At 47.4% G+C, this 71,526-nt stretch overlaps 3 protein-coding genes and 1 long non-coding RNA gene across 4 annotated transcripts; all 4 read right to left on the bottom strand.

Annotated features, from left to right (window-relative positions):
- Window positions 1-212: 212 nt before the first annotated feature.
- LOC135397085 (uncharacterized) lies at window positions 213-8,784 on the bottom strand. The gene is made up of 3 exons (XM_064628420.1): window positions 8,609-8,784; window positions 6,616-6,742; window positions 213-466 (listed from the first exon to the last, which is right to left on the bottom strand). Exons 1-3 carry the CDS (start codon window positions 8,739-8,741, stop codon window positions 241-243), a joined length of 486 nt encoding a protein of 161 aa, XP_064484490.1. The 5' UTR covers window positions 8,742-8,784; the 3' UTR covers window positions 213-240.
- A 5,657-nt stretch (window positions 8,785-14,441) lies between these two features.
- LOC135398697 (uncharacterized) lies at window positions 14,442-41,775 on the bottom strand. The gene is made up of 10 exons (XM_064630082.1): window positions 41,766-41,775; window positions 41,274-41,283; window positions 41,006-41,088; window positions 36,268-36,444; window positions 34,270-34,433; window positions 25,214-25,420; window positions 20,948-21,051; window positions 20,114-20,228; window positions 15,509-15,799; window positions 14,442-14,650 (listed from the first exon to the last, which is right to left on the bottom strand). Exons 1-10 carry the CDS (start codon window positions 41,773-41,775, stop codon window positions 14,501-14,503), a joined length of 1,311 nt encoding a protein of 436 aa, XP_064486152.1. The 3' UTR covers window positions 14,442-14,500.
- Window positions 41,776-41,825: 50 nt separating this feature from the next.
- Window positions 41,826-43,511, bottom strand: LOC135398223 (uncharacterized). Its single transcript, XR_010424044.1, has 5 exons — window positions 43,320-43,511; window positions 43,090-43,197; window positions 42,501-42,551; window positions 42,394-42,432; window positions 41,826-41,870 (listed from the first exon to the last, which is right to left on the bottom strand). It is a non-coding gene; the product is annotated as an uncharacterized LOC135398223 (long non-coding RNA).
- A 7,170-nt stretch (window positions 43,512-50,681) lies between these two features.
- On the bottom strand, window positions 50,682-69,658 carry LOC135397083 (uncharacterized). Its single transcript, XM_064628419.1, has 12 exons — window positions 69,550-69,658; window positions 69,127-69,171; window positions 69,016-69,063; window positions 67,221-67,262; window positions 65,881-65,969; window positions 62,569-62,844; window positions 58,825-58,988; window positions 58,510-58,725; window positions 57,980-58,083; window positions 56,188-56,299; window positions 54,235-54,516; window positions 50,682-50,849 (listed from the first exon to the last, which is right to left on the bottom strand). Exons 5-12 carry the CDS (start codon window positions 65,897-65,899, stop codon window positions 50,697-50,699), a joined length of 1,326 nt encoding a protein of 441 aa, XP_064484489.1. The 5' UTR covers window positions 65,900-65,969; window positions 67,221-67,262; window positions 69,016-69,063; window positions 69,127-69,171; window positions 69,550-69,658; the 3' UTR covers window positions 50,682-50,696.
- Between the last annotated feature and the right edge of the window lie 1,868 nt (window positions 69,659-71,526).

Raw genomic sequence — 71,526 nt, 5'->3', positions numbered from 1 at the left:
TGTGTGGAAGGCTCATGTTGCGTGCCCAGTCCTTCAGCGAAGTTGATTTATAATACGAAACGAAATAGATCTAATTTTCTCGTCCGTATATATAGTGACACATAATCGCTAAACATTTAACGGACTATAGTTACCGAAGATTCGCTAATTCACTTTATACTTGACCGAGCTACACGAGGTAGGTTGAAGCGTAACTGAGAGACACAAACAGATAAGGGACAAACTGTCTTTAATGGACCTCTACGAGTTCGCCTGCTTGCATACCACCTGTCCCGTCTTGTCTTTGACGCAGACGCGTGCAGGCTTTTTTTGGACGTGCAGCGTTCTAGCTTCTGTGCAATAGGGCACGTCACATTTCGCTTCAGTTTCGCAACAACGAGTTGTGACGGGGTGATCAACGGTGTAGGAGAGGACACATCTGTGATTAGGATCTGGGTCCACAGGATTGGGATCGCATGTTGCATGTCTGTAATTAGATTAGATTAAATCAACAAACAAAAACAATGCTGGTAGGACAGTGTTAAGGAGCACATCAGCTACGTAGACGACGTTAGCGTCGTACAGTGACGTCACGTCTAGGTCACGTGCCTGAGTCCACACCCCTAGACTCTTAAAAATGAACTTCACCGCGCAGCACGCTCCCAGCCAACCATAATCTCGGATGATATCGTTACCTGCCCGGATTTGTTGAAAACGGGAGGGGTACGCCTTTTCTGTGACACTTATGCTGTTCATAATTGTCACAAAAAAAGGCGTACGCCTCCGGATTTCAACAAATCACGGCAGATAACGATATCATTCGTGATTATGGTTGGCTAGGAGCGTGCTGCGCGGTGAAGTTCATTTCTAAGAGTGTATACACGATGTTTCGCTTAAAAGGGACCCCCAATTAAAAAAAAACAAAAATGTATTTGAGACAAAAATTGGAAACCTTCTGCGTCAGACTTGTGAAGTTTTTTTTTTTTCGCCCAAGCAGGTGGTTTCCATCAGTGATCTCATCAATTTGTCTAATTAGCTCAATTGAACTAAAAAAAAACTCCCTAGGAAAGGTAACGTTTTTTTTTCGCCAATTAGAAACCACATGGCCACAACACCCCTTTCAGTCACAATTACAGGATCTTTCACGATCTTTTCACAAAAATTTGACGCGCGAAAACACGCAAAAACTGCCCGAAAAACTGTCGCTCGTCAAGGCGCTCGTTCCGCCAAATTGCCCCGCAAAGTATGGGGAGGAGGAACGGACAGGAAGCAGCGAGAATCCAGGTCCACCCCTTTTATGCTGCCTTGTTTTTTGGTTGGTTCCTTTTATCCGTCGAGACGAACTGTGAGATAGAGAAGAGATTAAAAAACACACACACGGGAGGACGACCGACTTCGGTGATTATCAGTAACTCATGGCTGCGAACAGATAAACTTGTGAAAGCAAAATACGCCCGAGCAGCGCAATGTACTGAAAGTCGAGTGTAGATCGAGTGTAGGTCTGTCCACCCCATAGGGGTGGACGGGTACGTGGAAGAGCTTGAACAGACTCTTGAAACTCAGGAACATTGATAAGACACATACCCTCCACCCCTATTGCACTCGACTTTCAGTACACTGTGCTGCTTGAGCGTCATTGCATCTGGTTCCCCCCCCCCCCCTTTTTCTTCAGTTTTCTCATGCTGTTTCCACGCGCAGTGGGGGTATCTTCGGGCCAAGACGATAGTCCCGGCGCCGCGAAACCCGAAAGCGCGCTGGCAGAGATCGCAAGTTTTCGTGCGTGGAATTTTTGTGGAAAGATAGTGAAATATCCTGTAATTGGACTGAAATGCACTCTTAAAAATGAGTTTCACCACATAGCACGCTCATAGCCAACCATCATTCCGAATGACAACATTCTCGTCCCTGATTTGTTGAAAACGTGGGGCGAAGCCTATTTTGTGACACTTATGCTGTTCATATTTGTCACAAAAAAGGCGTACGCCTCCCGTTTTCAGCAAATCGGGGAAGATAACGATGTCATTCGGGATGATGGTTGGTTAGGAGCGTGCTATGTGGTGAAGTTCATTTTTATTCGTGTGGGGTGTTGTGGCCACGAGCATTTTAATTAGCGCAAAAAAAAAAAAGAAAAAGAAGAAGAAGAAGAAAAGTTACCTTTCCTTGGGACTTTTTTTAGTTCAGTTAAGCTACGTAATTAGACAAATTAATGAGGTACACTGATGGAAAACAACTGTTTGGGCGGCAAAAACCTTCACAGGTATGACGCAGAAGGTTTCTGATTTTTACCACAAGCACATTTTTAAAAAATAATTAGTGGTAACTCTTAAGTGAAACACACAGTATATAGGACAGGACATAAAAGAGAATGCAAATGCAAATTTCATCCAGTCGTTAAAAGACGCTTGTGCTTTGTACGCGTGCGCGCCAGTGGTACAGCGACAGAGTCACTCAATAGCTTGAGAGTACGGCAACTGATGTACAGCTGGGAATTCTACGTCAGAGGGCGCCGTGTGGGGAATGTCCGTGTCCTATAAATACGTCTGCTATGTTAGTGACGGATCCTGTCTGTAGACATTCGCTCTTTCCCCTTTATTCGACCACTCTTTTGCGTCTTCCTTGACGACTATAGGGATCAGGGTCCTCTAACTCCTTCGAGCACAGTATTTTTTGCGCAATATCAAGCGCTGACTGCAGGGAGGGTAAATTTGGTCAAAACTTTATTTCGGACAGCTTAAACGGGCAGAAACTTTGCGCAGCTTCAGCAGCGCATTCAAGACATACATTCACCGGCTGGGCACTGCCTTGGTGGTACGTTCTCTGTACCGCCATGCACGAGGGTCCTATATTAGAAACGAAACAGTTTACTGTTCCCATAACTTCAAAACCCGAGACTAAGGAACAAAAAACGACAACACAGACAAGGCATGTCATCCTCACATCAACATCGCCTTGTCTGTGTTGTCGTTCTTTTTTTTTTTGTCCCCTAGTCTCGGGTTTTTAAGTTACGGATCTATACCACCAGCTCGCTTGCTACCTCTCTATCCTCTCGTTACAGTTTCTATTCTTTGCAAGGAACAACGGCACCTGACAAACTGTGCACATCCAGTCTGTTGCTTAATTTTATTGCTGCACAAAACATAGCGCCTTCTACCATCGTTCTACTGCCTCGTATCGTCTGCAAAATGACCGCTGCTGCTCTTTGTTTCATCGGCGCCTTCACACTGTGAATCGGAAGTGGGGCACCGAAAATCTGATTCAACACAGAAATTTTCAGAATCGTCATCTGACTGCAGCGGCTCACCGTCCGACGAATTTTTTGTGCTGCTGATGCAGTACATAATTGGTCCACAAAAAGCGTACGCCTCCTGTTTTCAACAAATCAAGCGCGAGAAAGACTAGAAAGTCACTAGGGATGATAGTTTGCTAGCAGCGTGCTATGCGGTGTTCATAGGAGCGTGCAGTTCCACTAGCGTGTCAACAAAACGTTGCCGAGCTTCAGATTTTCGGAGTTTGCACTTTCCGAGCAGATTTGCCGCCGAGTTGCAGATCTAAAGGGAGAGCGGTACTCTCAGTGTTGCCAGACGGCTGTCAGCATATAGTGCCGGGGAAGATATGCACTAGTCCGAGCGCAGCTATTCAGTGACTGTAGGTACGGTGACAGAGTCGCTTGTGCGCGCCGACGTTGAATGCAGCGCGCGGCAGTTTTGCAACGGCGCCTCTGGCGCCATCCAGTGACCCCCATTGTGTCCAGTAGTTTGTCTTTTACTCTCTTACTTTTTCTTCCGACGCCCCATCCTTATACCGTTTCACATCTTCAAATACTCTGACATTCCGAGTTTGGGTCGAAGCTTGTGTCACCTTCTCTTTTTCGGCATGGCGTTACGTTACTATTCTTGTGTAAACAGCGAAATCAACCATCCATATGGTAACGTCCTAATGTCTGTTGAACTCACACACAGGATGTACCGCGCATGATATGCAAGGAGCGCGTTATCATCTCCTGTTGGAAGGCTTTTAACCTTCAGAATTCAAATTATTCGATAGCGATCCTCGCTGGGAAGCGTAGAGGAGGGTAGAGGTCGGGGGAAGGAGAATAGCAACTGGAGGACGGTACACTATGGTGGGCGCGCCTTCGAGATTGGAGGACGGTACGCCACGGGGGTATGCCACGACATCCTAGCGCGAGCTCGCGTGGAGACTGGGAGATACCCGGGTTCGGCTCCTGGTGCCGGCTGTACTGTCTAGGATTTTTCCTGGGGTCTTCTCAGACGCTGTCAGATATACAGGGTGTCCCACCAAAAAAAGGCCAAGGGCGAAAAAAAAAAAAAAAGAAGAAGAGAAGAAGAAGAAAACGGAGTGCTCTACACAAATGAAACACACTGTACGTGCTTGGCAGTTGTGTGGTCTATCCAAAAAATATGTTTTTCATCGCCCATTATCAATTAATTAGGGGTAATTAATTTTCCGACTTTGTAATTATCGGTTTTAGCTCTCAGATGTCAATAAGGAAGTTGTAGTACGTGTCGAAAAAGACGGAACTGAAGTGGTTCTAGGTTGCTATGGCTTGTGGTTCCCTTTTGTCCCGGGTTTAAAAATTGGTTTCGGAAGCCGCGCGCACCACAAAGCGCTCCCCATAATTCGGCGCCCGCGCGCGACGATTGCAGTGCACTCTGGTAGGTGTGCCGTGAAACGGGCGAAATATCTTCGTCTTGTGTGACGTGGCCCAAGGGTGGTCTCCAAGCGCTAATCTCAAGGTCAATGTACGATGGAGGGCGCTGTAATCGTCGCGCACGGGTGCCGGACTGTGGACAACTTCGTAGCTTTTATAATAAAAAAAAATTTAATTAACGACCTTTAGGTGATTAGTCATTTGGCGGTTGAGCAACATATGGCCAAGATCGTCCGCCGGTCCAGAGATGACAGGGGTGAAAACACCGTGTATCTAGCCCCTATAGTAAAAAATCTGTCTCGCAAAAAAAGAAAAAAAAAAAGAACGTGTGCGATGTCTGAAAACGACTGTGTTTCAAAGTAGGATGCCACTGAGCAGCTTACCGGATTCGCGTGTGCTCGATGTTCATCGAAGTCGTTTTTTAGCGAATGAATATGTTTAGTTCAAACAACGGTTAGTGTCAGCAGTGCGACGGCGCTGGAGCAACATAACATGGAGCGACCCAGTCTGTGGTCAGGTGAGATCGATATACAGTGCTGCCTAGCGAGACCAAGGTTAGGTTCGTGGAGGACAGTTCTCCCGCGTGTTGTGGGCGGAGCCAGCATCATATTTAGGATTTTGAACGTCTGGGATTTTCACCATGTGGACTTGTGGTGACTGCCGACGACGAAGCCGGTCAGCTGGCGCCGCCCACGCATCGCGCCTCCCAGCGCGAGGCCGTGCAGAATAAATCATTCTTTTTGGGTTGTTGGGCTCGCTGGCCGGACGCGTCTCTTTTATCTCTAGCTGGGATAGTTTCCCACACTGGTGACCCGAACAACGAACACACTGTTCGGCGTAATTCGGCCATTCACCATCGTAAATTTTTCGGCGGCAAACCAGCAGCGAAACACCCTCTAGCAGGCAGGGCGCACCGGAACCACTGTTCCACCGGGGACTCGCAGGGAGACCACAGTAAGCTGACTCTCCGGCCACCACCTGCTTCGTGATGGTCCTCCCCGGCACTCCTCTGGCGACAACCGGCATTCACGCTGTCGTACCGGTCGCGGTACTGTCGCCCACTCAGCAACGGACTCACCCAGCAACAATGAGCACTCAACAACTCAATCACTCACCAACAATCAACGCTCGGCAGCAATCTCTCAGCAAGCACTCAGCACAGTCAACAAGAGCTCAACGCACTCAGCAGACAATCAGCAACCACTCAAGCACCCAGGAGGAGGAGGAGGAGGAGGAGTGTCGTTGGGAGGAACCCGAGAGGTCTGCCTGCCTGATTAGGCGGCATGTTTCTCGGGAAGGGAAAGGTGGTGGAGAGCTGCTGCTGCTGCATCGACAGCCACAAGCACAAGCCGTACGCCCATCCGTCCACCATCTACGAGCCGTCATCATTCTCCTCTTCGTGGTATCGACGCGAACCTCAACCGCATGCACCGCTCCGCGTCTGAGGGGGGGAGTGATGTGGCGGCCCGTGGACGACGACGACGACGTGCCTCTGTTGCCACACGCTACGGCGGTAGCGCGGCAGTTCTACCGGCTCCGTCCTAGCGTGAGGCCACGCACATCAGCCTGTTGGGACATTCCATCATTGCTGGTCAGGACTCATGTAGAGGAACACCACCTCCTCTACAGACTCTTAACTGCAAGTGGGATATCGGGATAGCCCCTCCCCCTCTTCTGGGCCCTCTTACTCGGAGGCTCCGCATTACGTTCCACCATTAATGGCACAGCCTGTGTTTCTCGTGGTTCACCCCCTCATCCATTCATTCAGGAAGCACGTTTGCTACCAGGTCCATGTCTCGTCCGCTATGATGGCATCACGCGAGAGTCCTGGTTCTCAGTGCCCGTCGGCTGTTACGTTTGCACCACGTCTTGCGAGCGTCCTACGTACGTATGTCTGACCTACCTCAGCTCTAAATGGCTGCCTCTATATTTGGCAGCGGTACCTCAACTGCAGAAAATATACTCACCTCAAGAACTCTACGGCTGACATCGACCCGTTGCACCTCACTGTGTTACAAGTACCATTGGGATAGGTCTTATAATGTATTGGGTACTCAGGGATGACATAATTGAACACCACGGTGGTACACGTCCCTGCACATCAAGAAAAGAACGGGATTAGGTGCTGCCGGGAACATTTGTATACCAAGGTTTTACCGTCATGAAGTGGGGGAAGGGGGGCTGTTCCTAGTGAACAGCGCACACTTTTATGAATCGGCGTAGTTAAAAAGAAAGCCACACGATTGATTCTATAATGATTGTTAAAAGGGGTGTGGGAATGGCCATCGAGCTAATGACATATGGAACTCGTAAAGTACCACGATCGTTTTCCCTTTACGGCCATGCAGGTCAACCACGTATGACCACTAGAGCAATTGTCGGTGCTGCATGCTGTACTTCGAAGCACAAAACTGTACAGGAACCCCGGTTGATAAAGGTGAAAGCCCTTGAGTACGTGTTCAGCTGCGAGCTAAGACTAACACGCATGAACAAATAAGCGGAATACTATATCCCTTGTTGCATGACTATATACGAAAAAGTTTTCACCGTGACGCGACCGGCCGTGATGTGTGCGTGAGAGCGAGCATGGATCGGGTGTGCACCAACACAGTCTTGTTTGCGGAACGAACCCACGACCACGGGAAATACGTAAACGGCTCGTAACTATGCGTCGATTTAGGTCTGGGTGAGAAATGGACCTTAAAGGGACTATATAATTTCCCGAACCCCCATACTTTTTTTCGATGGAAACTGTTCTTACCGCAGAGAAACTAATATGCCACAAATTTTTCCGGACGAAATCGCTCCACTCTGCGAGGAGCGCGCGCTGGAAATGTCTCTTCCGCGTTCCTCCTCTCCCGCGCATATTTCCCTGCCGATGGTGTAACTGTACGGACCGCTCTTCGGTTCCCCGTTACGTCACCCGTGTTGCACAATGGCAAGTAATGCCGCGAGCTCGCGCTGTGGCTGCCGCCACTGCCGAAATCTGCCGATCGCGCGAAAGCTGCTGTCATGGAGATTTCCACTCCCGATGAACGCATACGCGGGATCCTACGGCGCATGCTCCTGGCGGGATTCCTTTACCCGTTGTGTCTCCTCTCGGCAGCTCGTCACGGCGTGGCGCCAGCTGTCCTCCCTTCGCCGCTCCGTTTAAATTCGCTCCCGAGAAATCCGCTCGCGCGACGTAAGTAAAATTTCGGTTCTAGACTCAGAAAAATGTCTTCTTTCGAATGAAACGAAGAAAAAAATCGTTTCATAGTCCCTTTAATTAGCCTTGCTGGTTTCTATGTGGTCATTAGGATGCTGCCCGCTGAGTGTTACAACACGTGTGATATCTGTATGCGTTACGAGTTACCATGTGTCATGAAACTAGTTGTTGTCAAGTTTTTTCTCCTTTCTCGACAGGTATTGTTGCCTTGGGTGATAGGTATGGTTCGTGCAGGGAAAGGAAATGTTTCTTTCGGCTCGCGAGCCAACAGCCTTCGAATGTTTTCCACCTGTTCGTTATCGGAAAACAACGAAAGGCAAACAACGCGCGTGCGAACAGGTGCACGAGGGCTATAATTACGCACTGTTTATTATTCATACTGATTATGACATCTGACTTTTTTTTTTTCAAGAAATAGTAATAGTCCGCACAATGACATGGCGTCTTTCTGAAGAATGGGCCAATGGGAGTTCCGCTACCGGTTTACAGATACCTTGTTAACTCTATCTGGTCGCGCGCCGCGGCTCGCATCCACGGGCAGTTTCACTTACTATCTTTCCTACTCCGTGGTCCAGACTGCGCGGCGGCAGACATAAAACGATTACGACATCTTTCGAGTTTCAGACGAGCGGCGGCTAGAAATGCAGCTCAAGCTGGAAGTATGAGACGAATAATGCCAGGCACTTCTGCTAAGGTACACATTGGTACCATGACGAACTCAACCTGAATAAAGAGAGAAACCTCCGTCTTACCTGTCTGAGGGTCATACACGGCCTCCAGCGCATATACCACGACATCTCCCTCTTCGTCCTGCTCGTGGCTTTCTTCCAGCATCATGCACAGCAGTGCGATGCTGTAGACGTAAAGCAGTGCCCCGCGCCACATGGTCGTATACGATGTCCACGGCTAACACGCACCACGAATTATTTCGTATATATAGCGATAGTTGCGACGCTCTCCTTCTTCCAACATAAATCAAGTGATCGCGCATCTTATTAGAAATTCTACCTTCAACATCATTCTTTGTGGAGGCCCTATAGGCGTCCTTATGTCTTGACAGCTGGTGTGTTTAAATTTATAGACTCATACGTGCTCATTCCCTTGATAAATATAAATGCGCGCTCCATAATGTGGTTCTCAACATCGTTCTCGACACGTCGTCATATTGAATTGTACAGCGTTACATCGTGTACGGTGTATCGGTGTTGTTTCGTAAAAAAGAAAACGTATTGACAGGTCCTGGCGAAGGAACCGCAGCGAGACGCGGTAAATCAAAGAATGAGGAACGATGTGCATCCCGTGTATGGACGGGTATGCTATCACGAATCGACTGTATGTATGTAGTTGAGATGGTGTCGGTTTGGATTGAGTTACACTTCAACAGTTTACCTTGACAGGTTTCTATTTGAAGGCTCGAACGCTCGTGTTGTTTATTAAAGCTCTCTCCCCCCAGACATGTCATCAGTGGTTCTCACGCAGACATCTCATGTGTGGCGTTCTCAAGAAACTGTGACGGCACATGTAATCGAAAAAGGAGATTCATGACGTCTTTTCGATGATGTCTGTCTTGGGTGTCTTTGTGCCGACGCATTCGATCAGGACCAGGAAAAGATGAGGAGGAGGAAATACAGAGTGCCTATCACATTCTGGTACCCTATCATCAAGAACTTTTACCGTTGCAAATTACTCGGCTAGATCTGTAGTAAAGTAACGGTAAAAAAAAGTAACGGGTTCCTTCGACCGTTACTTTCGATAACAATAAGTCATACGGTTAATAAATGTTCCTGAAATTACAGGCACACTGACCTGCGTTCTGAGTTGGCGCCTTTGAACAGGTTGGGAAAAACAACAGTTCCATATCAGCTTTTCTCTATGCAAACACATTATGTATTTAAACAGCCCATTTGTTCTCGTCATCACTATGAACATTTCCGAAAAGCTAAAGCCATACGGCGCTAAATCAGGACAGCTGGTTCACATGGTAGTCTAGAAGAGGAAGGACAATCGCAACTACGAACTCAGTGTTCTGAACGACCAAGGCGTTGACGTTTAAGGTCTTCACAAGAGAAGCGCTCAGTGGCGCTGCATTCTACCTCGGAAATTCCATGTGACTATTCTGTCTGAAGCTCGACCTACGTGCATACAACAGGTGGCGGTCACTAGGGTGTCACTCCCCAGACACTCAAAATGCACGTGCGGGATCCTACTGCAACGCCCTCCACTCATGGTGTTGGAAATCAAAAGTAGATAAGGATGTGATGGAGCCTGTGGGTTAGTTTCGTATATGAATAAACTAATCATTTACTTGTAACCGATTACTCAAAATTGTAATCATGCTATACTTGAAAAATTGACTGATTGCTAGTAACGCAATTACTTGTAACGCGTTACGTATACAAGTCTGCGTTCCAGTTCGTTTATACCATAATTACTTCATACTATAGTATTACTATTCATACTGATACAGGAAAAAGATGTATATACTCTGCTCTCGACAATATGACCTATCACTGGGTTTCGGATGACACGTGTCCAAGCGCGGGTCCAGGGACTCGGGATGACTCATGATACTCTCTGTGACAATGGCTAACATACCTGACGGGGCTGCCCTCTGTTTGGGTCTATGGGGACCTGGTGCAGCCGTGCGAGGTAGGTATGAGGATGGGACGCAGAGTATAGAAAAAGCAGCGGTAGAAAAAAAAAAAGAAAAGGAAATGTTAGGCAGCCATGGTTCAAAGCCCAAGCACGGATAGAGTAGATAGAGCTAACAGTAAGAACTAGTAAGCGAACATACGTGTCACACATAGAATAAAAATTGCTCAAATGAATTTTAAGCCACCGTCATGAAAATATCTATGGAGTGCGTTGCAAGAGCACCGGGCACGCTGCTTTTTTTCCCCCATTCAACCTTCTTACTCAACTTTCTAGAGAGCTGTGCTAATCAGTGCCACAGTCCATTATCAGAACCGTCTTTTAGGCGCTATAAGTACAAGATCATGTTAGCGATAGAAATATGACCCGAAAATTCGCGCTCACTGACTATATAGAGTTACGAGGGAGAAAACACAACTCTGTGCTGGGGACGTTTTCTCGGGGGGCATTTTCTCCGGGGACTTTCTCGCCGGTTCCAGATGGTGACATTTCATGGAGATGACCCGGTTCCGAATCCGGGGGCCAGCTGTGCTATCTGGGATGGTTTCCCTGGGTTTCGCCGCTTTGAAACATGTGTTGGCAGTGTACCCCGTAAAGTCAGCCCGGACTACGCCAAGCAGGGTCGTCACATTCAGGTATCACAACGTGCGAACAAGCACTCTCCGCAGAGGAACGGAGGAACGGACGCAGTTCATATGGAAGCGTGTTGAGGCGCAGCGATGAGCGCGTGCGAGGGAAACTTCCCTTTGCATGTGATCAGTAAAAAAATACGAAAGTCAGAAACATGACAAGTGGAGAAGCAGCGTACGCAGAACGGTGCCTGTTTGATTGGTCATAGCTTAAAAAGTAAATGTAGTTCTGCTTACTGGTAGTACTGGTATGCTGCTGTGACCTTGGACAGAGCAAGGCTGGCAGACTTATTTTCGACATGCTTCAGTACGGTTTCAGATCAATTCACACTGCGAATGCAGTATGCTGTACCAGTACCGTCGTCTATGTAAAATGCTGTCTATCTTATTTGTGTGAAAACGGTGATTTTGGGAACAGACAGTAGCAGGACTACACCGTTTCATCAGCGTGGACGCTATTTGCAAGTATTCATTCATTTCTCATTTCTCTTGCTAAAGGGTTATGATCCTAGTTGTCGCTGCGCCACAAAACTCCCAATCATCATCATCATCATCATCATCTTGCTAAAGGGAGTGCCTGACTGCTAAAACCGCCAATGCAGTCAACAGCAGTAAGCTATTAGCCACGCATTTCCTGATAAAAGCAGTTTTTGGGAGGTATAAAATGAACACTTGAACCGGCTCGGAACCAAACGGTGAACCGGCTCGATTCTTGGCGCGGCCGAAGCGGTACTGAACCGGAACGGAATCCAAGCGACGCGAACCCTAATCGAACCCGTATTTTTTGGAGTTCGACACCCTGGATAATTTATTTACATTTAAGATACACTCTTAGAAATGAACTTCACCACATAGCACGCTCCTAGCCAACCAACGTTCCGAATGACAAAGTTCTCGTCCCTGATTTGTTGAAAACGTGGGGCGGAGCCTATTTTGTGACACTTATGCTGTTCATAATTGTCACAAAAAAGGCGTACGCCTCCCGTTTTCAGCAAATCAGGGAAGATAACGAAATCATTCGAGATTATGGTTGGCTAGGAGCGTGCTATGCGGTGAAGTTAATTTCTAAGAGTGTAGTTGGAATGCTAAAGGAGTTATCTACATTACGGCGGAAGCTCCGCCATCGTCAGGACAAAAAAAAAAAAAAAAACTCTTTATCCTGATGAAGGCGAAGCTTCCATCGTATAGACAACCCCTTTAGCATTCCAACTATCTTAAACGTGAATAAATTATCCCCATTTGTTCTTTCATTTAATTTCATTTTTCATTTCAGCTACATACATTCACGGTCGTCCCAACCCCTTTCACCTACAATCAAATAAAAATATTTTTGCAAGATGGCAACTTCAGTTGCCACACAAATGCCGTTTACCCCGTATTTTTCCGTCGCCCCGTTTTTTTTATAAAGTCCGAATGACACGTTTTTTGAAACACCCTGTATACATACCCATGGAACGATGCGACAGCACCAGAGGACACGTGTTTCGCCGTGTTTGCGGCTCGTCAGCGCTGGGTAGCTGCGCGTCGTTCGGGATTGGCAAACCAGGGGTCACTCGGCGAGCGATATACACCTGGGAGGGTGACTGAGCACTCCTCAATGCCACAGTGCAAGCCAGTAAATTATGAGGGGAACAAAGCCATTAAAGAAACAAGTAAATGACACTAAACGTGTTTGAAATTCAAAATTACGGATTAAGATGCCTTCTATGGCTGCACGCGGACAGACAGATACTCATTGAACGATGTGACAGCACCAGAGGACACGTGTTTCGCAGTGTTTGCGGCTCGTCAGCTCTGGGTAGCTGCGCATCGTTCGGGATTTGCAACCCAGGGGTCACTCGGCGAGCGATATACACCTGGGAGGGTGACTGAGCACTCCTCAATGCCACAGTGCAAGCCAGTAAATTATGAGGGGAACAAAGCCATTAAAGAAACAAGTAAATGACACTAAACGTGTTTGAAATTCAAAATTACGGATTAAGATGCCTTCTATGGCTGCACGCGGACAGACAGATACTCATTGAACGATGTGACAGCACCAGAGGACACGTGTTTCGCAGTGTTTGCGGCTCGTCAGCTCTGGGTAGCTGCGCATCGTTCGGGATTTGCAAGCCAGGGGTCACCCGGCGAGCGATATACACCTGACAGGGTGACTGAGCACTCCTCAATGCCACAGTGCAAGCGAGTGAATTATAATGAGGGAAACAAAGCCATTAAAGAAACAAGTAAATGACACTAGACGTGTTTGAAATTCAAAATTAGATTAAGATGGCTTCTATGGCTGTACGCGGAGAAACATACTCATGGAACGATGGTTCCATGGTCACCATCGTTTCATGAGTATGTTTCTCCGCGTGCAGCCATAGAAGCCATCTTAATCTGTAATATTGAATTGTGCTACCAGGCTTTCCTGATGGCTCCTGGCGGACCGATAGACGCAGATATCTGACCATTATGCTGTCCTGGTGAAGAGCGCCAGTTGTCATCAGGGCCGTTCAAAAGTTATGTTAGTCCGCTAGGAGCTCTGTCGGGCCGTCAATCCCAGATGAGCCCTTAAAAACACGATGAAATTCATAATGCAGTCCTGTTGGACTGCCGCCGCCGCCTTAAGTGCCTCGTCAAAACGTGATCACTGTTCTGGCACTCCTGGCAAAAGCAGAGCCCAGCCCAATACCAGGTGGATACTTGAGATTCCACGTGCGTGTGGAAGGCAGAGACACGCTTCCTGCTCGTGTATCCGGAGAGGGCGCATCCAACCATCTATAACGCATTGCGTGGTAACAACTTCGGGAAATCTGGGGATGAGACCAGGGCCCCAATCTCTGACAGCAAGGGCTGTCGATATATACAACGTTCGCGCGCTTCAAAACAGTTTCGTCTTTTCTTTTTTTTTCTTTTGTAGGGCACATTTCACGTGCGTTATGGGGAGAACGACAAGTTGAAGATCGGGCACGCTGGGTCCTGATGCTCATCATTTCGTTACGCCATAGTGCGTGATAAATCCATCGCTTTCCTGCCCTTCGTCATAAGCTACCACACGAGATGGCCAATCGTGGCGTTCTACCAAAACGCTTTCCACGTGACGTCGTGTGAGTGCGGGACCGGGCACCGATGGTCAGATTTTGCTCGAGACTGCAGCATCAACCGTCCACGCGGTCGCGGGGTTGTTGCGCAAAGAGCAGCATCCAAGAGACGGGCGGTGCGCTATGGCGCGGTCTCCCCGTGCATCTAAGCTCGTAACTGTGTTCCAGTGCGTCTTCATGCGACATGTACCAGGAGTGTACGCATACCCGTTCACCAAAGCTAAACAAAAGGTATTTTTTTTATTGGACATCACATGTTCGAAAGACACTTTTTTCCCCGTTATTGCTTGCGCACAATGTCTCCTATGTACTTCACTCTGTCCAGGGACGCATAACCAGGGCACAGGGTCGGGTCGTCGATGTAGTCGAATTGTATGTCGAGCAACAACAGCCCGACGCTGTACTTCACTGATGTCTTCAACTTATCAAACTGAAATATGGTACAGTATGTGAACATAGCTCCAGTGTTTTAACAGAGTTCGTTGTAGTTGTGCGTATTAACAAGTAGCTATCTATTCACTATCGATAATTGCGACAGTTCCATATATTTGATAGGAGGACGATAGAAGAGCAGAAGCGACGAAAAATGAAATGTGGACGATACACTTTGGATAATTCGATACGCTGAATAACCTTTGCTGGGACCAGGGTTGCTGAGTTGGAATGATTCCGGAATGATTCCAGGAGCCCGGAATGGAATTTGAATGAAATGGCGAAAACTGTCCTAGGAATGGGAATGGAATGGTCTGGGTGCCCCGGTGGCAGGTTTGATTTCAACGTGCTGGTTTCTGCCCTCCCACCCTTTGCACCGCACCTGCACACGGTCAAGAGTGAAATAACCTTGTATTTGCGCTTTTTCCGTGCTTGGTAATGTCAATCTCCTCTAGCACTGCTAGACTTGCCAGTATGGTTGCCGGTCTTTTTTTTTTATTATTGAGAGAATTAATGGAATGGAATGGAATTAATGACCATACCTTTTCGTTCCGAGAAATTGAAAGGAATAGAATTATCGCAAATCCCCATTCCTCGGAATGGAACTGGAACGGAATGGGACATCCCATTCCGCAATCCTGGCTGGGACACACTGTTGCGAGGTTCTATAGTGGGTTAGCAAGACCATGACCGCTACCCCAGGATGGTGACCAGCAGTTTCTTCCTGCTGATCACTCTGGCGGTCACGGGCTCCGAGAAGAGGTTATCGCCATATCGTAATGATCGAACTAGGCACACAAAATTTAGAATTTGCCCAATAGCGAATCTCGGTTGTTCTTGGGCGTTCTGTACTTACTTTTGCCTTCATGCTCTCCTTCGTGTCCAAGGACGCCATGTTTCGGCGAACTGCGCCATACTTTCTAACAGCCATTTCGTCCTTCGTGCCATCCGAGCCACCAGTGGCAGGTTTGCACCAGTTCTGATAGCCCTCCTCTGCTCTGAACGCGCATGTTGAAGGAAATGCTTTGATGCTATCGTCCACTGACGCTCCGCTTTCGCTGGCGTAGCTGTTGACAGCCATGCTGAAGGAGACGCCGACTGGTATTGGCGGAGCCGTCACCTTCTGCAAGGCGTACGAAACCCTCTCCTGGCCACCAACGTAACGAAAGGTAGATAATTAGGATCGAAAGCGAGCAACGGGAATATTAAGTACTTCGTTCCTGACAATGGACTGATTTCTAACCTCCTGAGCTACATCTAGACTATGAGTAACTTCACGTTAAACCCGATATGAATGCATAAAAGCACAGTCCGCCTACTTTTTGTGACAGAGCCCGAGTCCGTCTCCGGACCTCAAGCTCTAGAGGGTGTTTCACGAAAATCCTTCGGCTGAATAACTCGTGAACAGGTGGCGCTGTCGAAGAAATTCCTTTTGGTAAAGATTCTTGAGACATCGACCATGAACTGAGTAGTGAGCGGCTCATTCGCATACGCCCACTAATTAGCTAAATATCTCTCTAACTCTCTTTTTCTTTCTTGAACTCTCTAACTTTCTAACTCTCACTTTTACTTCGCACGCTTACGAAACCTCGGTTTTACGCATCGGGACCTTCAGCGAAGAAAAAAACCGCATCGACACTTAGTGATTTTTTCCGAGTAATTAATCGCTTTCGGTTTACAGTCAACCCTCGATTTATGAACACCCTCGGTTCCCCGAAAAAATCGTTCATAAATCGAGGGATTCATAAATCGAAAATGCCGTTGTGAGTACTATCGCGCAAATGGAACAGTATTTCAGAGTTGGGGTTGTGTGTATAATGCAATATATTGTGTAATTTTGCTTTCGACCATGCCTTCTACTGTGTCAATCTCACAAAGAACAGATGATAGCGCATTCACACTCTGTTTATTATGCAATACTAAATTGTTTAATTTTGCTTTGGACCATGCCTTCCGCTGTGTCAATCTGCCAGCACATTCGCACTCAACTGGTCTGATTTCCTCTGGGATTTCTAACCTACGTTTATTAATCTTCGGGTGAGAGCGGACACCTTATTCATCAATTGAGGTCAGGAACACTTCTGAACACGTTTGTTGTTCGGATTTCGAGGGGTTAAGAACCGAGGGTGCAATACCTGGAAAACGAACCGTCATTCAAAAGACCACGAATAATCCCTATGAAGGTTTTTGTTGGCCTCCGAACGATCCGTTCATAAATTGAGGGCAAAAACGCTGGGCTAGTTGGTTGGCAGAAATTCCATTCATTATTGGAATATCGTGGTTCATAAAACGAGGGAAAAATGTATGTAAAAGTTTAATTCCTCGTGCTAGTATTCATAAAACGTGGGAATTCATAAATCGAAGGTTCATAAATCGAGGGTTGACTGTACATAATTCTTGCGCGGAGCAGAGCACCAATGCGCTCTTTGGACCAGCTATCCGGCTATCAATTTCGTGTTCACCCGTCTGGTGGACACACGGGATTGACGGAAGATAAGGGACAGCCGCAAGACCGAAGCAGACGCCTTCACCACCTTCAAAATAACCTTCACCACATAGCACTATCCTACACTCTTAAAAATGAACTTCACCGCATAGCAGTCTCCTAGCCAACCATGATCTCGAATGATATCGTTATCTGCCCTGATTCGTTGAAAACGGGAGGCGTACGCCTTTTTTTGTAAAACTTATGCTCTTCATAATTGTCACAAAAAAGGCGTACGCCTCCCGTTTTCAACAAATCAGAGCAGATAACGATATCAATTGAGATCTTGGTTGGTTAGGAGCGTGCTATGCGGTGAAGTAAGTTAATTTTAAAGAGTGTAGCCAACCATCATCACGGATGATAACGTTCTCTCCCTGGGTTTGATAAGTATGGGAGGCGTACGCCTTTTTATTTTTTTGTACCAGTGATGCCGTACATAAGGACAAAAAGAAAGGCTCCGACTCCAGTCTCCAATTAATCGGGTTGATGGTTGGCTAGGAGCGTGCTATGCACTCTTAAAAATGAACTTCACCGCATAGCACGCTCCTAGCCAACCATTATCTCGAATGATATCGTTATCTGTCCTGATTTGTTGAAAACAGGAGGCGTACGCCTTTTCTGTGACAATTATGAACAGCATAAGTGTCACAGAAAATGCGTACGCCTCCCGTTTTCAACAAATCAGGGCAGATAACGATATCATTCGAGATGGTGGTTGGCTAGGAGCGTGCTATGCGGTGGAGTTCATTTTTAAGAGTGTATGGTGTAGTTAGTTTGTAAGAGTGTACCCACTAGTTCACAGCGCTCGCGGCGCATTCATCATCCAGGATAAGAGCACGCTATCTCACCTACGGAAAGACAGAACCGGCAGCGCTCTTTACCAGTCGCTTCGAGAAGGAATATCAAACCGTCTCTTGCGGCTGTTCGTAATCTTCCGTCACCCCTTCACTCTAAAAACAAGAGCGTCACCGCATAGCACTGAGTGCGCCAACCATTGCCACGAATGATAGGGTTATCGCTTCTGATTCAAGGAGAGAGAGAGAGAGAGGGGGGGCGTACGCCTTTTTGTGGCAATTTGGCTATATGGTAATTGCAACAAAAAGGCGTATGCCTTCCGCTCTCCTCGAATCAAAAGCGATAACCGTATCATTCGCGGCAATGGTTGGAGCACAGTGTGATAGTTTTTAGAGTGTTGAGGGAACCAGGCGGATGAACACGAAAATTGATAGCCGGTCCGAAAAGCGCGTCTGTGCATCGCTCCGCGCAAGAAATATGTAAACCGAAGCAGACAAATTACTCTACAGACAAAAATCACAAAGTGTCGATGCGTTTTTGTTTTTCTTACCAATATTTTCGCTGAAGGTCCCGATGCGTAAAACAGAGGTACCGTAAGCGTGCGAAGTAAAAGTTGCTAAGATGCTAATCTAATTAGTGAGCGTATGCAAATGAACCGCTGACTACTCGGTTCATGGTCGGTGTCCCAAGGATCTTTACTAAAAAGAAATTTCGTCGATAGCGCCACCTGTTCACAAATTATTCAGCCGGAGGATTTTCGTGAAACCCCCTGTGTAGATAGAGATACCCATAACTTCCCCAAGTCTCTCGTTTGCTCCTCTTTGTTTCAATACGCATGACACAGATATAGAGAACCATATACAGAATCACAAGAGCAGAATCGTAGAGAGCAGCGTAGAATTAAAGCCTCTCTTTCCCGTTGTATTCTTTAGACGGCTCGATGCTCGACAAGATCTTCGATATAACACCCCGCCTCGATTCCTCCTCTTCAATCTTCAGGGAGAGACGAAAATTCTCGAAAATATTCAGGACAACACGATGTTCCGAGGATATCCTCACAATCCCGCCACGTCCGATGTCACGAGGTGTCCCGTTGAAACTTGGACATCCTTGGACGCCCTATGGATATCTCGACGGGACCATCTGGAATGTACTCCGCCGTCTTAGTTGGCATATGTTACGCCAGCGGTTCCCAAACTTCACCGCCCGGCGGCCTGTACAGGCTACCTGGTAGCGACCTGCACCCCTCCCAGCTCCCCTCGTCGCGATGCCGGGCGTCTTCCGATCTCAGCGTATGAACGTTAGGCAAAGCGACACGCTGACATGTTATTGGCGCTACATTCAGAGCGAGTCCTATGGGCCAAAACCATGGGCCAAAACCATGGGCCAAGTGCATGCTTCGTTCCCCGACAACGCACGCGGAACAGTTTTCTTAGTTAACTCGAGAAGACGCTAATGCGCGGTGCACCGTGAGGGTAGGGCGTCCGTGCATGCCGCGATAGACGCAGACGCTATGGCCTTTAGTGGGAGTGAATGTTGTTCTCACGACGTAGATTTTGGCCTTCGTGCACAAGTGAAGACATGCGTGAAAGCGAGGCATCGAGAGCGTCGCGTACCCGCGTACCCATGCAAAGCGCATTTCAAGTGTTTCCCGACTCAGAATAGCGGGCACGGTATGTCGGAGCCCACAGTCTGGGAACCACTGTGTTACGCCATGTTGCATGAACCATTTATTGCAAGAGGGAGAAACGCATATGGCGTCACACTGCTTAAGCTTCATTGTTTCTTTTTTTTTTTTGCTTCGGACATGATATTGCTATCGTGTACAGCCCGGTGTATACGGAAAGGGATCTATTATATGGTGGACGGAGGCGACGAAAAGAGCTCCCGCATCGGGAGTCGCGTGCCCTAGTGGCATCCGTAGGACATTCCTCTGATGTCAATGTGTCTGGTGTGCGCGATGGCCGGTACTCGTGGAAGGCGGGAAGGATTTCCACCGCTCGAGGAGCGTTTCGAATCCTGGATGATTTTTGAAGCGCAAGACTAGTTTCTATAGTGAAGTCGAGTGGCGGGTCAGGCATACGTAATGCAACATTCACGCCACCAGCGTCCGTGCGTTGGCAGCACGCGTACAATAGTGGAGATAATGGCGCCTAAGAAAAGCGTGCTCGTCACACTTACAAAGGACTGGCCGTATAGATGAGTCCAAGATGAGCTTGGTACGATTTTACAATCCTTCTGGTTGAGGGCGATCGGCCAGCCACTGTTATGCGTCTGGATAATGGCGAGCTGTACCCTGCGCACGTAAATCGTACGGTCAATACAGCCTCAGATAATGGGTTGGTGACGCAGTGTTGGCGTCACGCTGGTGTCCTGCTCCGTAAGGAAACTTAGTAGAACGTTTTGCGGCGACAGTATTATGGGAATTCCCGCGCAACCTACAGATGTGCAACAAAAAATCATTTTTATGTACATAGTTCTCCACACCACAATAATATCTTGGTGTGTTTTTTTTGTCAGCCTCTATTGCTGGCTTAGACAAATCTGTGCCCTTCAGACTACAATAAAGGAGTGCAAACATTGTTTCATGCGCCGTAGGCCTTTTTTTCTGTCATTTTTAAAAATATTCTCGCTTTTTAGTTTCATCACCATGCATACAACATTTGCACAAGTACCCTTTCCTACTACGATGGCGTCCCTTGAGACCATACAAATTCTCAGGTTGTCCCCACAGTTACCCCTGAAGTCGGCCCAGGACGCATACTAACCCCCCTGTCCCCCACTCTTTCATGCTGTCCTCTCACCATCTGTCCACGTCTGTACGCCGCTCATAGCCACAGTTGCTTCGCGGCACTAACACCGAATTTAAAAAAAGTTCTCACGTGATAGAAGGTTGGGGTTCCAGAATCCCTTTGTCACGTAAAAGCTCACGTTGTCTCATAGAAACAACCAATCAGGTCAACGATTTGACCGTCGTGAACTATAAAGGAGGCGCCACACGTGACGTCTACTTACGGGAGACCAGTGAGGAATTCGTTGAGATTATCAAACTTATCCACATTTGGGAGTTTGAAGCCACAGAAGTAGGTGCCCGTACTCTTAGTTATGTCATCCAAGCTCTGCGATAGAAGTGAACGGTTTGAGCCACACACACAGAAATTCGGAACCGCACAGTTTTCAGCCCTGCAATACTGCTATGTTGTACAACAGCATTCTTCCCCTTTTTTCGAGGAAATATGTAGCCCTTGCATGTCCTTACATATGTATGACAGTCGGCTAATCGGGTCCCATTATAGAGTTCAGAACAGACTTATAGGTAACGCGTTATAAGTAATTGCCTTTCAATTAGTTTGTAATTAGTTTGTAATTTGTGTATTTTTTTATTTTTATTTTCTTTTTAATTTTTTTTTTCGAGTCATTGATTACAATTTTGTGTAATCAATTACTTTTGAAGTAGGATCTGGCTAAAAATAACAATGCTCAGTGACAAATTCCCTGCGTCTTCGTTGGGCTATTCCACTGCAGTAAGCAGAAGCCCATGGTAATAGCATTCTGGAATTCTATGCTGGCCCCTAATCTTCCTACTCCTTTCCCTAGTGTGCCCTGTCCGGTTATAGTAGGTCACGCTACGGAATTCTATTTAGTGAATCATGTGGATATTTCCCAAAGCCATTCTTATACGGGGAGGGGGGGGGGGAGGGATAGCCGAAGCTCCTTGGCTGCACGCAGAATGTGTCTACAAGGTCAAAACGTCGCAACACCAGCACTGGACAGCTGTTTCAGCCTTGTTGGACCTCTTCAGCAAAGCGAAGGTGGGCGACGTTTGAGTGGGTAGCGTCAGAAGGTCACGTAAAACGTGGTGTCCTTCCGTCAGGGAGAGAGACTCACCACTGAGAGAGCAGTGCAAAGCCAGTGAAATACAAATGCCGGTAGTATGTACACAGTGTACGACAGCACAGTACACAGTACCACACCAGGAAAGGGCACAGGACGCACTCGCTGCTCATCAAAGTCAGTGGCAGAAAGCAACCAATGACGGCGCTATTGTGGCGCCACCTGTTAACCATTGAACCAACTGTGCGGTGAAAATGGTCAGCCAGGATGTCGGGAAGCACTGAGGTATCGCTGTAGATCAGTTAGATCCGTGCTGCACCACTCCTTCCTGTGGTATCAGCGGTCCCTAAGAAAAATGAGGTCGCGTCGTTGTTGGCCTCTTCCGTTTCGGGCATCACTCAGTCGGAGAACGCCTGTAGCCTCCGATGCAGTCGCAAACGTTCCGGCCTGCGCGGTGTTGCTCACCTCGATCATGTAATCCCAGGTCCAATCAGGAGCGTCCCTAGCCACATACGTTACGTTTCTATCGTGAAGGCGAATGAGGGTGTTTCGCACACGGGAGATTCCGGGCGCTTTTGTAGGCCTCCCAATTTTGTAGTATTTTTGAGAAAACAGTTTTCGGGTGCCTAACATTCCATACGGTGGTTTCGGCGCAATATCATCGGGCGCGGCCATGACGCACCCACAGTGCTGTAATGGCGACCGGGTGACGTCAGGCAAAATAGCTCCTCTCGAGGGAACTGCGGTATTGGTTGCGGCGCATATCAGTGGGCGCGGCTACGACGCCCCCACACTGCCATAATGGTTGCAGCGCATATCAGTGGGCGCGGTCATGACGCCCCCACAGTGCTGTAATGGCAACCAGGTGACGCCAAGCAAGATGGCTGCTCTCCAGGAAACTGCCGTATACCGACCAAGGCATCAAGGCTGCTCCTTTAATGCCAATGTTCTGGGAAACAAAAACAAAAGAATGAACTGAAGCAAACACATTTTAATTTTTACCATGTTTTTGTACTTTCGTGGAGCTCCGATCAAGTCGTTAGAGCCTCAAATCCTAACGGCCCCATCAAACCGCTAAACCGTTAGTTCAGTTCCATTGGAGACGTAATTATGATATGCCTATAGGGCTAATGGTTCCATTAGGATTGGCTCTGATGGATTTTTCGATCGGGAGTCGGCTGCTTAGTTAGGCTGGTCCCTGTTAGTTGTGGCTCTTCTGCTTGCATGCGACGCTCTCATCGCACTGACGAAACGACTCGAAGAGGACAACTCGACTCGAGGACTCGAGAAGAGGACAACGAACGCTCAAAGCAAATTGACACGGAGGACTACTTCAGCTTCAACATGCCTGTGGCCGAAGTTATTGTGAACGGTGTTTTGTCGCGGTATCCAGAAGCAGGATACCTAGCAACGCTTCCTTATCAGTACCCGATCATGCGGTAAGTGTTTTTCGGACCTACAACACAACATTTCTATGAAGTGCTGCTGTAGAGTGGGTCTTCTACAAAAAATTTAGAGCAGTGACAACGTTATGCGCCTCATTTGTTAAGACATGCAACATATTACCAGCAGCTCACGCGCAAGTCTTTCGCGCTATTTCAGGTGTCTCAATCACTTCGCAGTTTTTTCTTTCTTTTTTTTCCGAGCACACAGCTAGGGACGGAAATTTTTGCATGAATTGAAGGTAATGTCCCGAACTCGTTACTGAATTACATTTGAGTGGAGTAATTTGTAACGGTAATCAATTACTTTTGCTATAGGAGTAACGGTAACCAAATACGTTTCTTGGAGCAATGGAGTCTGGTTCAGAAAGAAAGCCGAATTCGTGTGTATGGCAGAGCCTGACTCTGCAAACTTCTAATGCGCTTCCACAGTCCTCAGATTTCCAGGTCTCTCTCTTCCTCGCTCTACCTCTACGGCGCTACTGAGCGTGATTGTCTGCAAGGAAACGTGATATCTCACGCAGTGATCTATAGTAGTACTCACCAGAAACACAGGGACTTAGGTACATGGGATCCCGAAGGAAGCACGATTCTAACGGAGGCGCACGTCCAGTTTTCATGCGCGCACAAAATCCCCACATCACCGCAAGCGAGCGCAGTGCCGTTTCGTTTACCACTTGTCTACAGCTCTTTACGCAGGTTATCTTTGATACGAAATGCGGAACAAACCACATAAGAAACGTTGCGTTACATGCAGATAGAACGTATAGCCTATGAAATTCCTCAAGTGCTGCGCGAGGCTGGTGAAGAGTAAATCCCTGCAGAGTACAGCCACCGAAAATGCACGGGCCCATGCCTTCCATTGAGAAACTGTTGGAGGTTAAGGGAGGGGGGGGGGGGAGGGGAGAGAAATGGAGGTATTTGAAACATTCATAAGTTGAGCTTTCATAACGTTCACACTAAAGGAGTTTGTTTATCGAAAAGAGAGAGAGAGAAAGGTTCAGCCTCGTTAAGTACCTGTGCTCTCACTTGCAGGTAATTTCTGTGAAAAGGGAGCTCGCCGCGTGAACGTAATGCTCTCTTGATGGTAGAAGAGCCCCCTTTAGGTTTTAGGTTTACTTGGTTTAGGTTACTTCGCAATACGGAACGAAAAGCACCCGCCCATCTGCACTTGTGTGCGAGGACGTACGCCATGTGATTACACATAGATTAACTTACCTACGACGTCCCCGTGTTCCGAGCAGTGCCAAAGATTCAGCCAAGCCAAGACAAGCAAAGGAGTAAGAAAGGAGAAAAAGGAGAAAAAGTAATTGATTACAGTTACCGTTACTTGTACGGAAAAAGTAATTGATTACCGTTACCAATTACAGGACTTCAAATGTAATTGAGTAACGAGTAGAAAAGTAACGCGTTACTCAGGTCGTTACTCTGCATTCACGCAAATTATACCCGTCTTTGTGTGCCTCAGCAAAAAAAAAAAAAAAAAAAAAGGAAGAAAAAAGGAAAGTTCAACAGTGGAACAGCTGAAATAATCCAAAAATATGTACGTCTACTGTAGTTATCGCCCGGGAAGACGTTGACCCGATTGTGGAAGATCATGCTTGGAACTTCCCCATGACTCACTAAACCTCCAAAGCTACCACAAAGGTACCACCACACAGGTGTAGGAACAGATTAGGGGGAGAGACCCTGAAATTCCAGAACAAAGGCTGACGGCACGAAGATCTTGACTTGGGACAGAACATCTAAAAGATGAGTTAGTCTCTGCCGGGAAAGTAATCAATTACTGAGTAATCGATTACTCAGAAAAGTAATTGATTACTCGAAAAATTACTTTGACTTTAAAGTAACTGATTACTCGAAAAATTACTCAAAAAAGTAATTGATTACAAGTAACGCAATTACTAGTAAAGCGTTACGCACAAGTCTGGGTGCTTGGTCTTCACTTTGGCGGGAGGGGGGAGCAGAGAGCAAATTCACGATTGCACTTTTTCCTCTTACTTACACCGAAAAAATCCGCTAAGCCCTTCTTGAGCGTCGCGCTATCGGCCGGAATGTCCAGGTTCAGGATGCCAAAGGCCGCGATGCCCGAATCTTTCATGAGGGACTGCAGGTCAGACTGGACCGCCTGGTCTTTCAGCATCGCAGCAATGTCCGTGAAGTACATTGCCATGAACCCAATTCCAAGGATCGTGTTCTTAAAGCCGGAGATCTGCAAGGGGCAGAAACACTCTTAGTACAAACGTCAGTGATTGCGACTTTGTTGCGTCATCATTTATGTCTTCATTGTATAATCATGAGAAGGTTCACAGTTGTGAGGCCAACAACGGCAAACTGTCTCCAACGTCACGACTACCAGTGTTACTCTTAGCATATCCTGCAGCGCCCACAACACCATCGTGCCACGCCCGTTAATTTTTAAGGCTTATTCACAAAACGACGCGTACAGCAGCCACAGGGACGGGACGCTTGCCTTTTATTTCAGAGGCAGATTCACTGACGTGCTGTTTGCAGAACAAGCAGACCTTGCGAGTAGGCGGCATACAAATTCGGATATACTCTACCAATGCAGGGGCTTTTTCTTTCTAGCCTTTACAGTTTTCTTTTTTTTTTGCAGTTGAGTTCTACAGCCAGGCGGACATCCTCTGGAAGGGAGTATGGAACTACAAGATGGGTAATTTCGATAAATTCACTAAGCATTAGCTTCTTAGGGAATTTGGAGTAAGAGATATAAGAGATATCCACTCTATTTCAAAAATCAAGCAAAGAGCGCGTGTAGTAGAATACCCATAGCTGAATTTTGGTATGCAAATGAGTCGAAAGTAAAAAAAAAAGCGTGCATCTCCATCATCGTCAGCAGCGTATCACCTTCGCCGACGGAGGCTTACATCGGCCTGAAAAGCGCTTTACCAGGCCCCGTAGATCGGCACCTACTCCAATCAAAATAAAATAAAATTAAACACCCTGCATATGCATGATGTATGTGTTTTGTGTAGCATAGTTACGCAATGAGACAATATAGACAAGGCGTTATTGGACATACATTGACATGCATACACTCTACATATATTGTGCAAATATACATAAAACTTCACCATTGTTTTGTTTAAGGTGCCCTTTCCTATGTAGAAGGGGACAAAATCCAGCAACCGGTAGTCTGAAGGGAAGTGCCTAAGGACGAGAGCCGCGGATATTTCGAAGAGACTGTCCTTCTGCAACGAAGAACGGTCTCTGTTCGAAATATCGGCGGCTCTCGCCCCGATACACTTCCCTTCATCTTTCCTACTCTTAAAAATGAATTTCACCACGGAGCACCCTCTTGATAACCATTATCCCGAGTGAGGCCTGCTTATTGCCTCCTCTCCCTCTTCACGACGTGGACATATATAGTGTCAGAGTTCGTCTGCGACTGCGATTCGCTGTAATGCGAATTCAACTGTCCCATTTTTGTACGCGTACGTTCAATCACTACTCGCAGACGACAGTGGTTACTTTCCGTGGCTACGACTGCGGCAAGCACGTCCGCGATTGGCTACCGCCGAACACGATCCTTATTTGCTGACTTCGTTGTTACGTCACGTCGACGAGTAAGCAGGCTTTCTCTAGCTTTGTGTTGGTACAGGGGTGATATAAATCCGCCATTTTTTTGTGTAACAGCCCTGAAGCCTGCGCTTTTCGCAAAAAACGCAGTCTTCACATGACTAGGTTTACATGTCGTTCTAGCGCTTGTCGACATATTCCCGTCGGCACAAAGCCAAGAGATGAACGTATTAACTTTCGTCACATGCTATCCCATTTCTTAGTTACGTATGGCATCGGCTCAGTGCGTCTTAACGCTGGATCGTCATCACATCTTTGGTGGTCAGCAGTAAGAGGCTTCATATACAAAACTGCGTGGTTTGCTGCGAGATTATCGGATAGAAATAATTAAGTTTGTCGAAAGACCTCAAAGACGCCGCACAGCACACAAACAGTAAACGCGTTGTTTACATGGGTGCCGTCATCTCTAAGGCCACGTGTGCGTTGACGTTTGCTGTGAAGTGAGACCAACACAGTGCGTTCTGCCAGCGTGCTTTAGGCTACACTCTTAAACCCGTACCTTTTATTGTAACTTTTAGAAACATGTAACTTCTGTATAGACGTAGATTTCGAGATTTCCTATAGGTTACACCACTGTAACGTATATTTAGAGGTTAAAAGCGACCAAGGTCATGTCTTTACAACACGAATAGAAGTTACATCTCGGAAAAAACAAAAACAGCTTGTTGTAACTTATAAATGTACCCTCTACTCCGACACTGTAACTTCTAAGCGAAATCTCCAACGATAATCTCTTTGTTAGTTTCTTATCGTTTGTTTTCCTTTTTGTTTTTCAGCATAATGCCGCGTTTCAGCCTCCCATTCGAGACGACAGTTGCGAATCTACGCTGTTATTTTTTATCTGTTTCAGCGTCACCTATACGTCAACTACATGTGATCAATGCTGTAAGAACACAGATTATAAGTTCGCAGTCTGAAATACAGATAGTATGTTTCTTTTTAAAGGGTGGAAAACAATTGTCAATGCCGCAACCACCAAGATTTCCGATTTCGCTGCGTAGCCGAGCCTGGTCTAGGTCTATCCACACTGAGAGCGGTTTCCTTGAAACGCTTAACGCTCGTCGTCCGTCCGTTAACAAGTGTAATCTGTTTTAATCAGTGGTTTTCCTCGCGTTTATCATAGTATCGTCAGGACCACCGGAAAAGCTAGATGTCGCTAGCAAACAAGTATATTTTCGGTGTTCTGAGGGGAAAGTGTAGTGAGTGTGAAGATTGCAAAGAATATATAACCGAAAACGAACGTCAGCACCGCAGCCCTAATTCACACACTTCATACACTGGGTAAGTGTACATTTTGTGCTAGGTACGTGCGTTATTTTGATAGCAAGAGCTCTTAGCGCATGTTTGTTGTGATTATGGCAAGCGTTTTGCGGCCCTGCATATGAACGCCACTTACGCTTGCTACTTTTCTGCTCTTACTTGGTCGCCAAGTCAATACACCGGCGTGTATTTTGCGAGCTGCGGATATATGCATCGAGATATATAATTCGCAGCTTCCTACTTGTTGTATTCTTAGGATATTTTAAGACTCAATCGCGGAGTGAACGCCTTCCCGCATTTATGCTGATTTGTACCTTGTGCTTTGTACGGATTTGAATGGTTCCGTAAATGTTACTCTCATTGCCCAAACTTTTGGTCCCAGGATCCCACATGCAGGTTCACATACCGTCACCAGCGCAATGCAGTACCTCACAAACTCGTCCCAGAGCGCCTCCAACGCTGATAACGCAGTAATGTAGTGTCTCCTGCGTTACTGTACACTCATATTCCTCAAGGTTGTGTGCGTTTTATGTAATACTGTATTGCCATTTGCGCTCGCCTCTGCAACACGAATGTGGAATAAATTTTTTTCTGCTGCAATTCTCCATTTCGTTGGGTGTGTTCAGCTTAGCAAACATAGGTCAGTTGTTTTGACTCGCTAGCTTCCTCGCACTTTTATGCATTGCTTCTCACTTAGAAGATAGTTCTTTTTTCCACATACATGGTAAAGCGAACATGGTTTCTCCTCACATCAGAATCGCACTTGTGCACAATGTGTCACCTCCCGACAGACTTCTGTTTTTGTAATATACATATGTTCAAGATCTCCATTTCTGCTGGTTCATTTTGGTACCTTGGTGTGTTCTGTAAATGTCTGTCGATATCCCACGCACAGGGTGTTTGTTTTTATTCGCATCACACCAGCGCTCATTTGACAGATGGGTTATGTTAATTTTCGCAAATTAACCCATCCGTAGTTACAAACATTTCCGACATTTCCTGACGCATGTGTTTGTAACTACGGATCGACTAATTAGCAAAAATCACATACCCCACCTGCCAAATGAGCGCTACTCTGTTGCGAATAAAAATGAACATCCTGTATAAAAAGCCGCACGTTGGCGTAACTTTACGGGCAGGTGCTGGATTGAAGGCCGTAACCTCTAATTAGTGGCTTTCCTTGTAACTTTTATAAAATGGGTCGCTCAGAGGGTACCTGGTAGCTTCTGAAATAGTGGGTAAAATATTGCGATTTTTTACCCTTTACTAAAGGGTACGGAGTTAAGAGTGTATAGAGCAATACATTGGAGGGAATACTTGTGCTGCTGTACGGCGACCGCTCGACGCTTTTTGCGCGTGGACTGCGCCCACGTTGCATGCAAATTCCCCCCCCCCCCCCCCCATGGCCGTAAAATATTTTTCTCATTTCCCCGATGTATTGTGTATTACACTTCCAGCGACGAATTTTCAAATTGAAGTCGCCAGATGTGCCACGGACACTGGTCGACGGCGTGATAAATTTACAGGTCTGGCACCATGTACCATCACAAGGATAGTGCGAAAACTAGCAGACGTTGAGTAGCATCGACGACAACGTTTATTCCAGGGTGGAACCGCGACTGGAATGCAGCGTGGACCGGCGAACAAGCACACGACAAAAAGAAAAAGAACTCAGCGGGAGCAAGAACGACCTTAGCTTTGTCACCTGAAGCTCTGTCACACACTTTCCCCTTTAAGCAACGCCGCATCTGTCTGGTTCTCAGCGACTGGGTAACGGGTACCGACGACTGCCGGAGATGTCGTTCGGACGCTCCGTCGAAGAGTTTGTTGGCAAGAGTTCAGAGCGATCGGAATGAGAAGACGGCGAAGTCCCTGTTGACGTCCCTTCAACTTCCGGAAATATGAAGGGATCATTTGGATCGTCAACCACTGCAGGGCAACGTTGTACGACGGAAGCGGGGGTGTCCTTCGAACATCTCCAGGTGTCCACAGTTTCTCTTCGTTTCAGATGATCTTTATGGATGAACTTTCCCAGAGGCAATCCTCAATCACAGTAAATATGCCCTTCTTGCACACAGTAGTCCCTGTCTTCCAGTGTCCCCTCTTGGAGTTGTCCAGCGTCCAGACTCCTTGGTCGACAGAGACCTGTCTGTCCTGAGTTCGTCTTCGCTTTTGACGCTCCAGTGCCAGATTATCTCTTTCGGAACACATCGTCTCAGATGGACGGGCGAGATCAAGTAGGGAACGGTACTGTCTGTTGTTCAATAGCTCACAAAGAGGACAACCTGTGGCGGCGGGCGTGCGGGTGACTCTGCATCTCAAAAGAAAGTCACATCACCTCAGTCTTCGAACCAACACAGAGACGTAAAAGTTCCCCACCAGGCCATTTGACTGTGGATGGTATGGAGGAGTGAGAACGTGGTGTAATCCTCGAGGACCTGACTCGCGAATGGCGTTCATTGTCTGTGACGGGAACTTCCGGTAGTCCGTTTAGGACAGAAATGTCTTGAGAAGCACTGACGGTCTTCAGAGCAATGATACCAGTCATCTGGATGATTTCGGGTCGTTTGCTGAGGGCATCAATAAGAATTAGATTGTGCTTCCCTTGAAGCTCTGCGAAATCCGTGTGAAAACGATGCCAAGCCTTGACAGGTTGCTCCCTCCTCCTTGCTTGCTCCCTCCTGCGCAGCCACTACTTAGCACTGCTCGCAGTTCCTGACCCCTGATTCATCGTCCTTATCTAGACCAGGCCACCAAATTTACGAACGGGCAAGCATCTTCATTTTGGGCTGGCCGATATGGCACTCATGCAGGATATCCAGAAGCTTGTGCCTCAACTTGGTTGGCACAACTTGTGCGCATTTCCCAAAGTATGCAGCCCTTGTGCATCGTGAGCCCTGTCTGCCGCTGGTAAAACGGGGAGCGATCCGGTGCAAGATGACCGGACCATCCACGTAAAACTTATTTCGCCCCATTTGTTACCACGGGTAGTTCAAGAGTGGCAGGGGAATGCCCTTTGCCGTCACTGGAAGCGTTGACATGTGGTAATATTGGACCGCAAAAATTTCGTGCGTTCCAACGCTTGAAACACCCTCTTCAGCAGCTTTGTCAAATTTCGTGGTCCGGTCCTTCCGAGAGACCGTCTGCATGCACAATTTTCGACGATCCATTGAACTGGATGTCGAAGCTGTAACTCATTAGGGTGAGTGTCCAACACTGCAGGCGGCTGTACAGTACGAATTTCCGGTCCCATAGGTACTGGTGGAATTTCCCAACGCCGTCCCTCGTTCAATTGGGGATACTCTGTCTCTGCAACTGGTTCCTTTGACGCGTGCGCATCTGGTCTATCTACACCGAGGAGCCGGTGGTAGGTAACTGCTCCGAGACCTTTTCAAGACGCATCGAGTGCCAAGAAAATTTCCATAGCTGGATTTAATACCTTCGGTGAAGCCAGAATGTTCTTGATGCTGTCAAAAGCTTTGACGCATGCAGAAGGCAAACATCACGACGCTCTCCTCTTTTGAGTAAATCATTTAAATGTGAACACACATCCGCCTGTCCCTTCAAGTATTTGCCAGTGCTGTACCACGCCTAAGAAGGAACATAGTTCTGATACTTGATGGGGGGGGGGGGCATGTTAAGGATCGCTGAGACCTTCGGAGATAGGCGAAATCCGTCGGCATCCACGACGTTACCGAGATACTCAACTTGGGTTCACAGGAAGGCACATTTCTCCCGTTTCGGAGTGAATTCCAATTCCTGCTGTCTTTCTGGACCTTAGCCAGATTCCTGAGATGTTCCTCGTCGTTGAGACTTCGTCAAGACAGCAAGCGACTCATGGCAGTCCTGAGATAACCTGCTCCATCGTGCGCTGGAATACAGCACGTGCCGACGCTATCCTAAAAGGCATACGGTTCAATTGGAAGGGATCTTCCTGCGTATTAATAAACAGCAATTTTTTTGCCTCTTCGTCGAGTTTCATTTGAAGGTACGTCTCAGAGATCGAGCATCGTGAGAGAATTTCCCCAAAAGCTCCTTTTATTGAATCTTTCGCAATACCGACGCACCCGACAAACAGCCTGTTGAGGTCGACGTTCAGTCGCCTAATCCACTCTCTTTCCAAGAAATTTCGTATGTTCCATTCGCGTGAACACCTGCAACTTTTGCGTTCCATTTCCGAACGAAACATAAAATCCCGTTTGTCCACGAAGTGGAATTTTGCCCTTATTCAAGCGCATGGTCGATAAGGAGACGTCTCTAGCTTTGGCTTCACAAGCTTTGTAAACGTGCAGTCATCCAGCAACGTTGCCCGTGAGCCAGCACCCACTTGCAGTGTGATATCCTTGCCAAAGAGGTTACAAGTCAGATATCATCCGTCCTGTTCTTCAACACGTCCGTGCAACACGTCCGTACTTGCTTGACTCTGCTTGAGCCCTTGGGCTTGTTCTCCCGTGGGTGGACACCAATGTACGTCCATGCTGACACATCTTCGCTATATCACCAGACTTCCCACAGGAGTGTCATTCTTTCTTGAATCTGCAGGCATCAGTCTGTGGTTGGTATTTGCACAGCTGCGACGGTCGCACTCAGGCCCCACAATCTTGTGAACAGGAACTTCAGAATGAAGATGGCGTGACTGATCCACTGCCAATGAACTCTCCGCCAAACGAATGGCTGACCCCAACGTCAACTCCAGGACAAGTGTTGCTCGCGCCCTCGTCTTCCGTAAGCTGAGCTGTCCACAACGAGCAAGCCCGAGTATCTGACTCGCTTTCGAATTCGCAATGGCCAACAATGGCTCCCCACAAAGTCCTTGACCGACTTGTTGTCCTCGTGTTGGGAGGAGAAAAGCTTGAAACGCTCAATTCTTCGAACCCGTTCGGTGTCCCAGAGCTTCGCCATGATGTACTTAGAAGAGACTTCCATAGCGTCTTCGCGTTGCAGTATATTGTACAGGCGCTTGAAAACTGCCGGGCCCAATGAAGGAATGAGGTGGCCCCTCTTGTCGGGGCCGTCGGTAACTCTCCCTACCCGAACAGCAGTGAAGAACCTCACTTGGAACATGTCCCATTCTTCCTTCGAAGGACTGAACGTTCCCAGTCCACGAAAGCCTTGAAGACCCTGAGGTACTCCACTTTGGGAGCTGGAGTTCTCTTCGTCGTCTACTAGCAGCGTAGGTGGTCAGACTCGTCGTCGCAAGTTGTGGTAACTAGTAGAGACGTTGAGTAGCAACAAAGTTTATTCCAAGGTGGAACAGAGACTGGAACGCATCGCAGAAACAAGCACACGAAAAAAAAAAAGAAAAAAAAAGGCGCGAGCAAAAAGAACCTTAGCTTCGTCACCTGAAGCTCTATCACCAATATCAACATGGCGATGTTATGATGATGTGAGGATCTTACGCAAATTTTTAGATCTACGAAAAGCTACTGCTGGGGGAAACGGAAAAAAATTCCTTGCTCATCAGCATGTAAGATATTGGGATGTCGTCTAAAAACGGAATTGGTATTCACAAAAGATTTATGATATGTGTTGGCTAAAATTAGTGTTTTTTACTTTTTTTGCCATTCGGGCTAAATAAGGACTCCCTGGTCAGGGTGAACGATTTGGCAAACAAACCGTGGATGAGTTCAGATGGGTAATTTCTTTTTTGAAAATCAAATCATTTCCTGAGCATGTTTGACAAAATCTGCATCACCATCTCGCCCCATGCGTCCTCTCCCCTCTTATTACATTGTGTTTAGTCCTCTGTGTATGCGTCTATACTATATACTTATGCGGGTCCCAGCTCCACTTTGCACCTGAAAAAGCGTGGCCCTCCATGCAAAAGCTAGTATCAATTAAACCTAAACAAAAATCTTCAGTGTTGGTTTCTGCACTTTTGTTTATCCCGGTGCCAGAGTATCTGACTGAATGTCTGGACTGAATATTTGGATAGGTAGTCGTGATGTTACACCTATTTGGGATCGTGCTGACACCACTGACGTCCATACTGTTAAAAGCACATAACACAGAAGGATCGCCCACGGTCAGCACAACACAACACAACACAAAATCGTTGTTTCAACTGCATTCGTCGTGAACGGTACGAGATCCAGCTAACAACAAGCCCAAAACGGAGGTTTTAGAAAGCTATTAACATCGCCTTGCAACGGGTTGCTTAGGCATGAAAAGTAGCGCCCGCACAACTATAGCCTCACATACCTTGAAGTTTCTCCAGCCTTCGAAGTCTTGTGTCGGCACCACACGGCCGTTGTGCAGGAGGACATTGTCGTAGACAATATAGTCACACGGAATACCGCTGTATTTTTTGGGGTCGTCGAAAGTCACGCCGACTGTGCATAGAATAAAGTTGCTCTTCACCGGCGCTGCAAAGAAAGAGTCATGTGTATGCTACCTGCTGTTGCCATCGCCGGTTGGTAACATCAAGTTAACAGCCTAGAGACTATTCCAAAAGCTGGTATCGTTGACCTAAAAAACGCCACTGACATTTTTCCACACTTCCGCGACGACGCCAAGTTCTTAGCTACAGCTGGCAAACAGCTGGCCAACCTCTTCAGTGACCTCCATCTTTCATCTTTCGTCAAGAAATCAGGTGCGATTTAATTCCACGTTTCTCTCGTAGTATTTCCCGCAAAAAAGTCCCTTTGCGACGCGAAAGCACTTAAAGCAGGGAAGGGTAAAGGTAATGGTAACGGAAACGGTATATTACCGAGATTGGAGATGGTAACCATAACGGAAACGGAAACTCATACCACGGTCCTTCATTACCGGAAACAGGAACGGAAACGAATTTATCGTCCGGTATTGAATTCGGGTAATGGCTATTCCTGTTGTGCGATGACATTTGAGTGACTTTTCATATTCTGTTTTTGTATTTTGATGGCTCCATTCCATGTAATGCTCTAAATACTACACGAGGGCATGGAAAGAAAGCGCAATATTGGATCTGGAGGGTGCATCCGTCGCTTACCTCGTCCCAGTACTCATAGCTCCATGACATCGGCACATGACTGTACTCCACCATAGCACGAGGGTGACAGCCTACAATTTTTAGTTACTTGTTTTGGACTTTTTTCTTTTCATTTCACCGTGGCCATCGCAGTATTATTACTACTGAGAGCGTCCGCTTATAAATGCGACATTGGATGAAGGTTACGCCCATCTCGAGTTGCTGGACTCCGAGTGACTGAAGGCTGAAGACATGTTCCTGCATTTTTTTTTATCTTGCAAGATGTGCGCAACCCAATGACGAAAAATTACTTGTGTAGTGTGTACGCGTGACATCGAAGCAGCACTTGGGCAAAACAGGGTGCTGAGAGAGCCGAAGCGCCGTCCTCCAGCAGCTCTGTAACCGTTCCATTACCAGAAACAGTAACGAGAAACGAAATTGAAAGGCCGGTATCAGAAACGGATAACAGAAACGAAAATGTAGCAGTAACGAAAATGGAAACGGCAACCAAAATACGTCCGCTGTCCTTCCCCGATTTAAAGCTTTGAAAGTTACAACACGCCACATCGCAGAGCCCAGTTCGCGAGCCCCTGGTCTATATGTTCAATATGTCACTCACCCCTCGCTGCGGAACTGTCATGGAGGTAAAAAACTAAAGAGATGCCCTAAGCGCCTCTCCCAATGCAAGCGAGCGTGCTGTGGCCCGCGCATGGCATTGTGGTTAGTTGCCCACACACGTGACCCATAAACGTCACGGCAAGACGTCATAAAACATGGCGTCCTCCATGTCCGCGGCGTACCTTACCTGGATACAGACACGAGCTGCGGCCGAATACCTTGTTTTCGCTTTCATAACATCTTTGGAGTTATCACACCCGTTGAAACACAAGATAGATCATCTCAGTGTGGAAGCAATGGATCACTAAATCGCTAGAAGACGTACGTACGTCATCGTGACATTGCCTGGCTTCTCTTCTGTTTTGCTCAACTTTTGCTGTGATTTATCACGCGGCAAATGTTGAAAAACGCCCATAACCTTCAAAGTATTGTGCGAATGGATTCCTTGAAGGTAAGAGGTTTCCCGAAGATGAGGTTTGCTAAACTTCCAAGTCTCCGCGCAGACCGCCATAACGCCGAAACATGTGGGGATCACGTGACTGGGCAACTAGATGGGCGTGGTATTGCCAGGAGCGACCGCTAGAGGGGTCCCACGGCCCTCCGATCTTATAGCCCTCTCCTTAGTTTCTTACGTCCATGGGAGCTGTCGCTGCCACTGCCGCCGCTGTCGTCGCTGCCGCCGCCGCCGCTAGTGCCGCCGCCGCCGCTAGTTCCGCCGCTACTGCCGCCGCCACCGCCATATCCTGCTCCACCTGCTCCCCCTGCTGGTGAAGGGTCGCCGTCAACAGTTTCCTCATCCCCTTTACTTTCTGGAAGGAAAGAACCTCATCCGCGACAGAAAAACTTCATCGGGAGAGCAACGGCGGGCACACTCTGAAACTCGGGAAGAACGCGGGCTATGGCACGGTAGGGCAGGACACGTAAAATTTACTGAAATTTCAAATGACTGCAAAATAAGACTTCTCTTTCAAATGTCTCAAAATATTAATGCAGCATTCCCTCACGCTTGAGGTAATAGGCTCAAAACCAGCAACGAGGAAAAGTGTCTACTGCAAGTCTTGAGTACGTGTCATGCTTCCGTCTCCCCTCAGACTCAGAAGGAAATATTTCCCTTCTCGCGTTCACTCCAGCCAGGTTGCATTATACTATGCGGCCCCTGATTTATGACGCTGGCAGAGACTAAAGTGCGTGCAACCTCAATCTTAATGTCTGGAAAGCATCGACGGTTTCCACGCCCATCGTTTTCGAATCGGAGCGCTTTGGATTGGTCTCCCCGATTGATTGATTTCAATGCCTGAATGTCTCCCTGAATGTGAAATGTTTGATTACTGTTGATTGATTTGTTCAGTAACATTGCAGTAATCAAACATTTCACATTCAAGGAGACATTCAGGCATTGAAATCAATCAATCGGGGAGACCAATCCACTTTAGTCTCTGCCAGCGTTCGCCCGCGTCCAGAACTGCCAGAACAAAATCCCGAAATGGCGCGAACACGCCGTGAGAAAGTGGCCTAGCCAATTTTCATTGGCTATAGCCGATCCTGTAGCCGGTGGTACGCAGGCACAACGCCACCTTGATAAAGAAGACCTGCTTATTGCCTCCTCTTCCTCCTTCACTACGTGGACATATATAGTGGACATTCAGGAACCAGCAAATGGTTGCAGCTAACCTGCAGACCTAAATATTTCGACAAATTGTGTAAGACGCTTTCCAGAAAATCAGATTGAGACTGTTTTGCGCCTTATTCCTAAGTTTTCCCATTTAGTACACGGAGACCTTCAATCAACTCGCAGACGACGGTGGTGGTTCCTGGTACGCGGAGTCTCCTGATCGTGGAGGGTGTGCGATTGGCTTGCAGAATGCTGTTTATGGTTAGTGTCAGACATATGCGTACAGCCAGGAGCGTGTCCCCCGGTGGTGTTTCAACATGCTCGGGTCAGAACTCGCAGATGGTAAGCGAAAGTCAGTGTCCATGTTGTTTCCATCGCTGGGACTTTAGCTGCAGAGGGAGTGCGCATCTTTAAAATTCGTCTACTTAATATGTAAGCTGTTTCCGGAAGAGAATCTTTGCCAATTTGACTGTGAAGCGGTGACGAATGGACGTTTCCACACTTTTCCAGGTGCGAAGTCGCTTTAAGCGGTGCTAAACTTACGGAGAAGGTCGTTCGTCAAGGGAGACAGAAGAACGCGCCAAAGGTAGTCAAAAATAGCACAAAATACCATTGTGCATTTGGCGCAAAGTATACAAATCTGGCAACCCTGCCTGCGAGCGTAGTCCTATACAGGTTCCGTTGGTCGTATATATAGTTCCGTAGTCCATCTTGGACCTCATCAGCAGTACGCAGGCAGGCAAAGTTTGAGCGGACACGGTCACGTAACACGTGATTCCTCCCGTCAGGGTGAGCTAACTCACAACTGAAAGCCCAGTGCAGAGCCAGTGAAGTACTAGGAGAAAAAAAAAAAAATCGCCGGAGTCAAACGTCGCCATCCTAGTATTGAACAACTGTTTCGGCCTTCTTGGGCCTCATCAGCAGTGCGCAGGCAGGCAACGTTTCAACGGATGGCGTCAGAAGGTCACGTAACATGATTCCTCCCGTCAGGGTGAGCTAAGTCACCACTGAAAGCCCAGTGCAAAGCTTACAAACAGATGGTATACGTGCAGCCAAAGAGCTCCGGCTATTTTTTCTCCTAGTTCCGTAGTCCTATATATAGTTACGTATACCTATACATGTTTCGTCGCGTGACCGGGAGGTGTGTCAAGAGAACGGATGAACGCCTTCGTCAGCACTAAGGGGTAACAATGAATGCTTGGGTAATTATTTGGGTAATTCATTGTCACCCCTTAGTCCTGACGAAGGCGGAGCTTCCGCCGCAACGTGGACGTGTCCCTCAATTTTTCACATGGAAATAACTTTCGCCCCTTTTCTTACTTCCTAAACCTTCATTGTCTGGCTCTCGTTTCTCCTATAGTACCTATTTCATTGCGTGGCCGCCCGAACCGATTTCTTTTGGGCATAATATATATACATGCGGTAGTTTCGCAGCGGGTTGCAATCAGGAACTATAGAATCCGGAAAGGTGTGTATGATACCGATACGGTAATGTTCGGGATTGTTTCACAGTCTACTTAGCAAAGGAAACAGCTTACTTATTAGCCGGAAACAGCTTACTTATTAACGAGCTTAAGATTCACACTACCCCTGCAGCTGAGCCAGAATGACGTTAGCCATGCACACGAATGGGAGCACAGCGCAGGTGTCTTCGAGGTCGTCTCCTTCGCATTCGCACAGTGACATACTAAGTGAAAAGACCTCGTTAAACACGTCGACTTTCGCTTACAAGTGTGAGCGCTGACGCGACGGTGTTCCGTTGAACACGGTGTAAGTCTCCTGGCCGTACAAACACGCACGAGGCCAACCAAAAACAGCATTCCACGAGCCGGTCCAAATGACGTTTGCAGAGAGGGAATTCCGGAGTGCTTTCAACATCCGTCGTTTGCTCTTGTAATGCACTACATAAAATTGCACAGCAACGACACCTATAATTCGCGTCGGATTCTTGGCGTTATTGTCGGTGATGAACGAGGAGTAAAATTGCGCTGTAGTTTCGGAATCGACGGCGACGGAAGATTCCATAAAGATTTATTTCCAACGCGAACGTCGCGCATAAGACACAGTTTCGTTGTTCAACCTCCTCTCCCAACGCCTATACGATCATATAGGCCAAGGCTGACATGGAACGGCTCTTTACAGCGTTCACACTGCGAAACGTACCACGTGGCCCACCTCTCACTGCGGTGATAGGCGTAGCCAACGCGTGCTTTCGAATCAGCGACGCGGCTGTGATCTCGTCCCTGACCATTCAATGGCCGCAGCGCAGACGAAGGCGGAGCAAAAGCGAACTTGCGAGTCTACGAAATAGCGAGGCACACGCCCCTGAACTGTGCAAAGCGCAGTAATCACGCTTGGCCATTTGAGGACGAGTCCCGTCGTTCACATTCGGGAAATTGGGGGTTCCCTTTTTGGGGTAATTATTGTGCCAATCGTATTGTTTTTCTTTTTCCTAAAAACGTTTCGCAATAGAATTTCCTCGAAAAGTTTTCGAGAAATTTATATATTCGCCAACGAGGCTGGCGACACCGTTCGACCTTAAGCTCGTGTTGATCTTCCGTCTGCTGAGCTGTGGGTGAGCGTGGTTACGGTTCTGAGTAAAAAATGTGTTAATTCAGCATTTGCATGTTATAGGCTCATAGCCGAGGAAAATATTCTCGGCAACGTACGGGTCCCGAGAAAAGTTTACGGAACACGCGAGCAGTGTATCTTCCCCTCGCTGCGACAGCCTAGCGGCAAGCGGAAGCGGGCTCACTGGATCAGAGAGGCGGAGGTGAGTGCCGGCAGCGACGCCAATTCAAACCACTTTTCGAGCACATTCAAGCGATACCAAAACTACCGCAGTGTGTCGCTACCAGCGCACTCACTCGCCGCTCACGTGTTCCGTAAACTTTTGTCGGGCACGCGAAAATTCGCGAAAAGTAGTTCAACGCGTTTGAGAAGCAGTAAGGTAACAAATCCTGCTCTACTGTCAAGCTGTCCACCAGGAGCCACCATGTAAAATAGTTTCGCGCCGCGGTGCGTTCTAGCTGAGCAATCGAATACATAAAAATCAGACAAAGCAGCCGCCCACGGTCGACACGATGCTGTCGTGACGTAGTCGAGGCTCCGTGCCTTGTTTCGTTTTTCTTCGCAGCTTACGTACCGCTTATACATGCTTGAGCTGTTCCGCTGTACGTTACTGGTCACGTGAGGGGGGTAGGATACGTCACGACGTCCTCTCGTCCTCCTTTTTACAAGGACGATTTTTCGAAGGTGTGCAGAACAGAGCTCTTTCGCTCGCTCTGTAGGTCACCTACGCTCATCCCTCTTTCACAGGAACTCGTTTTATTCGTTGCACTACACTCTGCTCCGAAAAACGACAAAAAAAAAGGTATTAGGAGTCACCTCAGTGCTTTCGTTCACTGATATGTGTCAGTGAACGTGGTGACTCCGAATACCTTGCGTAATAATGCGTTATCAGTGATCCCTGAACGAGGCTACGGTTTCAAAGCCCGTGCGTTTTCCATCCAGCCATCGCAATGCTACTTAAGGTATCTAAATTGGGGAACTCTTTCCCTTTCCCATCATGGAGCAATAATGGCGACCGCAGCATGGACTGGCACGCTGCGGTCGCCATTAATGCAAGGTCACGGCAGCAAAGATCGGATAATGGCGGTACTATCCCCTAGCCAGTGACTTTAATGGCAATGGGATCCCAGCGCCTCGTACCGCTGGCGTAAGTACGACGCTGGTACTCGTGCACCATGGGCACTTACCTCCACTGAGCACAAGGTACCCGCAGACTCCGACAGCCGCCAAGCACAGGAGAACCCCGGCAATAATGGCTACCTTCTTGCCTCTGCACAAGACATATATGCCAACATCGCTTACGAAATTCGAACGTTGGGAAAGACACTCAGCTGGAGATGTGATTCGTGGCTGCAATTCTGATAATTTTACTGCCTTGGCCTTTGCTGTTTTTTGCTGGAATTTTGCTCAAATTCTAACTCTTCTATTGCGTGAGCGCATGGTTGGACCGCTTACCCTCCAGCATCTGGAAATGAAACAAATGCTTTTCGTTATATCGGTGTCATAAAACAGAAAAAAGACGCTGCTCAAGGAACGCAGCTCCAATGAAGTTATGAGAAACCCTCGACCAGCGAAACTGCACAACGTAACGTTTTGAATCCCGAGAGCTACTGGAACAATTTACTTTACAGAATAACTCCTCGCGCGCACACATACGCGAACAAAGTCCTCCTAAACGGCTACTTTTGAGAAAAAAGCCTTCAGCGCTGAATCGCGAGTCTGGGGAGTTATGCCCACGGATATGCGCACGACCGAATTTATATTTCTCCAGGCTGAAGAAAATACTAAAAACTAGCCTGCACCAGATTGCTCGCGTTCCGCTTCTTGGTTCAATGCTCACGCAATTCAAAAGCGCCACCCGTAGATGTGACCGTCGCAGGCTATCACGTGTTTTTTTTTCGCGAATATTCCATCGGAAGCGATATCTACATAGCCGTTGCTGCAGACCTAGTGCCATGTCCACACATACGCACTATACACATGAAGTTACAATATAGTGAGCCTTACCTGCACCTGCTCCGCCAGTCGCAGTCCCCGTGGACTGACTGGATTCTGAAATGTTCGTACAAATCTGATTAGACGTCACGGAAGAAAAGGGGGGACAGAACCAGCAGATCCACCCTCTTCCGCTTCTTCTAATTTGGCGCAAGGGGGATTTATTGAAGAAACAAGCTGAGTGCAGAGGAGAACGGGACAAACCACTCACTGAGTCAGTGGCTCTGTCCCGTCTATTCTGTCCTCGTCCGGTTTCCTTGCATTTAGTTTTGTTTCTTCAATACTAAACTCTACTAGAGCATTCTATACACTTTACAGGTTTGCGCTGCAGGGAAGCTTCTGACACTCCCAATCAGAGGACATGGAATCAAATATCTTTCTGTACGAGAACTTGAACGTATACGCTACAAAAAGGCTGAAATTCTAGCACCGGTACGGCGTAGCTGTTCAGCAGTGCCAGGAACTACTCCCTGTAGGTAAAGATACCACGCCTCCCTCCGTGAGCGACAGATACACCCGTAGCTGGTAGGACTGGGCAAGAAAGCAAAAGCGAGGATGCCAAGCGGGTCAGCCGACTTACCCATTCCAGACATGCCAGACATCGACGACATTGCCGACTCTGAAAAGGTGAAGTATGGTCATGTGGCTAGACACACTACCAGGCAACTGGATTTACGTCACGCGTACCTTCACCCATCTTCGCAGTTATCGCTGGCAAACAACTGTTCTCGGAAGAATCTGAAAGAATTAATTGATAAACTCAACCGCTGATACTGATTAAGCTTCAGGTGTTCCGCCTTCGGGCACCTGTAGGTTCCGTAAGCGATACGTGATCATTAACCAAGGCTATAGGCCAGGTTAGTGGACGCGTGGTAGTGCTCAGTATAGAGTTAAGATTTTTTGGGGTCTGGTTCTTATACGGAGCCCAAAAAGTATAGCGAGCAAGAAAATACCGCAGGAACAAAAATTTGTCGGGCTGCATTTCACGTTACCCTGAATTCGCTGTTGCCTCCAAACGAATACGTTAGCCCAGCAGCCCAGCGTAACATTACAATATCTGATTTTTTCGCTTTCTGTTAGTCAGGTAGAAGGAACTTATCAGGTAGAAGAAACGAATACCGCCTTTAGTATGTGCATTGACGAGTAGTCTACATCACCACAAAGTACATATCGGAACACAGTATAAATTTGGAAGTACGGAACACGCTAAATTCGATGGATGCCCACCGTTAAGAAGGCTAACCCTGAAATAAAAAAAAATAATGACAAAGCTTACCAAAGAGTGTGGTGCAGCTCAGCTGTGCAACGAAATGTCAGGACCGTTTCTCAGACTGGAGGTCAGAACAGAATGACTGGCTCGAGCTGTTCTTCTTCTTCTTCCAGCCTCGCGCGTAAAATGTATATATAGAACACTATCAATTTGCAACGTGTCTCAATACCAGCGCCTCCTAGGAGGAGCTAGTACTGACGCACCGGTTCCCATTTCCACATAAGCGTCAATCTTACCGGGTGATATCGAATGTCATGTATGCTCTCCAGAAATAACGGCGATGCTCGTACGGACAAGCGTGATGATCATCATGGTATGATGGTCACCATACTGAGAAAGTAGCGAGAGAAGACAAGCTTGAGTGAGAACGCCTCTCAAGCACTGCAGCGACGAAGCGTCCTCAAGCCTCAGCCTAAAGCGTACACGTAACTATTGAAGAAGCAGATGAAGAAGAAGAATGTTCATCTCCTGTCAGTTACCAACACTGATCTCTATGTATAAAGGCTGGATCGCGCATGGGAGAGGGGCTCGTGGGGGAGAGGCACGCATTCGGGCCGCCATGTTGGGAGGCCCTAAAGCTCTTTGTGCGCCCATAGAAAACAATGGGAGGCAACAGAGATTGTGAGTATTTATTGCGCTGCAGGCGTTGATCGTTGTTTGTCGTTATACAATTTTGTAAGGTGCCAGTATACTGATGTATCCTAACAGTGTTTCACAGGTGTCCTGCCGTTCGATTCTTGCATTCCGAAACTAGACCGTCACTGCAGTGTAGCGCTGGGGATTGTACTACAGCACGTTTCCCAGCCAATATTTCAATAAGAAACGATGTGAGATTAACAACAACCATGTATATAACCTTCCGTGCTGCGTTCTGGACAAAAATTGTTCCACAAAGAACGGTCCCAGAAAGGATATACCCGCATGGTAGAAAAAATCGCCCCGTAGAATCACAGCCGTTGTTTCAGACAGGCGTATGCGTTTAGTGTGATTTATATCAAGCAAGAAAGAGTCTTTTAGTGAACGACAGTGGTGTCTTCGACGTAATGCCTCGCAAATATGAACACACCGAAGCATCTTAAACAATTAGTTCACGCTATTAGATCACGCTTAGGCCAGTTAATCTATAGGTATTGATGTAAACTTAATCAAGTTACTTAGTAAGTGGTAACACCACCTTGAGACAGAAGACTTATCTCCTTTTGAAGTATCGCACTTTTTTTTTCTTCCTTCACTTGCTCTGATTATTTGCAGGTGAAATTGAATGTCCTTCACGCGTACTCACATGCTTTTGCTGAATAGAACTGCAGCGTGAACAAAGCTGCGTAGGGACGAGGGCCTGCCATCCTGCTGACTTTGTCATGCTTGTTATGTGGAGCACGTTGCAAAAAATGCAGCTGCACATCTGAAACTCCAATCATTATCATCGTCATCTAAAAGGGAGTGTTGTAGCAGTGCCGTGAAACCAGGCACGATTTTTGAAGATCTTGTGTGACACTTTCCGCAGTTTGCGTACTTTTCTGCAGCGTCAGTCTCTCTCATAGGAGTTACTTTGCATTAACAGTGACTGCCATCTTACATTTTAATGTGTGAGGGCTCTCTTGCACTACACATGTACGGTTTCCAAACTGCAACATGACGATTTAGAGCTTGAAACGGGAGCCCTGGTGTACCCTGTCTATGAAATGATACCAACTGAATCATGTCAAACGTGATGTTTAATGGAAGATGGCTTTCTTGGTTGTGCATTCTGCGTGACAAAGATGTAACACGATATGCTTTTGTAAAGAAGATAAGTGATGTTATGCTCTATGAATAAAGAGAATATACATTTTTCAAGTTCAACATTTATTCTGGCATATATCAAGCATCACAATGAATGTGCAGGGAAGTGACAAAACAATACATTTATTGTTTTGTGACCTCCCTGCAATGACAATATATATCTCAGGAATGACAATGTACAGGTACACTATGCAAATTTGTTGCATCCAATTTTCATACATGCTGAATTTTAAATTTTTGTTTTGCTGCCTATGTGTTCAGTATATTACAAATTGCTTAATGCAAACAACACTTTGTTAATTTCAAGCTTTTTGCTCCCATCTAAGATATTTCTACCCTGAAGGAACTGCCACTTCGACACCATAAAATATTCAGTAGGTTTCACTCTGGCAGGCCCTGCCACTGCAAATTTCCTGAATTGAAATCCTTCAAACTGTGTCATAATCTTAAATACGTCAGTATTTCTGCAAGTAGTTGACATGCTGGAGGACACTCCTCCTGCAGCTAAGGCAACTACAGAGAGTTCCAAGAGGCCGAAGGTAAACCTACAGCTGCATGAGTGTGATCAACAGTAGTGCATTCTCAAGAAATAATTTTCTTCTTATAGCCTATATGTGCATGCCTAGTAACTAAAAACAATGATCACAGTTCCACAACGAGTTTTATTTCCTGAGGGTGTATACTGTAGAGGTGGGTTAGATCTACAACAGTTTATACAAGGTATTATATACTATGAATACCTTTAAAAATCTCATGTGACACATATGCTTTTACTTTTTGGAGGTGCTGCGGTGATCGAAGTTTGTGGGCACTGCTCAGGTTTTGCACCCATTTCTTGCGTATGTCGAGGCAGCTGTGAAGGACAGAACATTGGTTAGGATGCAACTAGTTAAAAATAAATATGTTGTTTAGTAAGAGCATTGCATAAATGTTTAAAACATCAGTTAAAAACAGGGTTTACAATTCCAATATATTTTAAAAATTTCAACGTTTAAACGCTGTTCTAAAAAGAATTATAGCTTCATCACCAAGACACAATGCTGGGTGAAGGGGCCTAAGGTGTATATAAAACGCTCTGAAGTGATGTGTTTCATGATGTGAACATGTAAAGAGAATGTGCAAAATTGAGAGAGGCTCACCACAGTGCGTGCACTGGGGTGGTTCCTCCCCGTAAAGTTGGAACCCGTGAATGAGGAACATGACACTTATCTGTAAGCTCGATCGCATCAGACGATGACACAGACGATCCTCTGGGTAGCCCCCGTGAGGAAACCTGTATTGAGAGACCACACTGCTACAAATAACACGACAAGCTGCAAATTATTATTATCGCAACAAGCTAACAACATAGCTCAGACACAAAGGCGGTATCCAAGTCACACCACAAGGATTCTTCGTCACAAATCAAACCAAGGCACAAAACAATACCAATACATGAAAAAAGGTGACCCTCTTGGTCTTATTACGACGTAACACTGAACTTATACGCGAAGGTGGTTCAAAGAAATGACTGCGCACTTGCTTCCGTAGAGAACACTAGGTACCGTGCTAGCAATGCATGCAGAAAAGCGCTCGAGTGCTCGCACATATTGATGACACCACTATCAGTGTAGCGTAACATGTTCTCTCCAGCATATTATGCACTCAAACTGTATTTGCCGGCGGGTAAAATGCAAGTGTGTTCGATTGAACCTCGGAAGAGCGATCAAACAACTTGCACCCAGTGCTGGTTTTGGGCAAAAAAACACTTCATAATTGTCAAATAAATGTACAGAATGGACGCCTATTTATTCCTTGATAAAGAATGACTCACCTGTAGAAATTTCGGCCCTCTATCCTTCCCGGTACGGTTGGTACGACCGTAATTGCAAGAAGTTGCCATGATCGCTGCGGCGACTGTTTTGGGTACAGTAAGATGGCGGCCGGTTGCCGCACGCTCGCGCTCCCTATCCGCGATCCAGCCTTTTACAATCGAGATCAGTGGCTACCAAACGCGGTGGTGATGGGACTGCTTGCCGTAAGTCGAGAGGCGGGGAAGCAGGAACGTGCGTCCTGGGGCGACTTCACAGGGAATTGTGCCGCAAGCGGCATCAGCATTCGAACCCGGGTCACCCACCGCCCAGTCTCGGTGGAGAATGCCGTCGTCGTGGCGACTAGGCCACTGGAGCTTTTTTTAATATTTTCTTTTACCGCGAAGGCTGTATGAGCGAACTTTTGTCAAGGCCACGACGTCACGTGTGACATCTTATTCGGCGCGCCATTGGTTGGCGCAGCAGCAAATCGGAGAACAGATAAAAAAAAAATAAAGGAAAAGACAACACAGAGCACAGAACAAAGTAGAGCACTGCTTGGTGAGTTAGACCATCATGTCTACTCCGTCTTTATTGCTGCCTGTGTTCCTGTTATCGGTTTCTGCTCTCCATTTCTTGCGATTTGTTTGTTTGCTATCTGGAGCTGGTGTGTTTCACAGCAGTTGTGTAGCCGTGTGCTGGAACACACGTTATCCGATGCAATTAGTGCAGGCCTTACGGCGACATACCTCAAGAAAGCTCGGAGGGTTGGCTCGTAAATGCTACCACACTCCATAGCTTTGGCTGGTTGTTGTGGCGCTTGTTCCAGAAGATGGAAGTTGCAGAGTTTCCGAAAAGTCGATTCTCTGTCCAACTACTCTTTGACGTCATTTCACGTCACATCAGGCAGGCACATCCCATCGACCTCCTGGATTTTTATATATATTTTTTAAATATTTAGAACCTAGTCCTATATGATGATGAAGCGGGGCAAAACGAATGATTCCTACCGACATAAACAAACTTGAGTTGGCCGAGCTAGTCAACAATTAGGGACGACACAGACAAGTAAGCCTCAGACGCCCAGAAATTAACAACAACAACTTTATTCCAAGATGATGACAGGGGAAGTTCATCGCCCTGGGCGATACTCTACCCCATCGCTGCTGGTGGTCATGCAGGGAATGAAATAATGAGCCCCTTCACAATAAGAGTCCTATGGTAATCCTATGGTCCTATGGTAATGCTGGCAGTCCTGTGGTCCTATAATAAGTCCTATGATATCCAGGAAGGCGAAGAGAGCTTTGAGGGCGGAGCGTTGGCGGGCTGGCTAATTCCGACCCGCTAAAAATAACCGCAGCCCAGAAGAACACAAACCACACTAGCCACTAACAACAAGTTTATTCACTTGAACATGAACTGATAATTTCGCCGCTTAAGCCCACGCGTATGGCCAGACGTACGTTCGAGTACTCGAACGTTCCAGAGTCGAGCCGTGAAAAAAGCTTTATCCAAAAAAGGTCGGGCCATTCGTAACGCTCAACAACCCCCTAGAGGGCCGCATTACGCAATGGACAACGCCTGCTCGCTTATCGTGCTAGGTGTTATCAGTCAATCCCACGGCAGCATGACGGAGCACCCCCCCCCCCCCCCCCCAATATAAAGATCCATGAGCCATAGATAAAGTACAGCGAGGAGGGCCAACTTAGGACGCACCTTAAAGTGACAGTCCGGTAGCAAAAACATGGGCCTGGGAATCACAGTCTTGTGACTCCTCAGGACCACCGTGCGAAATATTTCAGAATAAATCCTATGTAGATGTAGAAGAAATGTAGATGAGGGGAACCAGCCAGCATCCAGGTAGAGACAGTACAAAAGAGAATCAAGGACGGGCACCAGGTATCATGTACCAGACTACAGGTGCAAACAGGTGTATATATATTCATGTATCATATGTTGTACCTTTACATCTGAAGAAATGTAGTCTGCTACATGAAAGCTAGTGTTCGTCGTTGGTTCTCTTCTGCACTAACAAAAGGGCGCAACCAGCTCTCGCGTAACGTGCATAAGATCAAAGCCGCACTTTACTTGCGCATGCCTCTTTGTGCAACAGTTGGCTGTTGTGTGCTAGCATTTGCCGATTATGCTGCTTTTGGGTAGCAATCACGCGTCATGTACTGAATGAGTCATCGACTGTATATATATAAATGTTAAAATGTAAATGAAACAGTAGCATGAAATGAAATGTAAACATATCAGTATACTCATAGAAGAAGAAGAAGAAAAAAAGAAACTCCTCTCTGCATGCAGCAACGGCACAGTCCTCCAGCAACGGCACAGTCCTGAGACCCCCTGGGTACATTGGGGACGTCATGCTCACGTGACGGATGACGTACTGCCACGCGTGTTCCGCTGCCAGTTGTTCGCCGGCACTAGCTCCATTCAACCGTGTTTAACTGCAGTTAACGCTTCCGGAATGTCGTACGCTGGGCGAAAATATCTGGCATGGACAGATCGCCGGCGAACGCTCTCACAGGGCGTCCGACGCTGAACGAAGTTCGCAGCCTTTTCGCTGTCCATTCGCTCCATGGAGGTTGGCCTTTATGGGATAATGACAAGTTCAAGATATTGCCCCTGGGTCATGTATGGATTAGAGTCACTGACTGCTATGCTACATGGCCTGCACATGGGCGTTCCCAGAATTTTTCCAGGGAGGGGTGGAGCAAAGTGCTTCCAGGGTGAGGGCAAGCATTCAACCCACTCCCCTACAACATATCTTTTTCCGGAGGCGGACGTCGCGGACTGTGCGAGTGTCCAGAGGTTCTTATTATGACATTAATAGAATAATCATTACGACCTACACTCTTAAAAATGAAGTTCACCGCATAGCACGCTCCTAGCCAACCATCATCTCTAATGATATTATCTGTCCTGATTTGTTGAAAACGGGAGGCGTAAGCCTTTTCTGTGGCAATTATGAACAGCATAAGTGACAGAAAAGGCATGCACCTCCCGTTTTCAACAAATCAGGGCAGATAACGATATCAGTCGAGATGATGGTTAGCTAGGAGCGCGCTATGCGGCGAACTTCATTTTCAAGAGTGTATGGCTAAAGGGAGCAATATTTTCAGGCTTTCAGACGTGACCTTGGATCTCAAGAGGGGGAGCCACTGCCCCCCTCGCCTCCCTCTGTGCACGCCCATGGGTCTGCATATTGCGCGGCTTTTGAAGCGCCAACCTTCTGAACGAACAACGTAACGTATATGTGGTCTTCCCTTGGAGTATAGGAGGATGAATGCGTGCAGACACCACGGCAGCAGATGAGAATGGCAACCCTTCTCACCGAATGAAGTTCCCATAGACCTACTCCTCACCCTCATAAACCTTCACGTCAAATACCCTACTCGGCAGTAGGAACGCACTCATCGATTTTCGTATCTGTTGCGTGCCCCGAAACGTGAGTAGGCTTGGGACAGAAGTTTACGGAACACCGAGGTATCGCATTTCTCAGTACGAGAGACAGAAGTGGACTCACATACTGAGAGATAGGTAGAATAACCGGTCAACCGTTTCTTATTCGATCTCGTCCCGATATCTAGCAGGAGTCCGTTCCGATGACGAAAAGACACCTCCTAGACAGTACGCCTGCGCACTGACCAACTCACGGAGGCCTGCGTGAGCTTTGCGAGATTTTCTTGTTCATTCAGCACAGCAGGCCTTCGTGTGCGACGCGGTGTCACGTGGGGCGCAGGCTTGATGCTTTCTAGGGATGTTGGTTACTTCCGGTCCCAAGTTGTATTTTACGATGGCACACACCCGAGGTTGAACTAAAGATTTCTTTTCCTTTTTCACGTTATTTGAAACACCCTGTATATACACCATAGTACCAAACGGCTGCATCCCCTTCCTCTGAGGACTGCGCTCTTTGCGCATTTCTTGCAGCATAGAGGTATGCTCGGACCGCACGGGGGCCCAATAGAGATTGAACAGAAGATGCTGGACAACATGAACACGACAACGAAGCAGTGACCAGTGAATCGTTTATCTTGCGGACTGCTTGTGTACTACTTCAGCTATCCCTTTGACCCTAGTCAGGCTGATATAGGTGCAAGGCTTCTCATCAATAACGTCGTATGGGATGTCCGCGAGGAGCAGGCCAATCGGGTAATTCACCGTTTTTTTCAATTCGTTGATCTGAAACGAAGCAGAGCAGATAAGTGTCCCAATGAGGGGAGTGTACGTATTTTGCGGTACGCCCGCAGGTAAGGGAATCCGTTGAACCGCGGGTAAATGTCTTCTGGGCCATTTTGGTCCAACTGAGACTTCGTGATCAAAGCCAAAGTCCAACTATAGCCTTATGTTATATGGGACATTGTGTTTTAGGGCAAAACCCGGTTAAACTGGTTTTTGCTTCCCGCTTTGCATCATTGTCACTGGGGCTACGCCTAAAAAAAAGCAGCAAATACAAACTTGACACAAACTCGAGTTGCCAATCCAGACAGAATATGGGCGCTGAGCACTTTCTTAATGCGTTAGAGACGTCGCGTTGTGAAGGGAGTTCACAAAGGGTTTTCAAGTTTTAATGCTAACTCATTTCCATTGGATCCACCAATAGAACGACTAATTTCTTTTTAATTCGAAAATATTTTTTTACTCGACTTTATCATATTTTACGGTTCCTAAAATATCACCAGATTTTTCACCCCGATTTAGACCCCGATTCACCCCAAGCCCTAAATAGCGCTTCGTAGAATTTTACTGGACACTTCTATCCACATCGTTGTGGCACAGCTTGCCATTATACGGACTGAATCTTCCTGGGTCATTCCACGCCAAATGATGCAATGGTCCTGCTTGACTCCCAGCAGCTATCAGATATCCTGTGCTATCAGTGGGCATCTCCCGATCTACTCTAAAACCGGTGGCGGATAAGGAGAGGATGAAAGACGTATATTTTGCCTGCTGTTAATTGTCTGCCAGCAGTATCCGCCACGTCACCGAAACGGTAACAACAACGAAAAAGAACGCACAAAGAAAATAAGCGCCACGCATCTGTGCACTGAAAGAAGTGGGCGTTTTTCTTGAAGTAGCGTATACTGGTTGAAGGGAATAAAGCGCGTAACGCATGGGGCTTATAAGGCGGAGGCGTACAGGAGCCGTGGCGATTGACCCCTGTGGCGGATACATCCGGCCTCAAAGTAAGCGCTATAAATAAAAACAAATTGTGCGAAAATTCGTGCGCTTACCTACTCAGAAAACAACTGACCAGAAGTTTCAAGCAGTGGACGATTCCGGCGGTCATCAGCAAGGTCATCTTATTTAGGTCGCATGTCCCGCAAAAGATTTTAAACTGCCATAAAATCCGGTTCTGTCGAGACACGTCCTAATGATACGTTTTCTGATGGTACTTTCCCAAATACGGAGTCGATCCCGAAGGAAATCGATGTTCTGAGGCTGGGACACAGAAGAAAAGACACAACACAACACAACACACAAGCCTCTAGTGCCTAATAACATCCTATTATTCGCCTAGAACATCTGATCCGCCTATTTTTCCAATGTAGCTATTCACTTTTTCTCATGGTTATTTTGTGGCGAAACGCACATCACGTGTTTTTGCGATGCAGCTAATGCAGCAGCGGGAGCGGAGTTACCAAACGGTATGGTGACAGTCGTTTCTCATTTTAGAAGTGCGGTTGTACAGTCTTAGCCTGCATACACGTGGCACCATGGGAAAGTTAACGTGCTCCTGCATAAGCGAGGTTTCTGCAGTCAAAATCGGAGCAGGTGTTTCTGAAGAACAGGCTTACGATTACGGTGCAGTTTTCAGATGCATGGTCTACTCTAACGCATATTAAACCTCTGCTGTAGGGTTAATATGTTAACAAAGTACATCGCTAAAAAGAGCAAGGAATAGGCTTCTCTTTTAAATAAAATTTGTTTGTTCGAGACGTATACACTTCATTTGTAAACCGCACTTGGTAGCATTTTTGCGATAACTTGTAAAACGAAGTACGCGAAAGTTTTAGTAATCTTTTTTTTGCAGTAACAGTTTTTGAGTAACAGTCTGTTCTGCATATTGTGTGGCTTTTGTACGGGGCGACTGAGGTGCTCTCAAAGTGTAGGGAGAGCGCCGTTTGGGCACACGCTGTTGTTCACGCGGGTTGACGTTTAATTTCTTCTCTCTTTCTCACAATTTTCACAACCGCTGCACCTATAGGACTCAAGTCTGGTGAACTTGTTCATCACACACGATGTGTCTTCACATAAATAATGACGAATATCGAAGAACCCAAGTGGGCAGCCTTGCATGACCTGAGATGAAATAGCCCAGCTGCAGGTCGATTACAACCGACAAAAAGTTTTCCATTTAATGTAACAAAATCTACGAGGAGGACGCCCTTCCAAAAATGCGTCAATGCTACATGATCTGCTGTCAGTTCGCACAATTTTATCTTTTAACTATTAAAAAAAATCGCGAACGTAAGAAAGGGCGGCGCAAAATTTTGACGAATGAGAAATAGCAGAAAGTAATATGACAAAGTAATAGCACATAGTTCGGACCTGCGCCATCAACTTCTGCCCATGTGGAACAAGCAGCCCGCTCCCTTGGCTCCCCTCCTTGTATAGTGCTGGCTTGTAGGCGACGAATATGGCAACCACTACTTTCGCGACGTATCTCCAAAGCCACGGGCCAGCTACAATACACATACTTTCGGTTCAGGTAATTATTCCCAGCTTCGCGTGTGCGTGCGCGGCGTCGCCGTTGTTGTGCCGCATCTATGTGTCTGCAACGGGTAGCGCAAACGGTGGCTCCGTTCATTTACCTCCTCTCTCCTGGCCAATGAGGCGCGACTTTCTCCTGGAGGCATCCAACGGTCGAGTAATTGTAAATGTGCCTCCGGGAGTGCGTACTGACAGCACAGGGTTTTGTGGAACTGAACTGCCGGGGGTCGAGCCATTGAATCATTTGACTTGGAATGACCCACCTAATTTACCTAACCGCAGGTCTACATGCATGTGACTCTAGAATCTCACGAAATTTGCACTTTCAGAACGTACTACCTCACAATGCGTGCAACCTAGCCATACGTCTGGCAAAGTTGTTTTTTTTCCAGGGCCGCTTTTTCGCCATCTTACTCATTCACTCTCCTCAGGTTAAAGACTGCAGCTTGAACCCTGAGCGCTCAGTGTGCAATTTCACGTGTTCCATATCGTTTATAGGTAATCTCATATCCCCACAACCCCCATTCGAGTTGATATCACAGCGTCTCGCACGGCAACATTTCTTGGTATTATCTATAATTGCTAACGTAGGGTTTCCTCACGCCGCCTTGAGGATAGTCACATGCGTCAACATCCAACGACCACAGCAAGCCATATGATATTTGTCCCTGCTAGAAACATGGACTTGAGGCACCGAATCGGTGTCGAGACTATCCTCTACGGGAGATGCCTTTAGGATTCAATTCCGCTACATCAAAGTCCTGTGTCTTCCGACCGCTTTTCTGCTTGCTTGTGACCATCGAATGAGGCGCCCGCCCGCATGGCAGTTGTCCCTATTGCGTCAGTTACTTACTTTTGCCTCCATACTGGCCTTTGTGTCGAAGGATAGCACGGTTCTGGTGTCGTAGACATGCAACCTAACTGCCATATTTCCCGTCGTGCCCTCGGCGGCAGTCGTTTTGTTGCACCAGTTCTGGAAGCTAATTGCGCTTCGGTACTTGCACCCTCCTCCGAATGGGGGAACGGTGTCGCTCACGTAGGCGTACGTGGTGTAGCTGAATACGGCCATGCTGAAGGAGACTCCCAGCGCCTTGTCCGGAGCAGTCAGCTTCGCCAGGGCATACGCTGCATTTTCCTGGTACGTACAATAAGGAGGAATCATTGCATTGTTGACACCCGGACGCAATGTGAACCTGGTCAGTCTATGGCAATGGCAGCACTCTATGGCAATGGCAGCACTCTACGGCAAGGACGCTTCGGACAACATTGACAACACTTCGTTGTTAAGAGGGATCATACCTGCTTTTGGCGCCATGTATTTTCTATCCAGGGAGAAACAACCCGATTGTTCTCGGCAAATAGTGGACAGGTTTCAATAGGATCGGTGTTAGGACAGGATACTATTTACAAAAACGAGCGTGTTTATTGCTGGTTTCTAAAGTGACGCAAAGTGCGAAGATCTAGTCACCCACCTGGCGAAGCGCGTAATTCAAACACTATCATATCCAGGCAAAATATCCGGGGACATTATAACACCTACAATACGTACATCCATAGCATCATTTCATGCACAGAACTAGAAAATGTGAAGGCATGTAATACGTTGTTCCAGGGGCATGTTTGCTCTCTATAAGGTATTTGCACGGCTTTTTACCTGGGAGGCCTGTTGAAACCAGCCTTGTGTCTTTCGAGCGACCAGGGTTCAGGTGGACAGTGTCTACTTGGACACTGGACAGTGGACAGTGGACAGCAGTAAGGCTTTTGATCTGGGAAATCACTCCTTGCTTGTACGTAGTTTTTCCGTTCAATTTGCTTAATGGATGTCAAGTTACTTGGGAGGTAGACAAAAAAATGCTGCGAAAGTAGGTGGTGCTTTCTCCGGTTGTTATACAGCGTAGAGCACTGCACGGGCCCGGGCTTACGTCACGTGGACGAGTTAACTGCAAACTTGCACGAAGAATTGTGCTACTGACACCAATGCGTGTTCGGCTACGGCTGTAGTTACCAACTCTCTGTCGCTGTTCCAGCGCCATCTGTATGCGAAAAAATCGTGAATCGGCGACGCGGCTTGACTATCATCCCCTCTTAAGTGTGCAGTGTCTTCAGTCCTTGTACCCTTTTCGTAGCGACAGAAATCGGGGACGAAGTCCATGAGGACTTTACACGGGGGAGGAGGATTTCCGCTTCGTTTCCCTCTTCTAAATGCACTACCTTAAGGTATAGGAAGGGAGTTGCCTCAGGACAGAAGCCGCCGATATTTCGAACAGAGACTGTTCTTCTGGGCCCAGAAGAAGAACAGTCTCTGTTCGAAATATCGGCGGCTTCTGTCCTGAGGCAACTCCCTTCCTACATCTCTACTGGTTCGCTGGATTTCTACCCATCTAGCTTAAGGTATGGTTTGGTCCACCGACACCACCCTCTGCGCCACTGCGAGGAAGCTTGCTTCGCAGCACCTACCTATATACCTACGGTTTTGACACTGCATGTGTACCCAAAAGTAGTAGAACTACTCATTTTTTTACGCAAACACGGTGGGGTAGACGAGACATCAAGCAAGCTAGATTGTGTAACTCCGGCGACGGCAGCATCACTTTCACTTTGAGGAATTCACGATAAGGACAATTTGAAGACGTGCTTCAAATTGAACCCGTCTCGTTCTCTTCTCCAACCTTGTCTTCGTCCAAATCGTCCTTGCCTTGATCTCGTCAACCTCAAGCGGATGCCACCGTCGTCACCAAGAAGGTTGCTGTCGGAGTCATGCCTTACTGTGGCATCCATTCTTTCTATGCCAATGATTATGACTTACAAACGTCGGGCCGTCAGGCAGGTTCCAAGACGAGCTAGCTTCGACTGTACACTTCTCTATATAGACCTTTTGCCAGTGCAGGTTGTAAGTCACCAGAACGGCGATGTGGACTCTGCATATATAGAAGCTACAGAATTAATATGACATACAGTATATGTACTGCTTTAGGCCGCGTGTACAGACATGCGGCAAATGCGCGCAGTAACGCGTACCCGGAGCGCCAAATTATTGCCCCGGCGCTGGAGAAGCCGCCTCGGTGTTCCTCTTTTCCCCGACACCGCATAGCACGATTTTTAGCGGCATACAGCGAATGTTCGTTCAGTCAGGCCGCGTACTCACATGCGGCAAATGCGCGCGGTAACGCGTACGCGGAGCGGCACACTATTGCCGCGGTGCGGAAGAAGCCGCCTCTGCGTTCCGCTTTTTCCTCGACCACGCCATGCACGATTTTTAGTGGCATGCCGCGAATGTTCGTCCCATCACGTGGTCCACGGAGATTGCGTAACACTCTTGCTTTCTTCCGGGCACCGACGCCGTCGGTAAAACGTGTATGGCAGCGTCGTCATCATCGAGATCTTGAGAGCCGCGGAAACCACAGGTAGTTTCCGCACACGTGCACTGCATGCGGACACGGGACCTTAGGACCCGTACCACAAGCGAACAAATATAAAAGTATACAAGTAAATTTACTCGTTCTTTGACGCTCGGCGTAATATCGTGGCCCCTTGTAAGACACTTTCATATAAGCGGCTCATTACATCATGGACACATGATTCTTCTACATGTCGTAAATAGCGAGATACAAGGCCTCGAACGCGCTCCCGAGCAAAGCGCACACCTCAGAGTCGCGTCCATTCTCATAGGCAGCCAGTAAGCAGGTAAGTAGACTCGACGTCGCTTCGCCCTGTTGGGCGGAGCGGAAGCCACAGACGCGCGGGCAGCTTCTAAAGGGGCACTAAACAGCTCAACGAGTATCCTATAATAATATGCGCCGTGAAAGAATGGCTCGGGATACCCAAATATGCGATTCATTTACTTCTAGCGAGCGTATTTACCACGAACCAATGCCATTTAAACAGCATAACCGCATGGGTTCTCGTAACCGCATCATTATTGAAACTGAGTCCAGTCATAACGTCCAAACGTATTTGCAACGCCGCATTCTAGGTGCTGGAGATGGAGGAGATTTCGCTCAATGAACAAGCTGCGGCTCGCGAGGGAAGCGGTTGCGGGAGCATCGCGGTGACGTCACGGAGCAATACAACACTGAAAACATATGGCGCACACGAAATGCAACATGGCGGGCTCCTGGTACGGTTTGAACTATATTGGGATTGACAAGTGGAAAGATGTTTAGAATTCACCCGAGTTCTATTTATAACCACCAAATCAATGTGTAAGCGTCCCCCTTTTTGAATGGCTCATGGTGGGCGACGTCAAAACGACGTGGCTGTTGTCGCCAGGGCGACGCAGTGGCGCGTGTGCGCGAAAGAGTTGCAGTCGATCGCAGTTTGCAGTTGCACGATCGTTTTGGAGCCATTATTTACTTTTTGCGACAGCAATTTTTGGAAACCGTTTACTGTCGCCAATGTACCACAATGCATTAAAAAGCGCACCTTTTATATCTGTTTATTTCCACTCTAAGGCTGCACCTCTGCTCCAAAATGGTGGCACTAGACTTAGCCGCCGATCATATGACGTAAAATACGCGCTTTAAAACACTCCTTCCTAGGACCAAACTCTACCACCAACGACACTTAACGGCCCTCGCACATTCAAAATGTGACCTTACTCGAAGCCGTTCAGAAACCCTTGGAGGCCATCGAATTTAGTCGCATCTGGGAGTATGAAGGTGCCGAAGTAATAGACGACACTTTGAGCTGGTGCTTCTAGGCCCTGCGGACGAAGAGAGAACTTTAGAAGTTGGCTATTTCGCGTGTCGGTTTATGGTAGGTTTTAATATGCTCGTAACACGCCGATACTGAAATATTACAGTCACAGTAAAAACGCAGCAGCTTCAGTAGGATGCTTAAAGGGGTTGTAACATCTGGCAAAGTAATATACGCGTGGGCATTCTCGCCACTGAATGGCCACGGGGGAATGCCAGCGGGCGAATGGCGAAGTCACCTGCTCCACTGCACATGGGCTCCGTTATGTCCTGCTCCGACCACAGGCCATTCTAGCGAATCTTTGTTCACAGCGATGACCATACGACGTCGTCATCAATGTCCAGTGGCGACAGCATAGGCTCGACACGATAGTTTGTACGCAACACCGACGACACGTAGGAAAATATTCCCAAGGACGTTCTAGAATACTTACACTAAAAAAGTTGATTAAGGACTTGGTGACGGTAGCCTGGGCCGCTTGCGCTGTGGGAATATCTACTCCAGTTACACCGCACGCACGGACACCCAACTGGAAGAGGTCCTTCAGTTCTTTCTGCACCTTTGGCTTTCTCACGAGCCCAGCTATACCGTCCAAATACATTCCCATGAAGGCTATTCCAAGTATTTGTGAGGGCTTTGATTGGACGAACTGATGCCGGGAAAGAGAGTTCAAATAGAAGAGATTTGAACAGATTGAAGAGAGCGCAGGGCAGAGCACTGGCTAAGAATACAGAGACAGCAAACCGACCTTTTTGAAAGTCGCCCATCCATAGAAGTCTTGTGTCGGCATCACTTTGTCGTTGTAGATGAGAAGGTTGTCAAAGACAATGTACTCGCACGGCACATCCTTGTAAACATCATAGCCCTCAAACATCCTGCTCACGGTGCACATGACGAAGCTTCTCCGCACAGCTGCGGAAAAAAAGAAACTGCTTATCGCTTATCCTTGCAGATGACCAGGATGTTCACCAAATTCCCTCTCGCAATTACGGACTACAAAAGCTAAAACCGGGATCAATATATTATAGTGTTCATATCACTTCCCATCATACAATGACGTATACCAGCACATTATATACCAGCACTTTATGAGTTCGGTCCTCTGCGCAGGATGCGCCGCCTAGCGGTAGGAAAGAAGAAAAGAAAGCTGCATTCGTGGTGGAAACCAGCTGAATAAGTGTTTTCTGTGTTGTAATTTGCGTATAAAAACCAGCAACCATTTTAATTAGGCACTGGAGACCCAAGAGTCAATTAAGAGATTGCTGAGCGTAAGTTGAGGCATTTTTGAACAAGCTTTCCTCAACGGAGTACCCTGTACGGGTTTGTTTTGCCTCGCAACAGAAAAAAAAAAAGCAAAGGCCGCGAAATTCAAAAAGAGTGGAACGCCCTCGCTAAAGCAGCAAAGGTGCTCACCGTATCTCCACATGCTCTATTAAACACGGTGTGTTGTCCATATGAATCTTGGGATAAGCAACTGTCGATGACGCACCAGGAAAAGAAATGGACAATGAACCCTGTCTGGCAGAGCACAGGGACAATGCGGATATCGTTGCTCTAAACAGACGCGTGAGGGCGTTCCGAGAGCGACGCACGCTACGTAGATGCGTGAGCAGGTACCCAAGCGATGAGATTTCGCGGGCTTACTTTTGTGGCAAAAAAAGAAAAGAAAAAGATCCCGTAAATTGTACATCGCAGAGGGCACATTGTTCGGAGATATTGCAGCTTATTCTCTACAACCTGTTCACCGACCCGCTCAAGTCACTAATTGGCATAAACGAAAAAATGCTGACTATCGTCTTCAGTGCCGCCATGCGTTTGGTCTTATCCACGAATACAGTTTTGTTTCTGAACCGTTACGTGAGAAATCATGTGTGGTATATGGACCACAACCAGGGTTGCCAAGTCAAGGGGGGGGGGGGTGTCGATGTAGCTTGCCGTTGTTGGCCGCACTCAAGTGGGCATCGTCACGACTATAGCCAAAACAAAAAAGAAAAGGAAAGGAAAGGAACAAAGGCAGATGGGGCCAAGTCAAGGAAGTAGCCAACTTCCCATGTATGCAGCCAATCCTGTAGTCAATGGTATGCGAGCATCATATATTGAATGAAAGACTTTTTGACGAGCGAGCGCTAAAACGCCGTGCCAAACAGCCCGAAGGACGTCGTACCGACGGAGAGAAGCCGCCTGAAGGTCGGTCGTCAATGGCATTATGGGAGTCTCAAATGTACTGCGAACAAGTACCCGCCAAAGTAGCCAGGAGATAGCAAAATCGCCATTGCCCAAATCTATGCGCCGCGACAGTCGTAAAGTAGTTAAATTGGCCCAAAGTAGCAAAATCAGCGACCTTGAGGACAACATCCTTCTTCACGCACAAGCTGGCAGAAGGTAATAGAAGTCTCCCTATTTACAAGTAAATGACGTCAGATGGTATACAACAGCGCCGCCAACTTGGTAGACTGGAACTACTAGTCACACAAAGCCACAAGAAAGTCAAGTATGTGGCTTCTCATATTGCCTTACATATTTGCTGTATGGCCCTGTTCTGTTCCATTCTACTGGTAGACCGTTCTAAAGATGGCTACCGGGCTGTACTACCTTCTGGAACCGGAAGGGCACGGGTTTCTCACGGAGTGCACGCGCTGTCTCTATACAAAGCAAGCGCGAACTAACTCGTAATAACTATAATAACGCCATAACCCCATTCCGCACAGTGTTACAGCATTGACTTTCAGACGACGCAACTAACGGGGAGCTCTGGAAACGCGAATGAAGACACGAAAGAGACTAAGAAGCCACACGTGACCTGTGTAAAAAAAAAAAGAAAAAAAAAAGAAGAATATGCGGCGTTCTTCACCCGCACAGTTTTGGTTTCGATATGCCTACCAACGTCACCATTATGTCACGGTGACATTAGAGGTCAATTGCATTGGCGGCATACGGGACGGCTGGCTAGGTACATGTACTATGCTGTGGAGTACTGTCTGAAAGCATGGTCAACCCGACGAAACTCGGCGTAGTCTACATCTCCAAAGAGAGAGGGCGCACAGGCAGAACCGATGAATGCGCCCTCCTTTGTTTACGGCATGCCCTTCTACAGGACCAAGAGGGTCATCCAAGTAAAACGCCGATCGATTTGAGGAATGACACACGGACAGTGGACCCTCACTCGAATTGGATGAGATTCGTTACGAAGTAACGAGTAGTTCTTTCTAGTAGGAAGTAAAAACTTGCAACTAATTAGTAACGGATTTCGTTACAACTGGCAACTCGTTCCCTGACATTGTGGGGGTTGTCTCTAATTCATAGGCATTCCATGTGATGAAACACGTGGTGCTGGTGACATCGACTGCACGGGTTCCTCAGACCTCCCCTCGTGCCACTGACCACACTGGGCCCTTTCCCCGAAGATTCCTGATTTTCTTTCTTTTTGTTATCTCAAGTTACGCGAAGTGTGCTGACGCTCTACGGCGGCCGTTCTTACAAAAAATTAGGGCCAATAATCCAATTAATGCGATGACAATGCATTAGCATAAGACATTCGTCTTATGCTAACGTGTCATGTTCGCACTCGGAATGTAATTTCTTCTCATACAGAGTGCATAACCTAAACCGCACCACACCACACACACTACGACAGACAGACACACAGACATGACACTAAGACATACGCCGCACGACATGATAAAATCTCAGCCGCCCGTGAAGTTCTCGGAGAACACACCAGGCACGTCTGAAGACGTCCACGAAAGGAGGTGCAGCTGACGACGGCTCAAGTTCCGGCTGCCGTCACGCCGCGCGTCGACGTGACGGACAAGAGCGAAGCAGCTTGCAGAGCGCAGCCTGATTGGCTCTTCTCCGTCACTCGCCGCGCAGCACCTCGGTCACATCGCTACGACGCGGACCGTTCTTCAAAATGAGGCTTCTAATGGTGACACAATAAGATAAATATTCATTTCATACCAGTTGTTGCTGAAAGCCGGTGCTACACGCAGAGATACGATAGTAGATTGAAACAGAAGCCTCAGGAGCCGTAGCGAGGCGCCGATATTTAGGAAACAAGATATACAAGGAAGAGAGGAACAGCCTGTGATCGAATATATCGGCGGCTAAATACGCCTAAATGCGGCTAAATAAAGCATACGATGATCTTCAACGTGGGCTCCGTGGAATATCATTGTATCGTACTGGTAGCCCATTAACACTGGGTAACGGGAACTCGTTGCTCTATATTTCAGTTTCCTTTCCGGGGTAACGAGCAACGGTATGTCGTTCTTTTTGTCGGTTATGTGTACGCATCTGACCTAAACTAAGCTCAGTGAAAGTAAACTTGATAGGAAGTGCTGCAGTATTTCTCATCGTAGACCCGAACTCATTTCCAGAAAGATTATATATCGAACGATTAAATATGTTATCTTACAAGAGGTTCTCACTAGTCATAGAGGTAAGATACGTTATTTTACATTGGACGGTCATTCGACGGCTTGAGTATACGTACGAAGATTGGGAAGGGGTGCTTGGGTTTCGTCTGGGGGTGGGGTTTCGGCTCCTGGGGCTCCTCCTGGGGCTCCTCCTGGGGATCCTCCTGGGGCTCCTCCTGGGGCTCCTCCTGGGGCTCCTGGTGTGCCGCCTGCTGGGTCCTGTGACGGTACTTGTCCACTTTCGTCAGTGTCGCCTCCGTCCGGTCTCACTGGAGGCGGATCGGGGTAAACGCTGTCATCGCCGGCACCGTTGCCACCGTTGCCACCGGCTGAGTCACTGCTGCCGCTTGTATCTGAAATGAAAATATGCGTCGGACAGTTGCATGTCCCTTAAGGCGTACAGGGTGTCCCTTTGTATGTTCTAGTTCTAGCCTCAGAACAAGTATTTTCCATCGTAATCCGTTCTTGAACGACAAAACTGTCCTACTTCAATTCCAACTGCTGCAAAACATATCGTACGACCGCGGCAAGGAATTTGGATCGTCTACGAAGAAGGCATAAGACGCGAGCTAGCTTGTTATAATGTTGGAAGAAAACACGGGAGAGAGAGAGAGAGATGAAGACTCAACACGATAATTTGCCGTCTTGTGTTGAGTCTTCTGCTGTTTAGTCTGGGATCGTCTGTGTGTGCTTGAATTTCCATCGGTTGCAGAAAGAAAATGGGGCTCTCAACCAGCGGAAGTATAACGGATAGTGCTTCAGGCTATAGTCATCAATGCACGATGTTCGATATTAATAAATGCGTCATGCGTGGTGGAGAAATGCTGCAGCGACGTCGCTGAGGAATCAGCACAACACGCAGCGAAGCAACTGTGGCTAGAGCAGCGTACGGATGGTGTGTGGACAGCAGTGCGGGACAAATGGGTTAGTATGCGTCCCCTATACAGACTCCGGGGGAAATGTTTCGACATCAGTCTGGCGCCACCTGGCGCCACCCAGTCGTCAGCACGACATTCGGGGCTCCACCAACGAGCTGGACGCCTATAGGCCGGTAATAAAGACCATACTTTGTAGGGTCTGACGGCGCGGTCGTGGTGCTGGTGAAAGGGCTAGCCGTTGACGGCCTCATAGGTGGGCGACGTCACGACTGACGCCCTGGGGGAATGGGCGTCCTGGGCCGACTTCCAAGGGAACTGTGCCGACATATGTCTGAAAGCGTCTGAGGGAGACCCAGGAAGAACCCCAGACAACACAGCCGGCAACGGGATTAGAATCCCGGTACTTCCCAGTCTCGACGTGACATGGCCAGCACGCTAACCACTGAGCCACGGGAGCTGGTAGGTCTGACGTCGTATCCAACGGCACATTGAAGACATGTCACCAAGTGACCTAGCCAATCACCGTTCAGTTTGATATCGTTCTGACTTGTCTCCGTGTTTGTAGCGCCGTAATGCAAGCGGTAATCATTTTTCGGCATTTATTGGATCCCAGCTTGTCTGTGTTGGTCTGTGCGAGTGGTTGCTAGTTTATGAAGCCTTTCGAGGCAGCAGATTCTTCGTGCAGTTCCAACCGAATCAGCCAGGGGAAGAGGCTGAACATGAAATTGCATGTGAGACTGTCGTCCAGTCCAGGCTCTAGCCTGAGGTGTACGAGTCGAGAAAGTGTGACTGATGAGGTACCAATTGAATTCAACATTTCAACCTTTCGCTGTCAACATTTGACCTATTTCGGTTCCTGCTCATCAGTTGTCCAACAGCAGAATCATAGTTCATCAGTATTTCTTAGTATGCTACATTAAGCTACAGGATACTGTCGCATCCTTCACGTGCCATTCCGAAACTATACCTGCCGTGTTACACCTCGTTTATCATAGACAAGAACGGCGAGCATCCCACGCGGGAGAGTGTAGGGGCGGGCGAGTAGCTTTTGCGCAGTTTGATGTAACGCACATGGCAAGGGCTGCATACCAGCCTTGCGGAATGGGATCATCCATTCCATTCAAATTCCATTCCGAGGAATGGAGATTTGTGATAATTCCATTCCTTTCAATTCTTCGGAATGAAAAAGTTTGGCCAATTCCCATTCCTGGAATGGCCTGGCAAACCCATTCCATTCCTTTAATTTCATCAATAAGGATCGGTAACCATGCTGGGTATCCCAGCAGTGCTATAGAGGAGATTGACGTTACCCATCACGGAAAAAGCAAATAGAAAAGGTTATTTCGCCCTTGACCGTGTGGCACCCAGACCAGTCCTAAAAATGTCTGATTCCATTCCATTCCTAGGACAGTTTCCGCCATTCCATTTCCATTCCATTCCGGGCTCTGATAAATTTGGAATGATTCCGGAATCATTCCAACCCCGGACTGGCAACTCCGCGATCCTGCTGCAGACTATGATAGTATTAGTAGACTTGATAGTACGCCGGAATTCCCTCTAATCAGTGAGCGCCCTTTTGTCGCGGGAGCGTAGAGTCATGAATGACCTATGAATATGCACGCCAACAACTCCTGGTTCCCGGACGACGCGAAAGTCCCTTCCTAGTTGGTGCTGCCAAGAAATGGTAACGACTTATGCCTGCGACTGCCGTGAAAATCACGCAAACAAAGCTTCCTCCTTTCATTTTGCGAGGACAAGGTTGCTCGCTGACGGAAGAGCGTGTAAGTATGCTGGTGACTCCGTCGATTACAACTTCTGAAAGCTACGCCTTCTACAACCTGCCAAGCCGCGTCTCCTTGACTCCTCGGTTGTCGCACGGCTGATACACGATCTTCCCACTCACATACAACAAAAGGTGAAAAATTAAAGAATCAACAGAATCGGAGACCCTCCTACAGTGTCCAAGGGACATAGGCGGAAATAGAGGCGAACGTGGCGAACAACATAAGGCCCCACCTGCGCGTTACAACCCTGCCATTTTCCATCCCGACGCACCTCTCCTTTGCAGACATAACTGTCTACCTCGTATCTACCAAACTGATCGACATTGACGTTACCCACACAGATGTGTCGTTAGAGAACCGCATACTCCTCACACTTACATCACCTCTGGTGCGGTGATGCGGTATCACTGCACTAGAAATGTGGCTATAATTTTGCCCGCGGCTCCACAATAATTGACATATGCCACGATGACACGTTGACCTTCTTTAATCGCCCTCTCGGCACATCGCGCGAACCTTAGGAAATGAGAGAACTGGTGTTGTGAGGCTGGCACAACATAGAAAGGACAAATACATACAAGCCCCAAGTTGCCTAAGAAATTAACGATGAAAGATGAAAGTCACTGAAAAGGTTAGCCAGCTGTAGGGTTCGAAACCACATCTTCTGGATTACCAGTGACTTCCATCTTTCAGCGGAAAGTGAAAATGGTCTCATCAGAGTACTGACCTGCGCCCGATATCAGCATGAAGCCACCCACTCCAGCCCCGATGAGGAACAACACTAGAACTGCAATGATGATCAGTTTTTTGTTGCCTCTGCAAAACGTACCAACGATAAGTGCAAGCCCAATCTGCGAGCCAGAGTCAAGCATACGCTGTCGCATAACACATTGTGATGCGAAATTAAATTGGTAGTGCACAAATTATGATTTACTAATTTATAGCTATAGTGCCTTCGTTGCCACGACTAATACTATTACCTGCCGATTACCTCTCATCTAATTTAAAACAGTCTTCAATCGCTTGTATAGTGTCAGCTCACGCTTACGTAGACATGAAAGCAAAACTGTTAGTAATTTTGTTGAGTGAACGCAACTCTTACCCTTCTGCTGCAAACGAAATATAGGTTTCATCAATAAATGTAGAGGACAAAGTACATCGATGAAAGAAAGAAGTCACTGAAAAGGTTAGCAGCAATATGTATTATTTTGTCATTAAAATATGAAGCTTCTACATGACGTTCATGACGACTTGCTTCCTACGTGTTGCGTTTACTCAATATATGAAGAAGTATTGTTCAACTACCGCAGCAACCTTCGTTTCCACTAACTCGCCAAAGCAGCTTTTCCAGCCATTTTCTGTCATAATTTTTGTCGTCTGTGAGGAGAGGCCAACATTTAGTGCAGTGGGATGGCACTTGAAAGCAAGTATTCGGAAGTTCTCGCCAAACGCCCGAAACTGTCTTCCACCTCTAGTCCCTAGTCTCGGATACAACCGGGCCGTAACTAGCGTGCGTGTCGTCGTAAGCAACAGACAATATGCACTAGGCAACAGTGCATGCTCGCTGACGAATACATATTCGTACTGTTAAAGACCTAAGTTCTAAGTGCGGCTCTTTGTTCCTGATTTCGCGAAATTCCCAAATGCTCTATTGCCAAAATTGACACCAGACATCAGATGACAAGTCTGCAATGAGGAAATTATTGTCCTGTATGCAATCCTGTTACAAGGACTGCATACAAGACAGCATGCGCGGCGCCTCCTTTTGTTTCGTTGCCAAAGGCTGCAGGGAATGAAATTGAGCACGCATACACAGATATGAACCATTTTCACATACGCGTCGTATCCTAGCGGTTCTCCAGCGAACCTCGCTCGGATCGCGTCAAACCAAATGTGCGGTCTCCCCACTGGTGCCCACTCCTCACGTCCCCATACAGCGTCATCTAACGAAGACGGAGGCAACACTCTGCGGCGCCTAAAGGTCATGCGCATGCGCGTAAGACGTTGTGAAAAAGGTCCATTGCTGTGCACCCGATGATACCCCTACACCACATACGATGTGCTTACCATCGCCAGATCCAGCAGTCCCTGTCTGCGACTGACTGGACTCTGAAAGGAAATTTGATTCTGATTGACTACGCAGGACAAGGCACACGAGAAAAATGACGCTTCGAATGCTGGACTGACAGTTTGCTGCGTGGATGCACAGAAAATTGGAAACGTGGATACGGTGGATGCATGCAGGATGCAACAGTATCACACGAAGGAACCAATACAGTCTCCAAGGCGAGGCAGTTATCTCGCTCGCTCGCTCGCTCTCGCGCTAGCAGACGACGCGCGAGTACCCGAGCACGGCCTCCCCTCGGAGTCCATAGTGGTATAGTTCCTTCGAACGCGGCACCACCCATAGGGGACCGATCCGCCGCAGGCTGGATATTTCAGACAACCGTGTCGCGAGCAGTAGGGTCAGGTGGGGCAAGATGAGACATAAATTTGAAATTCAATATGGAATCTTTATTTTTATGTTTTTCAAAAAGAAAAAAAAAGCCATAGCCATTGTCAGAGGTCTAGAGCTTCTGATCTGTAAATCAGAACGGATGCAGCCCGTTCTAAAATAAACACCGAACGAGAAATTCAAAGATGCAGATTGTCTCATCTTGCCCCAACTCTTGCCTAACTCTCGGGGCAAGACGAGACATCGCGTGAAGCAAGATGAGACACGCCGTGGTAATGAAATACAGAAATTAGTTTTCGCAATCCAAGCAACCGCGTCGCGAGCAGTATGGTAAGGTTGGGCAAGATGATACAGAAATTTGCAACTGAGTATGGAATATGTACTTTTTACGTCTTAAAAAAAATCAAAATAGTCATAGGCACATGCCCAGAGGCCTAGAGCTTCTGATCTGTAAGTCAGAACGGACGCAGCCGGTTCTAAAGTAAACGCAGAACAAGAAATTCAAAAATGCAGATTGTCTCATCCTGCCCCAACGCTCGGGGCAAGACGAGGCATCATGTGGAGCAAGACGAGACACGCCGTGGTAATGAAATATATAAATTAGTTTTTTGCAATCCAAGCGCCTACACGGCTCCCTTGAGCCCCTGGCCCAATTCTGTGTGGTTTTATTGCACATGTACATGTGCAATAAAACCACACAGAACCCGGCGCTGTGTTGCTCCACCGTCCTTTGCAAACAAGGCACCGCCAGTCTGATGAGCCGCTGGTCGCTCGTTTTTGAGTGCGCTTCTGGAAATATCAAAGGAAGCAGAAAAATTGCTGGGAAATACTAAGCACTATGCAAAAAAGAAATATCTGAGAAATAAGCATAAGGCTACCTAATATCTCTATCTGTTTCTAAATTACATTAAACTTAAATTGCATCAGCTTAAATTGTCGCTTCTTGCCCCGTGCATGCAATCGGATTGATAAATTTTTCTGTTAAACACCGGGTAACCAAGAATGCCTATATTATGCATATATCTCGATGAATGAATGAAGAAATATTGACAGAATAGTCCTGGGAGACGCTGCGGCACAGATGACAAGAAAAAAGATTAAAGAAAAATCGCGCCACTTTTTCGGGTCCTTACCATTCCAGGCAGAAGAAAACGATTTTTTTTTCTCTCTTCAACGCAAACATCAATCCGGATAGTACTCACGCGCAATAAAGCGGGCACGCAGAGCCACCTATAAGTAAAGTTACAGGCGCATGGAGCAAAGGGTCTCTGCGACAGGCGGCGTCGACACAAAATGTCGCGTCTCGCCCCACCTTACCCTACAAGCCCTCTCAGTTCGTACACCTCGGTTTTTACATTGCGGTCTGCACACATATCACCACTGCAGGGTAGAGTCAAATGATCTTACCCATTCCAGACATTCCAGACATCGATGACATCGATGACATTGCAGATGCTGAAAATAAAACAAAATAGTGCGACATATATACTAGAGCAACTGAAATGCCATGCCACGTACCTTCGACCATCTTTCCAGGTTGTAAATGAGGGCTACTCAAAGAGTCTGAAAGATACGTGAATAAGATTAACCATCGGTACTATACTTGTCCTGGAGAGCTATCATTTGCATATCAGCACCCGAAGTAGCGAACTTCAGAAGGTAGTAATCCCAAACCCCTTCTGGGCCGTAAATGGGACGTCCTTCATGGGTCCTGTACTTGAATACGAATTGCTATACATGAATTGAAAGCAGCTAATGAAAGCAGATCCAGAGCGTCAGACCGGCTGATGTGCTTCGAACTGGGGCTGTTCCACAGAAGTACAGATGACTTTAAAAAATTCTGGCTCGTTCAAACAGACTCGCACTGATAGGTTTAGACACATCCAAGTCTGTTTAGACACATGGGGCATTGCGCAAAGTGAAAAGAGCGGAAGCGCTTACCAAATACTGCAGAACACGATGTCTGGAAGCTGCGGACACGACCAGTCTAGGGACTCAGCAGGCTGGACTTCTTATATATCACACGTGCAGCGCGTGACCTTCTTCTTCCTCTTCTTGGTGAATTATTCACCTGGCGGATGGATGGGACATATATCCCTGTATCAAGGAGGGATTAGTTGCAGCAATTAGAAAAGTAATTAGCACAGATATTTCAATCAACTTTTTAATTACTGACTTTAGGGAGAGCACGTTGCAATTGCAATATTAAAGCCTGATCACCACGTGACCGCTCATGAAGCGCTAAAATAATCTCAGCGCGTGCTATAGACTCAATTATTTCACCTCGGCCTTCCGCTGGAAACAGAAAGTGATCGCCAAAAGAGCAACGGTGACGTCGATACTGAAATACGTCATACGCGTTGTTGGCAAACCCTTATCGGGGCATGTTTCACGATCTTTTTTGTTTTGTTTTTCTGCTTCCTTCCTTTCGTTCCTTCATGTGTTCCCAGCCAAGCAGCACAATGTACTGAAAGACTAGTGCAATAGGGGTGGACGAGTACGTGGAAGGCCTTGAACAGACTCGTCAAACTAAAGAACTGATAAGTCAGATACCCTCCACTAGAGCCCTGCACGGGCCGACTTTTCCGGGCCCGACCCGGCCCGGGCGCATCGAAAGATGGCCCGGCCCGACCCGGGCCCGGACCTTCATATTTTTATGCGGCCCGACCCGGCCCGGTCCGGTGACCCAGTGACTAGAGCCCGGCCCGGCCCGGAATCTAAGCAAATAGAGCCCGGCCCGGTGACCCGGCGAGTAGATCCCGGCATAGAATTTCCAGCGCGACGTACGCGTTTCTGGCGATTATCAAACAAATTTATCAGTAGATTTATAAGGAGAGAAGACAAACATACAAGTGATGGCGGTTTAACACCATAACCGCACCAGACCAAATTAAATCCAGAACGTACGCGGGCATGGGCGTTATCGCTACAGTGTTAAGATTTTGCGGAGGTAGAGGATGCTGTCGACAAACTCCTTCTCCCAGTCCATACCCCTCTCACCAAGCTTTGCAAAGTGATTGTGAAATACGTGAGGAGTGACGAGCAATGTAAAGTGGCTTTCAGAATGTTCTAGAGGGTCGAATCATATGCCTAATGCAGTATCCCTTGCTTGTCTTTGCAAAATATGCACAGGAATGACGCAAGAGCATGTTGATATGACCTAATGCATCTCCATTGTGTGGAATTAGCTGCGTGGCCCGGCCGGGCCTGACTCTCGGAAACATATTTTCGGCGCGGGCCCGGCCCCGGCATGGCCCGCGGTGGTGGCGTATTTTGTCGGCCCGGCCTCGGCCCGGCCCGGAGCACACAGCCAATAACAAGCCCGGCTCGGCCCGCGGGCCAGGTCGGGGGCCCGGGCCTGTGCAGGGCTCTACCTTCCACCCCTATTGCACTCGACTTTCAGTACATTGTGCTGCTTGGGTAAAGAACATTGATAAGCCACATACCGTCCATCCCCATTGCACTCCAGATTCAGTACATTGTGTTGCTTGGGCATTCGCCTGCCGTATCAGTCATTTCATCCTGCCGGACACAGCTCTTGCCCTTCCCCGGTACGACACGGCATGATATGTTGTGGTGATACGCAAAGCTGTTTCATAATCTTTCATTCCAGACAGAAAAGTAGTATACATCGCAATCTGCAGACTCTGTTAGGTTTTAGGGGTATGGTTAGATTCATGTCTAACTTGGTCACCACATGTCCACATGTAGTGTATGTAAGGAAAAAAAAGAGTAATTACTTTTTTTACGCAGAGTAATTACTGAGCCGTGAATTAATCCTATGGTGTTCCATCAGTCCCGCTCGCGCGTTCAACTAAGCAGCAACAGTTTACAATCTTATTTTTCTTGTTTCCAGAACAAAAGCCGCGGAAATGTTACACCTCATGAGTGCACAGCTGATAATATGACTGGAGAGCT

Source organism: Ornithodoros turicata, chromosome 6, assembly GCF_037126465.1.
Source record: "Ornithodoros turicata isolate Travis chromosome 6, ASM3712646v1, whole genome shotgun sequence".
Classification (NCBI taxonomy): Eukaryota; Metazoa; Arthropoda; class Arachnida; order Ixodida; family Argasidae; genus Ornithodoros; species Ornithodoros turicata.
This window is presented reverse-complemented; position numbering and strand designations above follow the sequence as displayed.

Excerpts from the sequence above, each read along its gene's own strand:
- LOC135397085 (XM_064628420.1), bottom strand. The coding sequence starts at position 8,741 with ATGTGGCGCGGGGCACTGCTTTACGTCTACAGCATCGCACTGCTGTGC. Across the intron at positions 6,743-8,608 it reads CGTGTATGACCCTCAGACAG|GGACGTGTACCACCGTGGTG; the intron begins GTAAGACGGAGG and ends CTTGATGTGCAG. Across the intron at positions 467-6,615 it reads TCAGCCGTAGAGTTCTTGAG|ACATGCAACATGCGATCCCA; the intron begins GTGAGTATATTT and ends ATCTAATTACAG.
- LOC135398697 (XM_064630082.1), bottom strand. Across the intron at positions 15,800-20,113 it reads ATCTATACGGCCAGTCCTTT|GAGAGGGTTTCGTACGCCTT; the intron begins GTAAGTGTGACG and ends GTTGGTGGCCAG. Across the intron at positions 14,651-15,508 it reads AGGAGAGCATGAAGGCAAAA|TTTGATAAGTTGAAGACATC; the intron begins GTAAGTACAGAA and ends ACCATATTTCAG.
- LOC135397083 (XM_064628419.1), bottom strand. Across the intron at positions 58,989-62,568 it reads AGCACCCCTTCCCAATCTTC|CTGTGCGGAGAAGCTTCGTC; the intron begins GTACGTATACTC and ends TTTTTTCCGCAG. Across the intron at positions 56,300-57,979 it reads GGGTTTCTGAACGGCTTCGA|AGTCCACATCGCCGTTCTGG; the intron begins GTAAGGTCACAT and ends CTATATATGCAG.